Below are 72,089 nucleotides of genomic sequence, written 5' to 3'. Positions count from 1 at the left end.
GAAAGATACAAACAGTTTACAAAGAGATATTGACAGAGTCCTACAGCATGGAAGTAGACCCTTTGGTCCAAATAGTCCATGCTGACCATAAACTAGTCCCAATTGCCTGCATTTGGCCCAAATCACTCCAAACTTTTCCTATTCATGTACTTATCCAGATATCTTTTAAAATCATAACTGTACCTGCAATCAGCACATCCTCTGAAAGTTCATTCCACACATGAAACACGCTGTGCCCCTCATGTCTTTTCAAAATTTTTCAGCTTTTATCTTAAAAATCTGCCCCAGTGGTCAAAAGTTGGCAAATGGAGTGTAATGTGAGAAAATGTGAAGTTGTTCATTTTGGAAGGGAGAACCAAATCATTATTTAAATGGGGAAAAAAACTGCAGAAAGCAGCGACACAAAGGGACTTGGGGGAACTTGTGCATAAAACACAGGAACCTAGTAGATAGGTAATCAGAAAGGCTACTGGAAAGTTGACCCTTATTTCAAGGGGTAAAAGAACAGGAAATTCTTACTGCAACTGCCAAAGGTGCTGGGGAGACCACATCTGCAGTACCATGAGCAGTTGAACGATACAGCATTTAAAGAAAGATATCATTTCATTGGAAGCAGTTTAGAGAAGTTTCATTAGGATGATCACTGGTATGGAGGTGTTATCTAATGAGCAAAGGTTAAAGAGGTTGGGTTCTACCGCCTGGAATTTAGGAAAATGAGAAGTGATTTCGTTTAAACATACAGGATTCTTAAGGGGTTTGACAGGGTAAGTGCTGAGTGGACTGTTCCCCTCATGAGAGAGTCTAGGACCAGAGGGCATAGTTTCAGAATAAAGGGGTGCCAATTTAAGACAGAGGTGAGATGAAATTTCTTGTCTGTTCTTTGGAACTTATTACCTCGGAGAGCCAAGGAAAATCCTTGTTCATATTTATGGCTGAGATAAACATATTCTTGATTAGTTGGGGAATCGAGTGTTATGAGAAATGGGCTGGAAAATGGATATGTGAAGTGTTGAATCAGCCATAATCCTACTGAGTGATAGAGTAGGCTCGAGTGGCCTGTAATTATTTCTTTGGTTTTAAGGTCTTAAGTAGAGAGAGGGAGGCTGGGCAAAGAAACAAAGGGGAGGCTGTATGACAGAATATAAATATGGAAAGATTTATTTGCTTCTCATAATGCAATCTGCTGTATATCAGGGGATGGGAGATCAAATATAGTTTGAGTGACCATTTTGCAGAATAACTTTGCTCAACTTTGCAAGTGTGACCATTCAAGTCCCTGGTCATCGTTTTTTTGTATTCTCCTCCACCTCATTCTGCTGATATCTCTGTGTGGAATCTTTCCAGTCCCTGATTGATGTAGCATTGTCTGGGACGTTGGGAAAATCTCTTGAGTTAGCTAGTGCAGAGCTTCTCAACAGCAAGTCCCATTTTTCAATTAAGTGTTAAGCAGCAAGATGAGATTCTCACTATTGATCATTGAAAGGACTATTTCCATGCATTACCATCTTCATAGTACGGCATCTAACTTCATTGATATGCAGTTTCCCAATCCCCCACCCACGAGATAGAAATTAAATAGCAACAGTTCTTGACATGAAAGTCAGAGACGGCCTCTGGCAACTTCAGCTTACTGTTTGTTCCTCTGGATATCCATCAGGCACCGACATCTCAGGGTATACTCCAAGGACAATGACCTCATGCACACCTATTCAGTAGGACTTCCAGGTCCCATCACCAAAGCAGGGTGCCAATTATCCTCTGACCGACACGTCCAGGGTGAACAAAATAAGCCATACAGATCTGTTGTGGATTCCCAGCTCATGACTGGGTAAATGGATAGGATTTAAAGCTGGCACTGGTGCCAGGAATCCTGAGATGTCCCAGCAGTGGCCTTAGTATGTCCACTAAGAGGGTGAGTGGCAGAATATGATGAGGGGGCCATCATCAGGATATGGCACATCAGCAACTGTGCATGTTAGGGAAGATAGCGTGAGTGAACCAGTTAGGCTTTGCAGAGGATAATCCTTCACACAACTCGCCAAGATAACACATCCAATTTCTAGTAGGCTCTGCACTCGGTCTCCTGCATTTTCCAACAAAACTGCTTATGCATGTTACAACATTTTATGTTTTTAATTACAATAATTCAGTACTGTTTTTGAGAGTTTGCTAAGTATAAATTGGGTGTCATTTGTTTCCTATGTTTCAATAGTAGCTATACTTTAAAACTTCTTCATTTGCTGTAAAGACATCCTGAGGAACTATTTAAACATAAGTCTGTCTGTCTGTCTGTTCTGGCCCAATCACTAGGACAGAGTTGGGGATTCAAGCCATGCTGCAAGGTTTGAGAATGTAATCTGGGTTGACAGAACAGTGAATTTTTTCAAGCGTGTCAGAGATGCTAGCCTTCAAATGAAACCCTAAAGCTAGTCGGGTGTCTCAGTTAGCACTTTCCAAGGGATAAAAGGGTGGACTCCTGAAAACATCTGGATCTTGACTAAAACCGTGGAAAACAAACGACCTTGTGAGCTTGTGTGATCATCCTGTGTAGAACACCTCTGCTGCATTTGCTGACGTAACAATCACTTTTGGTAAAGTGTCCAGGATTGTATCTGAAAGGCAGATCAGATGCTTTATAGTGTAATGCAGTTCGGGTAACTCTCAATTATTTAAAAATCTAATATGTATAATGTCAGGTCAAGAAATCTTGGGTTTAGAAACGCCTATGAAAAGCATTTTGTGTCAATTACTTCAAATTACAAATAGAAGTAATTTGATTCTTCAGATATGGTCTCTGAACTAATTCTCCAGTTTTTGGCTCCTCTTCCAAGCCTGTGCTTGCACAATCTTTTGCAGCTCAATGGCCAGTTCTGAAATTATATTCAAGGTCCAGGCTGACCCGTTTCAGTATGTTGGCTGCAGATTAAATCTTACTGATTCAGCAAAGTAACTCTATGTTCTTTTGATTAACGGCTGTCCTGCATAGACAGTATGCATATAGTCACACACACACACACACACACACACACACACACACACACACACACACACACACACACACACACACACACACACACACACACGCCCCTAATTATTTCATTCATAATCATCATGCATTTAACGAATCTACATTGTTTACTTTTCTTCCAATATGTATGAAATGGCTGAATTGACTTTCATCTGCAATACTTTGCCTATTTTTATCCACATTTGTAGGTGATTCTTTAACTATCCAATGAAACCCCACTTCTACCAGGCCAGAACCCATTTTAATATTTCCAGAGTATCTTGCCCTTTGCAATTTATATATGGATATTCGGTATCAGGAAGGAAGAGATGGAAACAATCCTCACTGATGGGGTCAAGACCCTACTTAATGTAATGCACTACAGTTTTATAATAGGAGGTTCAACTTCTTTCTCTCTCACTAATAAACTAGTTAATGCTACTGAGGGATAAGTGTTTAAAATATAGAGTAAACGTGAGGTTGTTGATTTGCTCACCAAGCTGGCTGGTTATAGTTCAGATGTTTTGTCACCATACTAGGTAACATCATTACTCCCACCTCACGGATCTATCCCCACCACTGCCGATCTGCACTCACCTATCACCATGCCACCTACCTTCCCTAGACCCACCCGTCCTCTCCATTTATTTCAGAGCTCCCTTCCCTCTCCCCCATTTCTGAAGAAGGTCCTGACTCAAAACATCAACTTTCCTGCTCCTCCAATGCTGCCTGGCCTGTTCTGCTCCTCCAGCTCCACAACTATGTTATCGCTAACATCATCACTGCTGCTTCCGATGAAGCGATGTTGTTCTACTCTGCTTAGTATTTATACGATTAGGTCCACTGAGATGTTCTGTGTCATTTCCGGTTCTGTTCTGCATGCGTTTGTATATGGGGTCCAAATCCCCACGCTCATTGATTGCATTACGGGTGGAGAATCAGGCCTCTAGGAATTCCCATGCATGCCTATGGTTGGCTTGGACTAGGATGGTCACGTCACCCCAGTTAAATTGGTGGCCTTTGTTGTCCGAGTGTATCGAAATGAGGGAAAGTTCGTTGCATTGAACACCAGCTGGCAACAAAACCAGGCAGCTTGGCAAGCAAATCAACAACCTCACTCAGAGCCTGAGCTACAAATCTTCACCAGAACTGTCAAGAGTAAATGTAACAGATTCCTAAAAAGACTAACAAGAAAATACATTTCAATAATAGCAAGCAACTTTCAAAACACCAAAACATTAATTTAAAGTGAGGGGGAAAATGTTCAGATGAGATGTGAGGGGCAAGTGTTTTTACACAGAGAGTGGTAGGAATCTGAAATGCACTGCCAGGGTTGGTGGTGAAGGTAGGTACGATAGATGTGTTAAGGAGCTTTTAGATAAGCTCATGAATATGGAAGAAATGGAAGGATATGGACCAAGGGCAAGCAGAAGGGATTAGTTTAATTTGGCCAAAAGGCCTATTCCTGTGTTGTACAGTTCTATGTTCTATTCCTTTCAGTTGGAAAAATGTAGGCTTAATAGCATTTACACGTTCGTTTGGAACTTTTAACAATGATGAGAACATCCAAATGTATGTAGCTCATTAGTTCACTGAGACAAGCTATTCTAATTTTTTTAAAAAATCAATACCAGACATCATAGATAAATAAGGAGAGCCACAGGTCTGGCCAAGCTTAATATCAGGAATCATTTGGGTCAATTCAATCATTGGATGTAAGTGAGATTACTTTCCTGGATCAACTGTCTGGGCAGCCGAACAGTGAGTGTGCTCAGAGAGCGAGAGAGGACACAATGACTGCTCATGCTGAGGCAGTCTGGACATAAATTGTTTATATCTATCACAAGGCCACCTTTATTAAATTTTTTCAGAATCAAAATTTGGTATCGCAACATGAGAGTTGAAGTCACATTGACATGTCAAACTTGGGCAGATTGATCATTCATGAAACTATCAGCCCATCAACCTAGAAAATTATACACACGGTATCACAATATTCATTCTGCAAAGTTGCATTCCTTTTTCTGTTTCAGTTTCATGAACCAGTCAAAGCCTTTTAGATAACATCAGAGTATAATCTTCAATGAAGTGTGCTTTCTAATCTTTCCACAATAATTAACTGCAAAGTTTGAATCAAGTCAGAGTTCACATCATTATTTGTTAACTGTGAAATGTTTAAACCAGGAAGCTACCTTAAAGCAAGCACAAAATTGGGCCCATTGCAACACTTGGGAGGGTCCACAAACATACCGTTTGTAACTGATGGTAAAGCCAAGTATTTCATGCTTTTTGTTCATTCATGGAATGTGAGTGTCAATAGTGAGGTCAGCAATAACTAACCATTTCTAACTGTTACATTAAGTTAAGTTCAGCAGTTACGTTTCAACCACTGTGGGTCAAGAGTCACATGTCGGCCAGACCAGCAAAGGATGGCAGTTTCTTTCTGTAAAGGACATCAGTGAACCAGATGGGTCTTTACAGACAATTGACAGTGGTCACATGGTTGCAATTAGAATTTATTTTTAAATTCCAGATTTTTAAAATTGAATTCAAATTTCACGTGAGTCACGGTGGGCTTTAAAGCCAAGTCCTCAGAACATCAGACAGGGGTTCTGGATTCTGGGCTTCCTTACAAAAGATGAGGCTGCAGCACTTGCAAGCATGTTCATTCACAATGGTTCACAATGGATGTCTCAGTGGATAGTCCATCATTATGATAGACTGCAGACAATTCAATTTACTCCATGTGATATGAAGGGATAGGACAAAGCACTGGCTACTGCAGAAACTGTGGGCCCTGACAACATTCTGACTAAAGAAGCAAGGTTTCTGCTCCAGAACCAAACATGGCCCAAACCAGGCTGTTCTTGTATCTTAGATAACAAAATGTGGAGCTGGATGAACACAGCAGGCCAATCAGCATCTCAGGAGCACAAAAGCTGATGTTTCGAGCCTAGACCCTTCATCAGAGAGGGGGATGGGGTGAGGGTTCTGGAATAAATAGGGAGAGAGGGGGAGGAGGACCGAAGATGGATAGAGGAGAAGATAGGTGGAGAGGTGAGTATATGTGGGGAGGTGGGGAGGGGATAGGTCAGTCTGGGGGGGACGGACAGGTCAAGGAGGGGGGATGAGGTTGGTAGGTGGGAAATGGAGGTGTGGCTTGAGGTGGGACGAGGGGATAGGTGAGAGGAAGAACAGGCTAGGGAGACAGGGATGAGCTGGGACCGCTTTGCAGGGGGAAACCAAGCGGAGGCTTGGGGACCGCTTTGCAGGGGGAAACCAAACGGAGGCTTGGGGACCGCTCTGCGGAGGGGAAACCAAGCGGAGGCTTGGGGACTGCTTTGCAGAGGGGAAACCAAGTGGAGGCTTGGGGACCGCTTTGCAGAGGGGAAACTAAGCGGAGGCTTGGGGACCGCTTTGCAGAGGGGAAACTAAGCGGAGGCTTGGGGACCGCTCTGCAGAGGGGAAACCAAGCGGAAGCTTGGGGACTGCTTTGCGGAGGGGAAACTAAGCGGAGGCTTGGGGACCGCTCTGCAGAGGGGAAACCAAGCGGAGGCTTGGGGACCGCTTTGCGGACGGGAAACCAAGCGGAGGCTTGGAGTCCGCTTTGCAGAGGGGAAACCAAGCGGAGGCTTGGGGACCGCTTTGCAGAACACCTCTGCTCGGTTCACAATAAACATTCAATGACATTCAATGGTATTGCTATTACTGAATCCCCCAGCATTCTGGAACAATCATTGATAAGAAACTAACCTGCACAGGCCACTTAAATACTTTGGCTACCAATCAAGGCCTGTGACTGGGAATTCTATACAAGTAACTCAATTCCTGATGCAACCAAACCTGTACACCCCATTTGCAAAATACAAAATAGGCATGTGAAGGAATACTCCGCTTGCCTAGATCTCCTACAATCCTGATGGAGCTTGACATCATTAGGATAAACCAATCATCCACCATCTTAAATATTCACTCCCCCTACTACAGGTAGCTCTCCTACAATGAAATTGTTGTGTTCTTGTGCGATCTCACACTCTTAAAAATTGCACTATAGAAAATCACACTATAGAGAAATGACTATAGAAAATCCCAATACCTGTAGAACAGAAATTTGCATTATCCAAACAGTGCCCACTGTTCATCAATTGCATTATAGCCAATTTGTATTAATGAAGGACACATGAGAGCTGAACCACCTGTACTATTGTCTGCAAATACAATAGAGTGTGCCATTTAAAAGATGCACTGCAGCAACTTCCCAAGACTCCTTCACAAATATCTTCTGAACCTGTGACTTCAACCATCAGTAAGGACAAGGGCAGCCCAGACTGTCAGGAACACCACCAGCTACAAGATTCTACCCCCTCCAAAAACCACATGCCATCCCATATAAAAGCACAATGCCGACTTTTCAGGAGCTCTACCACACAATATGAATTGCAGCTGATCGAGAAAGCTGATAACCACTACCTTCTCACTGATAGTGAGTGAGGGGGATACACGCTGACCTAACCAGAAATGTGCATATCCCATGAATGAATAAAACAAAGAGCCTGTTAAAAATTCTCTTCGATATGGATTGCTACAGTGCTCCTGTTAGGTACACAACGCTGTGAATTAAATGCAAATCATTATAAGTGAGTACCATTATTCCAGAATTCCAAGTTTGCATAGTGCAACTCTAGAGTTTAATCAGCTAAAATCATGCAAAGTTCTTAGAGCTTGTTTAACTATCTCCAATTTTGGAACCCACGGTGACAGGCACCATCAGTAAACCAAGGTGACTGATTAATCATCAACATCACCCTGCAGAGTTTGAGGTGTGCCCAGTTTCTGTGAGATGTTTACTGACTTCCCTGGAGCTTTGATCATTATTGAATTAACTGACTCTGATAGTAAGGAAGCATCTATAGCTCTCAAGCTCTTTTCTAAAACATTTAGGAGGGTTGTCTCAGGACATGAAATGTATAAGATGATAAGGAACGTAATCTTATGGGATCTTTGCCTCAAGAAAGGTTCAAAGCTCAGAACATATCAACAGTACTAATGCATTAAGCCCCTTGAATTGTACCACCAAGGCTGATCAGTACCTAACCTGCATTTATACCCTTTAGTTTTAGCTATAAAATCACAATCAAAGTCAATATCAAATCCAATTGCCCAGTATCAAATGAACAAATGAAATAGTACAGCACAGGAACAGGCCCTTTGGCCCTCCAACCTTGTGCTGACCATCATGCCTTAATTAATCTAAAAAACTATCCCTCTATTCCCTCCCTATTCATGTACTTATCTAAAAGCCTTTTAAATGTCTTCAATGTGCCCACTTCCACCACCTCTTCTGGCAGTGCATTCCAGGTACTACTACTCACTGCGTGAATAACTTGCCCGCACATCTCCCTTAAACTTTCCACCTCTGACCCTTGAACCTGTGCCCCCTTGTAATTGAAACTACAACCCTGGGAAAAAGCCTCTGACTATCCATCCTATCAATGCCTCTCATCATTTTGTAGACCTCGATCAGGTCTCCTCTCAGCCACTGTCTTTCCAGTGAAAACAATCCTAGTCTTTTTGACCTTGCCTCGCAGTCAGTGCCCTGGAGACCAGGCAACATCCTGGTGAACATTCTTTGTTCTCTGTTCGATGCTTCCACATCCTTCTGGTAGTGTGGTGACCAAAACTGTACACAATGCTCCAAATGCAGCCCGACAAGGGTTTTATATAGCTGCAACATGTTTTGCCAACTCGTGTACTCCATGTCCTGGGTGATGAAGGCAGGCATGCCATGTGTCTTCTCAATCACCTTGGCTATCCGTGTTGTCACTTTCAGGGAACTGTGGACCTGCGCACCCAGATCCATCTGAACTTTAGTATTCGTAAGGGTTCTGTCATTTACAAAATAATTGACACCTAAATTTGATCCACCAAAATGCATCACCTCATATTTGTCTGGATTAAAGTCTATCTGCCATTTCTGTGCCCAGGTTGCCAATCTATCTACATCTATTTCACACTTTCACAGTCGTTGGCACTATCAGCAACTCCACCAATCTTTGTGTCATCAACCAACTTGCTTATCAAACCACCCACATTTTCCTCCAGATCATTTATATATACTACAAACAGCAAAGGACCCAATACTGACCCCTGTAGAACACCGCTAGTTGCCAGTCTCCATTCTGAAAAACACCGTTCCACCGCTACCTTCTGTCTTCTATGACCTAGCCAGTTTTCTATCCATCTAGCCAGGCCACCCTAAATCCCATGTGATTTTAGTTTTTGCACCAACCTGCCATGTAGGACTTTATCAAATACCTTACCAAAGTCCATATAAACTACATCCACAGGCCTTCCCTCATCAATTGTCTCTGTTACCTCTTCAAAAATTTCAATCAGGTTGGTGAGAGATGACCTTCCCCGGACTCTTCCATTTGCTTCTAAATGTGCATATAACTTGTCCCTCAGTATCTTCTCCCAGATCTTCCCCACCACAGACGTCAGGCTCATCGGCCTATAGTTTCCCGGATTATCCCTGCATCCTTTCATAAACAAGGGAACTACATTTGCCAATCTCCAGTCCTCTGGAACTTCACCTGTGGTCAACGAGGATGGAAGGATGTCTGCCAATGACGCAGCTATTTTCTGCCCTCCCTCTCTGAGTAACCAGAGGCTAAACCTATCTGGTCCTAGGGACTTGTCTATCTTAATGCAATTTAGGATTTCCCAAAACTTCCTCTTTCAATATGTTGACATTCTCGAGAGTATACACACACTCATGCCTGAATTCAACATTAGCCATGTCCTTCTCCTGGGTGAATACCAATACATAGTATTCATTCAGAATCTCCCCACTTCCTATGGCTCTATGTATAACTTCTCTTCTTCGTCCTTGAGTTAGCCTACTCTTTCCCTTGCCACCCTCTTTCCGTTAACATAAGCATCAAAAAGCCTTATGATTCTCCTTGACCCTGCTTATTAAAGATTTTTCATGGCCCCTTTTTGTCTTCTCAATTACGCATTTAAGTTCCTTCCTAATATCTCTGTACTCCTCGGGGGCTTTGTAAGTTTGTAGCTGCCTCGACATGTCGTATGTTTTCCTTTTTCTTTTGACTAACGTTACAATTTCCCTTGTCATCCATGGTTCCTGAAACCTGCCATTCCTATCCTTTAGTTTGCAGGGGCATGCGTGTCCTGCGCTTTAGTCAATTGGTCTTTAAAAGCCTCCCATATGCCAGAGGTGACTTGTCCTCAGATAACTGCTTCCAAACCATATTCTCCAGTTTCTATTTAATTTGGATGTAATTAGGTCTTGTCCAAATAAGCACCCTCACCCGAGGGCCACTTGTGTCCTTTTCCATGACTACTTGAAATCTTATGGAGTTATGGTCACTAAGCCCAAAGTGCTCTATCAATCACCTATCCTGGCTCATTCCTGAGGACCAAGTCTAATATGGCCTCCTCTCTGGTTGGATTGTCAGCATACTGTCTCAAAAAATCTATCCTAGACACAACTAACAAATTGCTCTCCATCCGAGTCTCTGGGTCTAAGGGATTCCCACTCAATAAGAGGAAACTTGAAGTCACCCGCCATAACTACCCTGCTCTTTTCACACTTTTCTAGTGTCTGACTACATACCTGCTTCTCTGTCTCCCACAGGCTGTTGGGAGGTCCACAGAAAACTTCCAACATTGTAATTTCACCCTTCATATTCCTGAGCTACACCCATAATGCCTCAATGCAAGATCCCTCCAACGTGCCCTCTCTGTACACGGCTGTAATATGATCCCTCATCAGCAATGCAACTTCCCTGCCCCATTTTGTTCCCTTTCTTTCCCATCTAAAACAGCGATATCAGGAATGTTAGGCTGTCAGTATTGTCCCTCCTTTAACCATGTTGCTGTAATGGCAATAACATCATAATTTCATGCGATATTCCATGCTCTTAGTTCATCTGACTTGACTGCTATACTTCTTGCATTGAAGTAAATGCATTCCAGTCCTCCAGTCCCCCTGAGTCCCTTGACTTTCCTGGGCCTGCACTTACTCTGTGCTATGCATATCTCAGTAACACTGTTGTCCCCAGTCCCTGCACTTACTGACCTAGTATTCCGGTTTCCAACCCCCTGCCACACTAGTGTAAACCCTCCCGAAGAGCTCAGCAAATCCCCTGCAAAGGTTATTGGTGATTGCCCACACCCCCCCAATTCGGGAGCAAACCATCTTTCTGTACAGGTCCCACCTTTCCCAGAAACATTCCAATGATCCATATGCAGAAAGCTCTCCCTCCTACACCAGCTCTGTAGCCATGTGTTCAACTGCACTCTCCCTCTGTTCCTCGCGTCATTAGCCTGTGGCTAGGATAGTAATCCTGAGATTACTACCCTGATAGTCCTACATTTTAACTCCCTGAATTGTCTTCACAGGACCTAACCACTCCTTGACAGAGATAGTCCTCTGAGATAGTCTGACTGATCATGATGACTGCAGTGCCGTCTCCCAGAATTCCTCTCAGTGATGTCTCTGCCACCTCCTAATTGGAACAACTGTTATTTTTGAAATCACTAGCAAGTTAGAGTACATGTAGTCAATTCAGTGCAACAAGTTTTCCGCTGAGCAGCTTAACTTAACCCTATGGTTTCCAGCATTAGTTTCGTGCAGTCTGTTCTTTTATTTCAGGCATCAAAACTGGTCTTCTATGTCAGCCTAAAAAGTATTAAATGGTCAACTGACCTCTTATAAGGGCAGGCTCCAATCCGGTAATGTTCTCCTTCATTAAGAAACTTTTTATCTTCTCCAAATCCAGAATAATCATTTGCAACCCCAAAGAAACACTCATTCTGCCTAATTTATTTTCTGCACAAGTTTCTTCAAGCAAAATGGCTTTAAGAAATAGAATTCAAAATAAAAGCCCTGCAGTATAAAATAAAATCAATCCAAACTGCAACAAAATGCAATGTATCAATCAAAATCAAAAGAAAGCAATATAATGAATAAAAATTGGCTCAGAATCAAACCTGCGCAGGCCAGTTCAATAATACAACTCAAAGACCTGTTTTTACAATATACAAGATCCTCATGACACTTGATATTATAGCTGCTGACGGAATGCTTCTCTTGTACTGGAGACTAGAACTAATAGAGACTAGTGGATATAGTTTAAGAATAAAACACGTTCCTTTTAAGACTGAGATGATGGGCAAAATCTTAAAGGGGTCTGAATAACATGGGCTTTAGTATGATATGTGGCAGGATTGAATGAGAAGACTGGTGAGGCTTATCTCAACATTGGGAGCATCTCACTGCATCTTTGATAACAAGGTGTAGAGCTCGATGAAAGCAGCAGACCAAGCAGCTTCAGAGGAGCAGGAAAGCTGATGTTTCGGGCCTGGACCCTTCTTCAGAAAAGGGTCAATGTGTCTTTTATGCTTTTCATAAGTGATGTGGTGAGTTTCTCAATTAGCAGTTGCCAGTTAAGGGAGATTATAGTTTGTTAAACACTCTGTTAATGGCATAATTCACCATATTAATATTTAGTTTCCTTTCTGACCAAACTTGCTAAACAAACCAGACATTGGGAAATCTCCATATGGAATCCAAGTGGGTACCTGATGAATCAGCACACTTCTGCTCTAAAGCACCTCTGTGTTGTATAAGACCAAACTACAGTGCAGGGAATGATCCACAGGCATCTGTCACCATAGCTCTTTTATGCACTCCTTGTCCGCAAGCTTTGTAATCTGGCATCTGCCACCCCATCACAACTATCATGGTCTATCTCTGATACACTGGCAGATGCTCATGCAGCACAGAATTGTATCGCAGGACACATTAACAATTAGCATGGAAAAGCTGCTGCAAGGAGACACTGCATATTTGGCAACAACTCAAGGGTTGGACCACGCTGCATTGTAGTGCTGCTTTCTTGCTCTCCTAGTGCTTGCACAATTAGAATCTGCTGTCATGCTTGCACCATCTGTACCTTGCATTGTCATGTTGTGCCATGCCTGCCAGAGGGTTGGCCTTTCAGTCAAAGCTAGAGGTTCTCAGTACTGCCACACTGGCATTCTCTTTTTTGTAGACGCATAGACAAGCTCCTTGTCAGTGGGGATCTCTCTAAGGGGTAGGGGCGGAGAAACACCTTGATGAATGGCACATTGAGATATCAGTTTAACATGCACGGGATGTGCCAGCTGCCTGCATGGCATACATAATACGTTCATTCAACTGAACAGCTTTGTGAGAAACCTGTGGAAGCTGGTCCTCAGACCATTTACAGGAGGGTTGATTTTTGATCAGAGAAAGTCTGTTACTATCAGTCATGGGCATTGTCCAAACAGAATCCAGGAGCTTCACATGTTTAGTGATCTACTTGGGACAGTCACAGTCATGGGAATCTTCCCAGGACAGTCAGAGGACTGTTCAGCTGTTAGGTCTGTAAGGTCTGCACTAGCAATCAGGGAATGACATACCGTCAGAAGGGGAGCTGCTGACACAGTGGTCAAGGGTCTACTCAGTCATGTCGAGGGCCGCTCATCAAAGTTGATCATGATTTGGAGCAAATACAGTTCTGTGTGCCCGTCCATCCATTCTTAATGGGGAGGGGCCAGTAGGAACAGTAGGGGGAATCACTGCCAGAAAGGCTGAGGGAGCCAAGGTTTGGTGAGAGGCAGGGTGTGTAATGGGAAGCAGCAGCATTTGTATAATGGGGATAGGGAGAGTAAATGGGGGAAACTCAAGGTGGTTGTAAACTAAATTGGAGCTCATGGTGGACTATGGGAGGAGGGCTGTTAGGGGCAGGGTCCATTGACATAGCTTACAGAGAGAAAGCAAGATGGCCATCACCAGTGTGTAATGCCAAGGTAAGGGGGTAGGGAGGACAGTTGTAGGTGAAGTTCAATATGCTTGGTCTTCACATTGTTTGGGTGGGGGGAACAGGAGTGGGAAATGTGTTGAAATGGGATACTGAGTAATGTGAGATAATAAGAGACATTGAGTCTTTGGGGAAGCAGCAGCTGGGACCTGGTGCATTCCTAGCTATCAGATTTCGGTCTATACTTGTGAGGTTCTATTGAAAATGGCCGGGCAAAATTCAGGCAAAGTGGAGAAAGTGTCACATTGATGGATGAAACCATGGTATCCATGTTTGCTGGGCACTAGGATGTTGTAGAAAAAAATACATAAATCAGGCATTTGCAAAGCCCAGCTATATTTCATTTGCAACCATTTCATCACCTATTTATGGTAAATGCAGAGTGAGGGTGGTTAGGGGTTGGATGCTGATCCAAAGTGATTTGCTGTTTGCCTTTAGTGATGCAAATTGAGCTTGAGCACTTCAATAGTGTGGAGTTTAGCAGCAACAATGCTGCAAAAGGCAAATGCTCTGTGAAAAGGAACCATGACTCGTCTAAGCTCTGAGGATCTTTATGAGCCACACAACATCATTTGCCTTGCAACGCAATGATGGTCTGAACCAAATGCAGTAAGGTGTTCAGTGTGTGATGTGGGTTTGGGGTAGGAAGGGTGTCAGAGGGTTGCAGGCAGTGCCCTCTTGATGACATTGGGTGGTACCTTAGCTGGAGTAACACGTTCATCAAGTTGCTGCACACTCTGGGCCTGATTAAAAATAGAGAAAAGAGCCTCATTATCAGGGTACAGCTAACCACCGATGTCTATTCTGAGATCTGCAAAGCTGTTGTGCCCCTTCAGTTCCCACTATAGTGAAGATGTAGAGGAGGAGCATGGCCAACAGCAAGGCCAAGAGCAGCAGCAGGCCATCAGAGACGAAGAGGAGCCCCCAGCTTGGGGACAGGTCACAGCAGCAAGGCCCCTAAAGTGCACAGGAAATCCAGAATTTTCCAGCTCAACTCTATTTCCTGAGGAAGGGTGAGGTGCGATGTTGACACAGGATTTGTGTGCTCTGTGTGACATTTCGAAAGCTGGATGTTTGAGGAGCACCCGAAGGTGGAGTGAGAGATCATCCTCTCCTGGTGACTGTGAGGATCATTTTAATGATATGGCTCCATCTAAGGACTGACAGTTGACCTGTGTGAGAATTGTCAGTCGTGCGGCCACAAATGTATCAGGACAATGACCGATGCCATCTGTACAAGATCACACCAGAACATGTCGCTCTCCCACCATGAGGTGAATGCTGCAGCCAGGTGCCATCAACTGCACTTACTTCCCACTGAGTGGGCACAACCCTGCAGAATTCATCAATAAAAGATTCACAGATTGTAATGAGGTCAGCCCAGCTAGGCCCACAGAATATGAGTTCCCTGACTGGGCTGTTCATCTGGTCCAATCAGGGAGTCATGGATGGCAGGTGAAAACAGGAGTGTCAGACACACTCTGGTACCTGACTCTGAATGAGGCAGTACTACAGTCAAGGACTGTTCTTGTGTAAATAAAGAGAGAATTTGTGACAGGATACCTAGCCCCTGTGAGCTGTTTCAGAAGGGATGCCAACCAATTAATTTAAAGGTAATCTCTGATTTCCAATGCCATTTCTTGGAGGTGTGGAATTATTCCCAGACAGTTGTATGTGGAGGTCTGCTGCATCATTGAATTTATTCCAAGCAGAGTTAGTTGGATTTTTGATTGAAAAGGGCAGTACCAGGGCCAACAGGAAAGCAAGGCTGAGACCAAAGCCAAATCAGCCATGATCTTATTGAATGGTGCAGAAAGGCTTGAAGAGCTGTATCTAAGCCTGCTTCTGTGTTTCAATGTTCATTTCTGGGTACAAAACTGGCTGTCCAATAGAAGACAGAGGGTGGTAGTAGATGGAAAGTATTCAGCCTGGACCTCGGTGACTAGTGGTGTTCCGCAGGGATCTGTTCTGGGACCTCTGCTCTTTGTGATCTTAATAAATGGCTTGGATGAGGAAATGGAAGAGTGGGTAGTAAATTTGCTAATGAAACGAAGATTGGTGGAGTTGTGGTCAGCGTGGAAGGCTGTTATAGGTTGCAACAGGACATTGACAGGATGCAGAGCTGGGCAAAGAAGTGGCAGATGGAATTCAACCTAGAAAAGTATGAAGTGATTCATTTTTGAATCAAATTTGAATGCAGCATACAGGGTTAATGGCAGGATTCTTGACAGTGTGGAGGAACAGAGGGATCTTGGGGTCCACATCCATAGATCCCTCAAAGTTGTGACCCAATTTGCTAGGGGTGTAAAGAAGATGTATGGTGTGTTGGCTTTCATTGGCAGGGGAATTGAGTTTCAGAGTCGTGAGGTTATGCTGCAGCTTTATAAACTCTGGTTAGACCACACTTGGAATATTGTGTTCAGTTCTGGTCAACTCATTGTAGGAAAGATGTGGAAACTTTAGAGAAGGTGCAGAGGAGATTTACCAGGATACTGCCTGGGACTAGAGAGCGGGTCTTATGAGGAAAGGTTGATGGGGTTAGGGCTTTTCTCATTGGAGTGAAGACGGATGAGAGGTGACTTGATAGAGGTTTACAAGATGATAAGAGGCATAGAGAAGTGGATAGTCAGAGCCATTTTCCCAGAGAGGAAATAACTATTACTAGTGGGCACAATTTTAAGGCGATTGGAGGAAGGTATTGGGGAGTTGTCAGAGGTAGGTAGGTTCTTCACACAGAGAGTGGTGGAAGTGTGGAATGTGCTGCCGGCTGTGGTAGTGGAGTCAGATACTTTAGATACTTTTTAGTGACTCTTGGATTGGCACATGGAGGGTAGTAAAATATAAGGTAAGCAGGGTAGATTGATCTTAGTAGGATAGTAGGTCGGCACAACATTGTGAGTCGAAGGGCCTGTACTGTGCTGTATTGTTCTATGTTCTATGTTCTACTTCATATGGGTGCTACTTTTAGAATGCAGCTAAATCCAGTTTATCACTTAATTGAATAATTTTTGAGGTTTGAGCCCATCACACATTTAGAATGTAAAAATATTTCAATGTGATGAAACAAAACACAGTGCCTAAAGAATTAATCCGTAATCACTCATGACTCTTCCCTCTCTGCCCTTGAACTCTGTGGGTGTGGTAAAGCCTCATAAGATTAAGGTTCACACACAGCAGGAGCCCGAAGTCCTGTAATTTATGCAGTTATCACTGTTCTAGGAAATTGGCTCAACTGCAATCATCACAGAGGCTGTAAAGAAATGAGGATACAATAACAGAAGTGTGTTGTTCTCTGCCATATCACAGGACTCACAAATCTCAGTGTTAATTATCACTCCAGAATGCTGAAAGTTGAGACTACCCGACACAGCCATTCCGTAATTACAGCATTTGTTTGGAGCGCTGATGGAAATAATCTGGGTATTCAGAACCGCAGTAAAATTGCTTTAGACAAGGACACAAAACTACAACGTTGTTGACACTTGTACTTTTGTTTTATAACATTAGGTGGACATGTTCAATTTTAATGTTTAACATTAATTTTGGAAATGCAGTTTGTCATATTTAACCAAACTCACTGATATCAGCCATACTTGCAAATGAACCCAGTCTTTGTATTAACTGCACATTTGAAAGTTCTGTTGCTTGTCATGAATTATCCCCAATGCCTACAAAGAAATGTGAATTTCAATGTAGACCTTAAAACTGGTCAGGGCCATTTTGCATTGTGTGCCAATATAAATGGGTACGGTGATACTGAAGCAATAACCTCACCCACAATTCAGCCAAGTACAGGATACAATATCAGTTTTACAACATGTTTTGAAGTGTATATTAGGTTATAAACAAGGTAATAAAAGCAGAAAATACTGGAAATACCCAACTGATATGGCAGCATATATTGACAGCAAGTAGGAGGTCAACTTAGTCAACTTTTGTGGCGCACCTTTAAAAGGAAATACATGCGTCCTTGCGTAAGGACACAGAAATCCTACACAGTGATCCAGGCAGTGATCTTATAAAAAAAAGTCTTATTTGTTATAATTTTGGTGAAGCTTTCTTTGATACTTCAAACCCCTGGTGATAAATGCTACCTTATCATTTGTTTTCCTAACTGCATACTACATCTGCATGTTAACTTCTTATGCACAAAGAGCTCCAGATCCTTCTGAATATAAGCATATAATTCTCTCTCACTGTCTAAAATAAATCCTTTCTTTTAATTTGCTTCACACAATGCACTATTCTCCATCTTTGTGTCCAATCATTTACCTGATCTACATCCCTCTGTTTAGCCCAAAAGCATGACTCTTGAGTTTCAGTCTCTTGTCATTTGAGCTATCTGTCTCCCACTCTGACCAATCCTCAGCCTCCCACGCTGTTACCTGAAATTGACAGAAGCTCGTGGAACAAGATCTCACCTTTGATTCATTGGCTGCAACCTTTTGCATTCAACATTGATTCAACAATTCCAGTTGGATAATCACTGTTTCTAATTTGCAGGTAATGATTCTGCAGTTGATAAGTAAGTTTTAATTCTTTACTTACCTCACACAACTCCTTTAGTCCTGGCACATTTGATCATTCCTTCCTTCCACGCAACCACTGATGTTAAATTCTGTCCTGCTTATGTCCCACTGACCTCACTTCAAACTAATTGCTCCTCCAGTATTTTCATGTTCCAATAAAAGTTAATGACTTGTAATATTAATTCTGTTTTTCTTTTCTCCAGCAGAGGCTGCCTGACTGGTTTTTCTGCTTTAATTTCACATTTCGAGTGCAATGACCATGGGCCAGAACCATGAAGTACAGACAGTGCCCAGATTCTGATCAGGCTCCATTCCAGAGGATGTTCAGCCAGCACTCAGTACAGCACAATATAAAGCATCCGCTCATAAGTATGACCAAACGTTCACATGTAAAATCATTAAAACCAGTTGTAATACAGGATCTTGTTCATAGGTATGAATATTCATAAGTTGTACATTCATAAGTCAGTAGTCTCAGTGCTGTGGACATTTAGAACATTAAATTCCAAAATTTGTTTTAAAAAATTGCTACAGTGACAAAAGTCTCTGTGCAGGACTTCTGGGGTGTGATATCTCAAACTGTCAAAGAAACTTTAAGCAGACTGGACTGTGATATCTTGCTACTACAAAGACAACATGGGGATGATGACCCCCCCTCCCTGCTCAGTTGTCAGCCAGCCCATGCGGATTAACTCCCAAACTTCAGTTACATGTTGTGTTTTGACCTTTGAAGAATATATAAAGACAAGGGTTTAAAAGGCAGTTTCAACTTTGTTGCAGTGGGCTTGTGGGACTGAAGGCGCTTGTGTGTATCAACTTGCTTCTGATTGTTAGTGTTCTGCAAACATCACAGTCAAGGAACTATCCACTAGTGTGTTGCAGGTAAAGGAAGACTCTCTCACTCCGTGTGCTGAAAGCCAGTTCATAATTAAATAAAGGTAAAGGAAGACTCTCTCACTCCGTGTGCTGAAAGCCAGTTCATAATTAAATAAAGGTAAAGGAAGACTCTCTCACTCCGTGTGCTGAAAGCCAGTTCATAATTAAATAAAGGTAAAGGAACTTCCAAGAGTCTACAAAGCCCAGAATTGTGATACCGACCATTCGACTACCAATGACAATGTTATCGATGCCGACAAGTAATGGCTGCAAGTTTGTCTTATTTGCTGTTCAAGAACAATTCAGAGATTGAAACATACATCTATGTTTTATTACTTTTATCTGCTTGGGCCACATCATTTCTAAACTGAGTGTATCTATGTTATGTAACTAATCCTCTCGCATTTAGTAATTAATTAATTCCCTGCTTGTTCATTTAAGAAAGTCTGGTTGAATTGACCTCCTTTAAAACATACATTCGTATGGATTTTGGAGAAAGATATTCACAACAGAGGGATCCTTTGCAATTTAACTTGCAATAGTTGCAACTATCCGAGGGAGGAGAGGTGAATAAATTATTCCTCATAATAATTTGGGTTATTCCATCTGGAATTTTAACATATTGGGGAATCTCACCTATAACACCAGCTTTCAGAGAATTTCAGTTTTGAATAATCCATAGTTGCCGATTGAGTACTAATAGTGCAATTACACTGAAGGTGACATTTTCCATCGTGCATTAATGACAAGTTTACGGTGTGATCCAAAGAGTGATGGGAATCTGGAATGCATTGCCTGGGAGGATAGTTGAGGCAGGAAAGAAAATTAAATAATCCTCTGAAAAGGAAAGATTACAGGGTAAAAAAGCAGAACCAGCTGCATTGATCTTACAGAGAGTATGCAATAGGCTGAATGGCATTTTTCTGTGCTATAGCTTTGCTATGGCAGATCCTTCTTTGCTTAGCTTAGTGTAGCCAATCCTAAAAAATGTATAATATTTGTATTGGTGCAGAAATAACTTTAGGACTTCTGGGGTGTGATATCTCAAACTGTCAAAGAAACTTTAAGCAGACTGGACTGTGATATCTTGCTACGACAAATATAACATGGGGATGATGACCCCCCTCCCTGCTCAGTTGTCAGCTGCCCCATGCGGATTAAATCCCAAACTTCAGTTACACGTTGTGTTTTGACCTTTGAAGAATATATAAGGACAAGGGTTTAAGGGGCAGTTTCAACTTTGTTGCAGTGGGCTTGTGGGACTGAAGGCGCTTGTGTGTATCAACATGCTTCTGAATGTTAGTGTTCTGTTTTAATCTTGTCATTATTTTGAATTTTTCCGATTTTAGAAACACATATTTAGGCCTGTGTACACACTGGGGAAAAGCAAGCTTGCTGCGATCTGCCACTGAAGCATAAGATGAAGAAGTAAATCACATGCATGTACTTTCCAAGGGCAAGCAATGGGAAACTAAAGGTTATGAGAGGCACTATTAGATGCCAGGAAGTAAACTAGATGTACTATCTTTCAGAACTACTGTGTAATGTAACAGCTAATTTAATCACACACGATTTGAAGATTAGAAAAGAGGGTTCTTAATTCCTATGGCAATTTATCTTCATAAACATTAATGGAAAAGTGGAGCTTAGGGGATTGATTTACTTACAATGAGTACTTTCCTAGAGTTGTAGAGCTGAACTCCTGATCTCTCATCAGTTGGATAAGGAGTTCAGTTGGAGAAGCTCCTAATGCTAACTCATTGTGAGCATGTAACACAAATCACTTTGCTTGCTGGACATAAAAGGGATCTATCTCTCCTGATGGTCTCCTGAACTCAGGGGTTCTGCACAGATATCCATTACAGTCTCCTTTGTTTTATTCATTTATGGGATATGGGATGTGGAAGTTGCTGAGTAGCCAGAATTTATTATCCATCTTTAGCTGCCTTAGAATTAAAGGGAATGAACCTTATCCTAATGCTGAACAGGAGTCACATGTAGGTTGAATAGTAGTAGTACTAGTCAATGCTCTATTCTTTTTGATCTGGTTCTTGGGGCTGGGGGATAATATAGGTATTGTTGATGTTCTGAGGACATTCCATGTTCTTTTACATTAGTCTCTTTCTCTGGTCCAATGCCGTCTGTGTGTGTGTATCTTGTGGAGGCTGCAAATTTTGATGGCTGGATCAACGTTTTGGCATCAAATTTGAGAAAGACCAAACTAGCTCACTTATTTTCATAACAGCTCTGGGAGATCAGGGACTGGGATACAGCTATTAGTGACTGGATTATGTGTTCTTTCTAGCTACAAAATCTACATTAAAAATCTTTAACTCATTAACAATTAGTGTTTCAAAATATTATAACAATAAATTAAAATGTAAAAACTTACCCCCTTGGTGTACAAAGATTTCAGATTGATTCCCTTACTACTGTCTAGTTTGAACATGCAGCTGTAAATCAGCTATCATAAGTAAACAGTGACATCTACTGGGCCCAAGCATCAAGAACCTGATCAGAAATAGATCAAGAGAAGTTCAAGAGAATTGTATCAGTCCAGCAAGATATATGTGTTTGGAAAAATTTAACTGACAAGAAGTAGTTAATCTGTGCTAGTATTTTAATATATAATTGCTGAAAAATGTTTCTTGAAATTCTGTAAATAGTATTCTTATGTCTGAATTCGAAAGTTGTAGAATGAAATTCCACTTCGGAAGGACAGTACGGAAGGAGTGCTATATTTTCAGAGATACCATTTTTAGGAGATAATGTTAAATAATGGGCCTTTCAATTGTACATAAATGATTCTGTTGACAAAGATCAGTATTTTTCTTTTCCCCTGGCGTCCAGCCTAATAGTTATACTTCAAGAAAAATTACAAAAATAGATTATCGTGTTATTAAGACATTGTTGTTTGTGGGGCTTACTTTTTGCAAATTAACTATCCCATTATAGCAATGATGACACGTCAAACATGTTTTGTTGGGTTTAAAATTTTTCATTAAGCCTGGCAGTCGTGAAAGGTGTTATATTAATGCAAGTTTTTCACTTTTGTATGGTTAGAAAATCTAATCATCTTTTAATCATAAGGGATGTCAGGAAAGTGCACACCATAGTAGTGAAGAAGGATAGATATCCAAGACCCACACTTAAAATTGGTGCTAACTCCATTGTTTCTGCAAATTGGTGATTTTCTGCTGATTACTATAGTCCATCTATTCCTCTGGTCTCCAGATCAACCATCAACTTCCAGATCAATTCAATCAATCCACTCTCCCACCACTCCCTTAAACCAAGCTGATAGTTACTGTTCTTGATACCATGGCTTCTAGTTAAAATCCTCTTCACCAACAAGCTGCTTTGTGCTACCAGACAACCGTCCATGTAAGATATACAGCATGGAAATGGTCCATTCATCCTGAGTGTCCATTCTGGTATTTAGGTTCCACTTGAGATCACTGCCATCTTTCCTCAAATAAATCAGTCAGCACAACTCTGTATTCCCTTCTCTGTCAAAAATATGTCTATCTTGCCTTTAAATGCACCTGAACTATTTGTTTCAACCACTTTTTAAAGCGAGTTCCACACTGTCACTATACCTAGTTGAGCAGAGGTTTTCTGCATTCCCTGTTGAATTTCTTGCTGACCATCTTGTAGAATTATACAGCAAGGAAACAGACAGTTTGGTCCAACTCATCCATGCCAATCAAGTTTCCCAAACTAAACTAGTCCCATTTGCCTGTGTTTGTCCCACATCCCTACAAACCTTTCCTGTTCAAGCACCTATCTAAATGCCTTTTAATTGTTCTGTCTGTACCTGCATCTACCACTTCCTCTGGCAGTTCATTCCACACACGAACCACTCTCTGTGTGAAAAAGTTACCCCTCAAACCCCTTTTAAATCTTTCTCCTCTCAGCTTAAAAATATGTCCCGTTGTTTTGATCTCACCCAGTCTCGAGAAAGGCTCCTGCAGCCACCTTACCTATGCCCCTCATGGTTTTATAAATCTCTGCAATGTCCTTCCTTAACCTCCTACACCTCACTGAAAAAAGAATGAGCTTCTCCTTATAACTCAAAACATTGGCAACCCTAGTTGTGCTTTCCCTGAGAAGAGGGAACATTTGCTCTGGAGTCACTTTATCAAAGGCTGCCAATCTCATCCTCTGGATGTTAAAGGTGCCTTCAGCCTCGTTGTTCTGGCACAGGGCACAATCCCTACACCCACTCAGGAGGTTGCTAAGCCTACTTGTAGACCTCTGCTTGACATTGTAGTTTAGAAACTTATTCCATTGAAGTCCCACTGGGCAGGTTTATGCCTTTAGATGTTATATATTACTTCTTCTTGCAATTTGATTGGCACTAACAAGTTTGGCATTAATTGCCTATTCCTAGGTCACTTGAGGATCTGATGGTGAGTCTTCATCTTGAATTACTCGAGGTTTTGTGATGAAGGTCTTTCCAAATAATGTTAAGGAAGGAGTTTGGGGACTTTGAGCCAACTACAATGAAGGAATGTAATATATTTCCATGTCAGTCTGACTTGAAGGGAACATCTTAAGGTCAGAGCTTTTGCCAGGCCAGTGAACAACAACAGTGTTCAGGATATAGGGAAAGCTGCTTTGCTCCTCTTCAAAATAATGCCGTGTGATATTCTACACTCATCTAAGAGCCCAGGCAGAGCCTCAGTTTAACAGCTCATTTGCAACTCTGCACTGGGGTGACTGCTCTAGTTGTGAGTTTAAGTGTTTAGACTGGGATTTGACCCACAGCTTTCTAACACAGAACTGAGTTTATTACCTATTGTTCCATGACTAACGTCATGGGCAAAATCTTATAGGAGCCTGAATGAAGACAGCTATGTGAGAAATGTGCCGGAAACATGTGAGGAGTCTCGTGAGGCCTATCTCAATGTCAGGAGCAAATTCGTTGCATCGTTTCGCTAAGTTCCGGGCGTCAGGGTAAGATTCTCACAAGGGAGTAGCAAGTTGCCTCATGGGTAGCTTCAAGAGCATAATATAACCTAGCCATTGAGATGGACTAGATCCATGCATTTCAGTCACATTGTTCCAGAACTTTCAATTGACACCAGAACTGTCATCAATTGTAGGAAAACTACCGACCTCCCCACATATAGTCGGTCTTCAGGAGCTCGCCGCTCCCCAAATCTTAGAAAATTCAACTGGCCTCAGAAAAGTGAAAGCACACAAAACCATTCCCCCTCCGGCCCCCAACACCATACTTTCGCAACCCCAGCACCACCCCTTGCCCCACCACACCACCACCCTCTCCCCTGTCCCACCCCATGGCACCAGAAGAACTGAAAATGTTCCTTAAGGGGCAGCAGCAGACAGAATAGGGTTTTAAACTGCAAGGAAGGCAAATGAGACTTCTGCAGCATTTTTCGAGTGTTACGTAGCCTTTCTTTTCTCATTTCCCTTACAAGTTTAATGTTGCTGTTGTTCTCCAATTGTAAATGCATTGAATGTTTCAACTTGCTTTGAACTTTTAATGTTATTGCTAATTAATAATCCCAAGTGCAGTTGGTTTTTCTCTTTTAACATTCATTGCTATTTATTTGTGGCTGAGTGTGGGTGAGCAAGTGAGTAAGGGATAAAATGTGAGGTCAGTGGAAAAGGGTCAGGATGGGATCTGGGTTGGCAGTATCTGGGTAGCGTGGTGATGAACTGGATGGCAAGTAGGATGGCCGTGGGTCAGGCAGGAGTCAGGTTGGGCAGTAAGCTCAGTTTGGGTCAAAGTGTGGAGAATTGAAGCATTGGGTTAGGGATGTTGGAGTGAGTCAATTGGCTAGGTTAGGCTATGGTTTTGTCAGCAGTTGGGCTCAGAGGGCAGGGTACACTTAACCTTACATGAGAGAATCAGACATTGACTGAACACCTCTTACAATTGTGAAATATTGTAATTGAAAAATCTGGAAATGGGTAAGCATCAGCATACATCCAAAAAACTGAACCGTAGCGTAGAAAAGAAAATCACACATCTAATGAACACGTCTTACAATCTTGGAATATTGAAATTAACTGTGTATGAGGATGTCTGCCTCATTATCTGATTTTTGAAAACGCTAGGAAATAGCTAACACAGAATGTAGCAATACATTAGTGACTGAAAGCACATAATGCTAAAATTATAGGACATACAACCTTTCTCACTAGCAGCAGAAATCAGATAATGAGGCAGACATCCTCATCACAGTTTTGTTTTTAATTTCAATATTTCAAATTAGTAAGAGTTGTGATTTAGATGCGTCATTCTCTTGAATATTTTATGGTTCCGTTTTTGGCGTGTAGCTGATGCTTATCCATCCTTGGGAATTCTAACCATAGGACTGGGGAAAGGCCACTCATCCTCTTGATCCAGTTACACTGTTCAATCACTTTCTGGTGAAGGAGTAGTAATATCTCTAAACTCATAGTTCAGAGGCCCAGATTAATTTTCCGGTATAATGGTTTCAAATCTCACCAAAGCAGTTCACAGAATTTAAATTCAATTCATAAAATCTGGAATTGAAAACTAGTCACAGTAACAGTGACTGCGAAACTAACATTGGCTGTCATTTAAACAGCTGTCTGGTTCAATAATGCGGCAGGAATGGAAATAAATAATTCTTCCCTGGTGTGGCTACTTGTGGAGCCATATTCAATATAATTACATTATTATTAATGACTATTAACAGCCCTCTAAATATTCTATTAAGCCATTCAGATCAAGAACAATTAGGGCTACAGATACAGGCCTTGCCAGCGACACTCTTGTCCCCCAAAAGAATAAACCTTTCTGAAAAAACAACCTGGTTTTGCATTTTTTAATAGTGGAAGTTGGATGATCTCAGGTTTAAAATTATTAAGTGAGATAGGGCCCACTGCTTTTGTCGGTATGTCGGTTCCACACTTTGACCTGGAGGTGCTTCCTTATTTATCTCCCGGATGGTTAGGATTGAGTTTTGAGTTAAGTCCTGCTCTCCTTGATTCCCTCATCACCAGAAAAACCTTCCTTACTACATATACATCCTATCAGATCTTTAAACTCCTATCATCCTCAACTAAGTCAAATCTTAATCTCAATGTTATTGTCAAACACACACACTCCACCTTGTCTATACAGTCTTGCCATTTAGAGCTTTATCAAATAAACACACTGTATAGAATAATGACATTCAGCCCATTGTGCTGTGCCAGCTCTTTGAAAGAGCTCTTCAGTTAGCCATAACCCCACTGAACGGCAGAGCAGGCTAGAGGCACTGAATAGTTTTATCCTGTTTTTCTTATGGTCTAGTATACTCTCCTTCTCTTTCCTTCAGAGGCCTACAGTTTCTCCCTTTTAAGTATTTATCCACATTTCTTCTGAAAGTTCCCACCATATAAACTCTTGTAAAAATTTATTTCATGTAAGGGTTGACGCCATGTTTTTGGTACGAAACAAAACATATCTTTTTTAACAATGTAAAGTTTTCACCCAGAATTTCTGACATCAGCCCAAAAAAAACTGAGAACAAGAGGATATGTAGGGGTTGAGAAGACAGAATGTATTGCTTTTAATCACAAAATCTCTACAGTGTGGAAGCAGGCTAATCAAATCCATACTGACCCCTGAAGAGCATCTCACCCAAACGTACCCTCGAACTCAATCCTTGTAACCCTGAATTTGCTCTGGCCAATCCACCTAACCAGCACAACTTTGGGCTGTAGGAGGAAACCATAAGACCCAAAGGAAATCCATGCAGATATGGGGAGAATGTGTAAACTCCACACAGACAGTCAACCAAGGCTGGAACTGAACCTGGGTCCCTAGTATTTGAGGCAGCAGTACTAACCACTGTGACACTGTGTCCCCCAATGTCTAGCTTCAATCAAAAAGGCAGGAATGAAACCAACCAGCAAGATCCTGGCTGCCATAAAAGTTACAGAGATAATTGCAGAGATGAGTCAGTAGCCCAGCTTACAAATGCTGATGATTTTCTTTAAAAAAACAGAAGGCCTATTTTCTGAACGGCTCAATGTGCAAAATATACTCAGTGATGGATCCCTCAAAAACTGCGGCAAAAGAAGAATATTTTATAAAATGTAGTTAAAATGTAATTACAAGATAGGTGTTTTTTTGCGGTAGTGTGTGGTTTAGCATATTGAGCAGGGGGTTGAGTATGAAAAGTTGATTTAACAGACCTCAAAGCTCTTTTACAATTGGTTAAAAACTACTTAATTTGCCAAAACCTCAGCACTCAAGCTAATAAATGTTACCCCAACCATTCAATGTGGCCCAAATCAAGCAAACAAGTTAAAGGTTGACCCCAAAACTTCCAGTCTACAAAGTATTGGTTTCGAATGTACAAAGATGTTTTATCTATTTGTATAATATTGAACCTGCTTCCACCAGCTTTCTTGGATGTGCAAGTATAATATGTCAAAACAGAAGAATTGGGAACATATGCAACAAAGATATTTTGATAGACCCTTCAATAGTCTGGAGTTTAGAGATCATATAATTATGAAATAAAAATGCAATTAAGTGTGATTCTTGTGGCTGATCTTCCAGTATCAGGCTGATTCAAAAGTGTAGTGAGTATCCCATAAAAATATCACCTATAATTAAAAGCATGCTCAATTTTGAAAGAGAAGTTGCATGTTATAGAAAGCTTTGAAAGCAGCAGCACAGTGGGGAAAAGGTCTGTACAAACTGTGAGCCAGGGACAATTGGCCAAATCTCTTGTCGACAAGTTCAGTTGTACGAAATGGAGTCATCAAAATAACACAAGAGGAAGGGGTTCTCTTCAGACCCACTGTCAAGTACCCCAACCAGCTGCTCATTATGAATGGAAGGGAGTCATCATCATTAGATCACTTGATGCAATTCTACAAAGAAATGGAGCAGCCTCCCTATGTCAAGCAGGTAGGATATAGGTATATAAAGTTATACCCTTCATGGATGCAATATTCTGAATATTTATTGCTAAATGTTCATTGAGAAACAGTATCACATTTACTCTGTAAGATTTCCTTCCATCATCTGCTTATATTTCCCTCAAATAAATGTTCTGCAATACATCATTTCTGCAGTGTTCAATTATTCTGTTTTGCATTATGTATGTCTTCTCACTATTGATGCTCACTGCGTGTAATTGATGAAGCCTGCATCTGGATTCTGCAGAAAGTCAACAAAATGTAAAAGCTGTTGGAAGTTCAAGCTGCAATATCAGTGCAGCTTTTTTTGTGAATGCAATGCTATTTTAAAACTCTTGTAAATGTATTTCCTATACACATGTAATTTGGAATGTATCATCTCTGCATTCATCTAAGTTTTAGAAAAGATATTGAACCAGATGCATAAGAATAATTCACATCCACAAAGGGCTGCCTGGTCATTTTGAAGCAGATTGCTTCAGGAAAATTATCATCTGGGTAAATATCAAGGTATCCTTGATGGAAATAGTTTAGAAATCTTCAGGACGAACAGGAAGATAATGGGGACAGAACAAGGTGGAAGTCATTATGGCCCTTCTTTGTGACTGGAAAAGGAGATGCAGCATCTGCAGCAACAACATCTTATTGTGCTGCAGATCAGGCCTTAATGAGCCCACCGTGTAGAAAAGCTGCTCACACATGTCCTCGACCTGCACACATGTTATAGGAGCTTAGAATTACCTGCTCCCACTTTAGTGGGAAGCACCGAGCAAGATGGCTGCAATTATTCAAAGGAGCATTGGCAGAACTTCATAACCTGATCAAGCAGGCCCAGAGCCATCTGCCATATTGGCACTGCATTACCAACACTGGATTTGACCTTATCTTGGGCTAGCATGAATCAATCTATGGCTTAATGATGCATTAGAAAGGTCAATGTCTATATCAAATCGAATATTGATTGATCCCATATTATGACTTGCTCTTCACTTATAAATTACAAGTTAACCTAGAGGATCACTTTTACTTTGGTTCTATCATTTACTAATTATCAAATTTGGAAACCTATCAATTTGTCTTGCAGTAACAGTAAGCTTTGCCATCACACATTATTCTACAGAATTGTTTGGAACCCAATTAAATTATTTGCAAACAGCTTTCCAGCAGTTTGTCTTCTATTTATTTACTGATAGCCTTTCAAAGAAATACTATCCAGACTTCTACAAACCAAAAATAATTGTTCAAATTTTTTTTTCATATGCATGGTTTTCTTTATGTCTCATCTTGAGGCATGAGCTACATGCTGAATTCCAAACATGAGATATCCCCACCAGTCTACCTTCAAATGTTATAAGTACATTCTTACTGACATCAAAGTATTGGCATTTGAGAGATGATATTCTGACCTTCTCCCATAAATTGTCTTGTTAACAGCCTTTTAGAAAGTAGTCTTTTTCCTCAGTGGGTTGCAAGATGAAACAGCTAATGTAGGCTTAAGTTTAATCTTTTTCATTACCACGATGGCTTTTGTACATTTGGTAAAGATGGTGGACTGTTACTTTAAGAGTTTGTTCATAACGATTGGACACTTTGAAGGTAAACAGTTTCGCCTAACATTGCTGCCTGCAGAATCAGCACCTCCTTCATAAAGCTACCACTGTTGTTTAAAACTTTGAGCTCTTGGTGTTCTGAAAATGTCGCAATGACTATATTAGCAGGTCATGTCTGGTTCAACAAGTGCTCACCACATTCACTAATGTTGGTGGGACGTGGATGTTAGCCTGTGATGCTAACACAACCAAAGCAGATGCAGAAATTTAATGGGTTTGGGAGTACCTTCCACAGGAAGGCAGATGATTGTAGCATAAGGGGAAATGTATGCGTTATTACCACTTTTAAAGCAATAACTGCCATTAAGGAGCTGTAGAAGAATACCGACCAGACTACTAACACAGGGAAGTTTCACATCATGGTGAGAAAAATGTCATTGTTACAATCATTTCTTTCCATTGTGAGAATAGGTCTCTATATCTCTGGGTGTTGTCACATCACAGTTCAGTATCAACATAGTAGCTGCATTGAATGCAATACAAGTCATATATCCCAGCTACTGGCTGATTGAATCAACCATGTCTGTTTTGGTTGTTCATGGTAGGAATGCACAGACCATCCATAGCCAGCCCAAGCTTGCAATATGTGACATGAAATGTTTACTGTCATGTGATTTCACAATTGAGTAGCACATGCTGAACAATCATGAGTGGGTTCATACTTGAGCTAGCAGCTAATTTAAGATAATTAGTTGAACGTGTAATATAACTCATTCACGTTTGCTCAAAATGCTATGCAGTCCTTTGCAGACATCTATTTCCTGCAAACAAAAGGAATATGTTCAAGAACTGTATCCTTTTTGAATTACCAGGCAGCAAGAGGAACCCAGAGTTCCCCATTGTTTCCTCCATGGTAAAACATTGGACAATCAAGTTCTATTTGTCTATCTTTCAGTGCCCTTCACTTGCTTTTAGTATAAGTTGTTATGAACATTTGAAATTTAGCATCTTGTGTTTGTTCTGATGTCAACAAGTCAAAAAGTTTCAGCAATATGTCTCTCTTGTAAGTAATATTCCAGTTTTATTAAAGCCAAAAAGGCCAATGAGCAATAAAATATTATGATACTGACTGTACTGGAGTTCCCCATTGTTTTTAGTAATGTTACTATCAATATTTAACCTGTCTTCATAATGTAATTATCTGAAGTCTGGAACTGTAATGAACAACCTTCCATTAGCTCTTGCCCTACTTTGATTCAGTGACAGAATTAGAAAGCAAAATCACCATCAAATAATTCTTTACACAGTCAGAAATAAATTGTTGACTTGACATTCTATAGATCTATTGATGGGCTTTGGCATTTCATCAAATTGAAAACAATCAGCTTGTTTTGTGCTATCACTTGGCAGTTAATGATCTGTCTTAATTCATAATACGTCAATCATTGTGTGATTTTAATTAATCTCATGTATTTCACATTTTTCAAACACCAAGTTCAATGAGTTCCTGGCCAACATCTTCTCCTGCTAGCTAAGATTCCTGAAGAAAGCATCATCCCTAAGGACAACTCTCTGGAATTGCTCACACTGATACAACAAGAATTTCCAAGATCATCCAAAATACTGATATGAGGCTATGGTTTTAATGCTGTGGTATTCTACACAGTGACAGGAAATGATAGAAAGGAGAACCGTTGCTATATTTACTTAGACTGTTACTATTCTCTTAGGACGTTTTCATTAGTTTTAAAGAAAGACGTGCATTTTTATAGTGTTCCTTCACAAAGTCCAATGATGTGCAAGGTAGGTGGGCAGGGTGGATGGATTGGCCATGCAAAATTGTCCATAGTGTTCAGGGAGGTGTGGATTAGGCGGGTTATAGGGGGATGGGTCTGGCTGGGATGCGCTGAAGTTCAGTGTGGACTTGTTGGGCCGAAGGGCCTGTTTCCACACCGTAGGGAATCTAATTCTAATTCTAATTCTAACATCAGCTCGTCATGAAGTGCGTTACAGCCAATTAAGTACTTTAGAAGGTGTGGCACGTTGTAAAAGGTGGGAGGGCCATGGGAACGCCATCCTGGGAATTTCACAGGCATTAATAGAAGTTGCTGGAAGCTCAGCAGGTCTGGCAGCATCTGTGAAGAAAAAATAAGAGTTGACATCTTGGGTCCCTCAGAACTGATGGCAGCTGGCAAAACATTGGTTTCTATGCAGAAAATAGGGAGGGGAATGGGGTAGGGAGCAAACGATAGGATAGAGTCCAAAGAGAGAGAAGAGCAGTTGGATAGACAAGGGAGATGATAATGTTCTGGCTAGGAGGGTGAGTATTTGTTAATGAGGACTGTTAACGACTAACAATAGGTAGTCTGTAATGGCAGGCTATGTGATAACCAGGCCTGGTGTGCGCAGTTGAGGGCTAGGACATGGTAGAGTCTAGGCCCTAAAGTTATTGGGCTTGATATTGATTCTGGAGAGTTGCAGGGTCCCCAAGTGGAAAATGAAGTGTTGTTCTTTCAGCATGTGCTGAACTTTGCTGGAACGCTGCAGCAAGGAACTCGCTCAATATCGAGTCAGAATACCCTCCTAGTCAGATCGTTATAAACTCCTTTATCTATCCAATTGTTCTTCTCTTTCTTCAGGCTCAACCCTATCGTTTACTCCCTACCCCATTCCCCTACCTATTTTCTGCCTATAAGCCGACATTTTCCCAGCTACCATCAGTTCTGAGGAAAGGTCACCAAATCTGAAACGTTAACTCTGACTTTTCTTCGCACATGCTGCCAGACCTGCTGAGTTTCCAGCCACTTCTATTTTGTTCCTTATTTGCAGCATCCGCAGTTCTTTCATTTAGTATTTCACAGACATTTCCGCTTGCAATGCAACACAAGGCATTCTGCAAAGTTTTGCCCAAAATCACTGAAGTACTGTAGAAAATTGCAATTGCAAACTAGTACACAGTAAAGTAACCATAGTCCTAGAGGCCCATGGGTCGTTTCCTTATCTGAGAGAGACAACAGAAGCTCACCACACCTCAGACAAGGGGAGAGGTTGAGACAGAGACTCCTTAACAGTAATCTCATCTGGTGCAGGAATTGAATCTCCATTGCTTCATTCATCTGTATCACAAGCCACCTGTTCAGCCAACTGAACTCGCTGACATAGCACGAACTCAACAATTGATCTCTCTTTGGAGCTGGATGTTTGAGGGACAAATGTCAACAGACAGAAAGAGAGAAGCTACTGTTGTGCTACTAATAGTGTCAGGAGATCTTTCAATTTCACTAGAATGCTCAGATAAGGTCTTAATAAGATGGCACATCCAAAGGAATGTACCGCTGACAAAACAGCCTATCCTCAATGTTATGGTGAAATGACAGCCAAGGTTATGGGAGATCTTTTCCACTCTGACAAATTACATGTTCACGGCCCATAATTTTCTACATGATAAATTTGATAGAAGAGGAAAAGCCCTGTAAATAGGTTTTCTTTATAAATCACTGGTATTGGCCCTGCATTCCCCTTCCCAAGACCTGACAACCCAACCTTGGTCAGACCCAGATCTCATCATTCATTCTGGCCCTGTTGCTTGGCACTTTTCTCCAGAATTGTTGCAATCCCAAAAATGACCACTGCTCTTGAAGGCACTGTTGTGACAAGATTGTGTAATTGGCTGGTACCTCTGAGAGGTAGGGCACCCTCATGATGGAAGCATTAATGGTCCCAAAACAGCCCCAAGAGCTGAGAGTAGTGACCTACCTCTGATCTACTCCCCCAGGTGCAGGGGCATCACCCCAGTTAAATATTGAGCTCCACGAGTTATGGGTGCAGAGATTGACAGGCTTTTATCAAGGTAGAGAATCATCAATAATGGCACAAGAAGCTGAATTGCTCTCTCAAAGGCAGAGAAGATTTGGGTTATTGTAATAGAGGTCCTCAGAATCATAAGGGGCTTTGACAAAACATTGGAGGAAGGAGAGTTTTTTTTAACATGACAACATTAAGATGTGAGATATTCCCAGAGAAGTAGAAGCTGCTTCAACATCATGTTCAAAAGAAAAGTGGATTTTCCATTGACAAAGAGAAGTTAGTGAGGTTATTGGAAAAGAGAAGGGCAGTGAGACTTTTCCAAAGAACCATCACTGCCAATTGCCTCTTTCTGTCCTCAACAATTCGAAGAAATCCCAGGCACAGGTTGCCTTGCTGGATTGCAAGAGCTATCAGATCCACAACAGCTCATGACTCTTAGAACATAGAACTTAGAACATAGAAACGTACAGCACAGTACAGGCCCTTTGGCCCACGATCTTGTGCCGTGGATTAATCCTATTCCAAAAATAAGAGAGCCTAACCTACATACCCCTCAATTCACTGCTGTCCATGTGCCTGTCCAGCAGTCGCTTAAATGTCACCAATGACTCTACTTCCACAACTACCACTGACAAAGTATTCCATGCGCTCACAACTCTCTGGGTGAAGAACCTCCCGCTGACGTCTCCTCTATACCTTCCTTCTAACACCTTAAAACTATGACCCCTCGTGGCAGTCAATCCTGCCCTGGGGAAAAGTCTCTGGCTGTCGACTCTATCCATGTCTCTCATTACCTTGTACACCTCGATCAGGTCACCTCTCTTCCTCCTTCTCTCCAGAGAGAAAAGTCCAAGTTCAGTAAACCTCTCCTCGTAAGACAAGCCCTCCAGTCCAGGCAGCATCCTGGTAAACCTCCTTTGCACCCTCTCCAAAGCCTCCACATCTTTCCTATAATAGGGCAACCAGAACTGGACACAATATTCCAAGTGTGGTCTCACCAGGGTTTTGCAGAGCTGCAGCATAACCTCGCGGCTCTTAAACTTGATCCCCCTGTTAATGAATGCCAAAACACCATGTGCTTTCTTAACAACCTTATCTCCTGGGTGGCAACTTTGAGGGAGCTATGCACTTGAACACTAAGATCCCGCTGTTCCTCTGCACTGCCAAGAATCCTGTCTTTAATCCTATATTCAGCATTTAAGTTCGGCCTTCCAAAATGCATCACTTTGCATTTATCCAGGTTGAACTCCATCTGCCATTTCTCAGCCCAGCCCTGCATTCTGTCAATACCTAGCTGAAGCCTGCAATAGCCCTCTATACTATCAACGGCACCTCCAAACTTTGTGTCATCAGCAAACATACTATCCCACCCCTCAACCTCCTCATCCAAGTCATTTATAAAAACTACAAAGTGCAGAGGCCCAAGAACTGAGCCCTGCGGGACACCACTCAGCACTGACCTCCAGGCAGAATACTTACCATCTACAACCACTCTCTGCCTCCTGTCAGCCAACCAATTCTGAATCCAGACAGCCAAATCACCCTGTATCCCATACCTCCTGACTTTATGAATGAGCCTGCCGTGGGGAACCTTATCTAATGCCTTGCTGAACTCCAGGTACACCACATCCACTGCTCGACCCTCGTCAACCTGTCTCGTGACCTCCTCAAAGAACTCAATAAAATTTGTGAGGCATGACCTGCTCCTCACAAAGCCATGCTGACTCCCTTTAATCACGCTATGCTTTTCCAAATAGTCATAAATCCTATCCCTCAGAACTCTTTCCAAAACTTTGCTGACCACAGATGTAAGACTGACTGGTCTGTAATTTCCAGGGATTTCCCTATTCCCTTTCTTGAAAAGAGGAACAACATTTGCCTCCCTCCAATCTTCTGGTACGACTCCCGTGGAGAATGAGGAAGCAAAGATCTTCGCCAGCGGCTTAGCAACCTCCTTTCTTTCTTTCCAGAGCACCCTAGGATAAATCTGGTCTGGCCCTGGGGACTTATCAATCTTAACGTTTACCTAAATTTCCCGCACATCAACTTCCTCAATCTCGATCTGTTCAAGCCTGTTTCCCTGCTCCTCAAAGTTCTCATTCACAACAAGGTCCCTTTCCTTCGTGAAAACTGAAGCAAAAAACTCATTTAGGGCTTCCCCTATCTGCTCAGACTCCACGCACAAGTTCCCTACGCTATCCCTGATCGGCCCTACCTTCTACCTGATCATTCTCTTATTCCTCACATATGAGTAAAATGCTTTCGGGTTCTCCCTAATCCTTCCTGCCAAGCCTTTCTTGTCCCCCCTCCTGGCCTTCCTCAGTCCACTTTTGAGCTCTTTCCGAGCAAGCCTGTAATCCTCTAAAGCTGTGGTTGACCCTTGCTTCCTCCACCTTACATAAGCTGCCTTTTTCTTTTTGACGAGAAGCACCTCTATGCCCATCATCCAAGGCTCCTTAATCTTACTCCTTCTTACCTGTCTCAGAGGAACAAATTTATGCATCACTCGCAACAACTGCTCCTTAAACAGTCTCCACATGTCTGTTGTGCCCTTTCTGTGGAACAATTGCTCCCAATCTGTACTTCCCAACTCCTGCCTGATAACATCATAGTTTCCTTTTCCCCAGTTAAATATCTTCCCCTGGTAACTGCTCCTTTCCCTCTCCATGGCTATGGTAAATGTGAGGCTGTTGTGGTCACTGTTGCCAAAGTGTTCTCCCACCGCGTCTTTGCTACCTGACCACATGTAGATGGTACACTAGCAGACGGCTTCATGCCATGGTCAGCAACATTATGGAACAAATCATTGGCATTGCAAAACAATGGGTAGTGTAATGAAACAGAGGTTGACACCCCCCAGTTCCAATAAGGGCAAGTCCCATTTATATAAACCAAAATAATTTTAAAAATCAAACTTAATGTCCCCACATTACAGCCAGGATATGTCTTCTGGAAAACTCTTGACCCTCCCCGCTGATCTTTAGTCAGAAACCCCTTGCTCCATTCTTATGTCAGGAATGTCTCACTCCATTAACTTCTTGCATCAGGAATTTTAGCTAAGAATGCGGCTATGCCTTGAGTTAGATGATGGTTATTCTGAGAGTTTAATGAATTCTGTGAGAGTGCATGATTTTCTCTTTAGAGCTGATGAATTGTTAACTCGATTAGACTATAGTTACTCTCACACTGATCTTCAAATGTCCTCTTCTTTTATACCCGTGATGACCTATTAATTTATTACAATTGGATTGGTCCTGGGTCGTCAAAGCCATCAGTTTTAAATTTAATTGGTTTTTAATGTCTAAGTGTCTGGTTTAAATTAATTGACATTTTTCAAACTGATTGCCTTAATTAAAAAAATATATTGCCTGAGATAACAAGGTGTACAGCTGGATGAACACAGCAGGCCAAGCAACATCAAAGGAGCAGGAAAGCTGACGTTTCAGGTGTGGACCCTTCTTGCCTCAGTTGTTAACCACACAACCTTTCGATATAATGTTTCAATTCCAGGAGCTTTATGTGCACCTGCAAATTTTTAAAATCTCCAAGCCCAGAAAAACATATCATTTTTTAAAGGGGCCACACACTCTTCCCCCCATTTTACAGACATCAAATACTCTATCCAATTTCACAACTGTAGAAAATGCTCTTTGAACGATGAATTAACTAATCTAGGCCATGCGCATGATCTATTTTTCTGCAGAGCAACAGATCTTTGGGCCGTACTTTGGGAACTGACTATTGCTAACACATGCTTCAATTCACTTTGGAGGATATCCCTTGTCTAATGGCAAAACATTATATCCTTCCTCCTCTGATGGTGCTGGATCAAGATCTCTAGGGCCATGACATAATATCCAAGATTCACCTTTTGTTCCATTTACATTCCCCTTCCTTCCCTCAAATACGTTCTAAGCACAGTTCCAGCAGCCACAGAGTACACCTTTTCTTTTACAGAGACAATCTGCATTTAAGAAAGGCTGCCATCATCATTAAGGATCCCTCCCACCCCGGTAATATTCTATTCCAGCCTTTCCAGCAGGCGCAAGATACAGAAGCTTAAACACATGTGCCAACAGAATCAAGAACAGCCTTTTCCCTGCTGTTATTAGACTGCTGAATGGGCCTCCCTAACTTCAAACCTAATGTTGATCTTGGTCTTGTGCACCTCCTGAGCAGCCATAACCTTGAATGCCTCGCTGTGTCTAAGCACTCTATGATGCGTATGTCTTTGTATGTTATGATCTGCCTGTACTAGTAGCAAAACAGAATTTTTCACTCTACTTAGGTACACGTGACAACAACAAATCAAATCAAAACAAGGTAATTGACATTGGTGCTGTCTGGTAGCCTGCCAGCAGTGCATTTTGCAGGATAGCCTTGGCACACAGTGATCCCCGCGTCTGCCTGTTTAGATTCATCTAGGTTCCCCCAACACTATCAATTGGATTGATAATACCACCAACTACTGCAGAAATCAAATATTGCAAGACTCAGAAGCTGATTAGAATTTGGACAAAAGAATGACGCAAAAAATGTCTGGAGCAAGTTAGACTGAGAAGTGTGACTGTGACAAAGGGCAAGAACTATTCTACATGTTACATAAGATTTAGTGTATGGTGTCTGATGGCACTTTCATGCACAATGGATAGAGTTATTGCTTTAAACACAATCACATTCCAGTCTCAAATTGTGCTGAAAATTACCCTTTCAGCAGTGATTTATTTTCAAAAATAATTTGTGTAATATTTGCCATTTATCAACACAAGTGGACAAAATTTCACAATGTGATTTCTTTTGCAGGGGAAACATTGCTTCAGCCAACTTCGGGTGTAGTCGTTTCACTTATCCTGAGGGGAATGCCGCTAATGAACTGCAGTGCAAATTTCCTGTTCTCAGTAATTATTGGTCTGCCTGAAAAGATCCAGTTAAATGAGATCACGTGGTAAATCTACTCTCATATTCTTCTATGGCAGGAAGTTGGTAAAAATTTCCAACAAAGTTGCCAATTCATCTGGACATGTTCGTTCAAAACAATCGTTATACTCCAAGTTGTGTTTTCACAATCTCAGAGATGAAAAGACATCTATTTCTGTGCTATAAATAATTTTATTAGTTTGATTTGGTAATGTGCATTATACTTGTATTTTAATGAACTCCAGCTGAATTATAAAAAGACTGGCAAATATTTTTATTTGAAATAATCAATTACCAACAACTTCCATGCTTTTCTATGTAAATTCCAATTGTAATGATTTGTTAGATATAGCAAGAACTGCAAATACTGGAGTCAGAGATAACAAGGTGTGGAGCTGGCGGAACACAGCAGGCCAGGCAGCATTAGAGGAGCAAGAAAGCTGACATTTTGTGTCTGGACCCTTCTTCAGAAAGTGTGTTAGTGGTTTTTTTATTAAAATCTCTGCTGACAGTTTTGGCTGTGAAGGAGCAGCACTCAACATTCATTACACTGACAGTTACCGAGGGTCTTTAGTTTTACCGACGTTTGCTCTAAACGGGGAGTCTGATTGTGCATGCTGCCCTCAAGACGGTGTCTGTGGTGGCTGAGATTAGCAAATGCAAAGTTTTTCAGCTAAATCAGATTTGGTCAGAAGTCACACAACTTCAGAAATCACTTCACTTGACAAAGAAGCAGCACTCCAAAAACTTGTGGTTTCAAATAAACCAGTTGGACTATAACTTGGTATCATTGACTCTTCTGATTTTGTCCATCCCAATCCAACACCAGCACCTCCACATCATAATCATTCTCCATGAGAATCCTCACGGAGACATGCAAAGTGTATAAAAGGACACGTTAATTAAATTTAAATCATCCATATAAAGCAAAATACATTTTAAGAAAGAAAGGTGGGATTTAGAGATAAAATAGACAGATAAAGTTAAAAGAAAATGTAATGTCTCCAACACCAATCGACGTTTGAAGGAATGAGATGCAATGACCGTAGACATGCATTGGCAGTAATTCTGATTCATTGTACCATTAAAATTTCAGTTAGACCAGAATTTTTTTTCTGGTGTATTTAGTTGTTACCGTCTGGCTAAGTATCAAAAAGTCACACCCCTCCACATATTTCATTGCTCACTAAATAAGTGACAGGGTATTACACCAAAGCTCATAGAGAAACAAAGTAACTCGCACAGCAACTGTTGCATTTCCTGGACTCTGCAGCCTGATTTACTCAGACATAACTGTGAGTGTTGGTAGGCCATTGTAGTTGGCAAAATTCACAAGGAAGGAGCATGTTGGCCTAAGCAGTGATATATTTGAAATCCAATTCATGATCTTCAACGGAACTTTTATCAAGTTTTGTGCCAATATGATTAACATTGTGGTGCAGATGTAAACACTTCCACTCTTTTGAATGAGCAGTCACCTTGTTAGTAGATATTCTTGCTTTAAGAATATCCTTAAAAGTTAAAAGTTTTGTTCACCAGTGTGACAATTTAGTTTTCGACAAAAGGCATTCTTGCAATTTTTAATGCTGACAATTTAGCCTTCAATCAGTTTTACACTATGAATTTGTAATTTGTACAGCACTGTGTTTTCCAAATTTACACACAGGCTTCAGAGACTTCCATTAGATCAGGGTTGTTTTGGAACTAAATCCCAGAGATGAAAGGATGTCATTGTAATCCACCATATCATTTGGTACCTGTGAAATGATCTTTCATTTCCAACCTTCCACTGAGAACACAAATGGCTTAGGTATATTAATACCAGAGATGTACTGAATTGTTTTTATAACATCATTGTATGCATTTAGCTCTTGCCAAGCATGAACAGCATCATAGTTTCAGTCAGAAGTTTACTGAAAATTGTACTGAAATCTTAGAATGAAGCAATTATAAGAATGTTCCATTTTGTCTGTAGTACATCCTGTGCATAGGAAATGTTCTCTTTGGTTAGACTATGAAGCACGAACATCCTTATTAAAAGAAAGTTTTAACATAACTGAAAATGTAAATTTCAGTGATGCTTAAAAGAAACTTCCTATCTTTGTTAAAAAATACTTGGACAGAGTCAGAAAATACTTTCTTGTAATACTGTGAAATATTGCAATGTATTGATAATAGGGTGTTGTATAATATTTCTGAAAATGGTAATAAGCTCCACACAATCTGTCACATGGGCTGGAGAAAAGCAAAACAGTCCTGGATCTCAACAGAGACAGAGCTATCATCTGTGTCTCCTTATAGTATTTGTAACAACAATATAACTTGTTCCAGATTATTTAAGGCAGGAGCCTCTTCCCATTGGACTCCCTATAGGTTTTCCTCTATGACAGCAGACAAAGCTGGACCTGTAGATCCCAATCTAAATGGAGGTTGATGGCAGCAAATCTACATTTTTGTGACCATGAGTTCAGCTTGCTCATCTAACAGAGTGCCTGCGATGGACATCTGAAGATTTAGTTCTATCACATGATTACAATTCAAAGTTTAGTTAGCTTGGATGGCTAGCTTGTGGTTCAGTTTACAGGTTAGATTTCCCTTCCACCTAAGGGAGATACTGTGGTCCTGAACGTGCAAGGCAAAGGTAAACAGAAAATTCCAAGATAACCGCTCAGGACAAAGTAGCTGCAGTGAATGAGATAAAGCCTGCTTTTAAATGGAGAACGTCTGTTTGTACGGATTTATTGATTTACCTGTTTGGCATCACATTCGTGGATCTAACAGAAGGGTTGTCAAACAAATGCTATTATCCTCCTTGATCACACTTCTGCAAGAATTCAGTCAAAGCTGCAAAATCAATGAAAGTGGACTGGTTGGTAGAACATGCTTTCTCGTTTCTCCAAGTGCCGGTATATCAGCAGGACTATGTTCCCTCTAAGCTGTGTGTCTGCAGAATTGCTGGGAAGCTCCATGCATGCCAACTGAAGTGCTGATATATGGTTTCCTCTTCCAGGAATTGCTGCAGTGCCCAGGCCTTGAAGGTCCATGTGGTGGGAAAGAAACTCAGAAAGAACTCTGCAGAAAAGGTTGCAGAAAATGATACAGTTGCACTCTGTAGCTCTTCCTGAAGCATGTCAGCATTGGGATTAATAAGTGGGAGGCGATTTCTATCAATTCAAATGGCATTGTCCATTAATATGCATTGTGCTGTGTCTAAATACCATAAGGCTGCACACTGGCACAGACAGACGGGAAATGAACTAAATGTTATACCCGAATCCCACTACCTTTTGGTAGTTTGTAGTGACTCATGAGTCCAAATATCTGTGAGTTGAAAATTGTCTTGTTCAGTCATGAGAAAATCCACTGCACAAAGCCCTGGTCCTGAGGTACATGTCATTCTCAAATTCAGGGATGGTCAACAAGGATTTATATACTATTAATATCGAAGTAAGTATTTTGCTTTTAGTTGTTTGATGCAACTTCTAGGCTAATTCAGAGCAGGTAATATTGTCAGAGCATTATCTATTGGGACGGTACAAAGAAATGTTATATTGTTGATTTAATTATTAATGTGGATGATAGATCTGCCGAATTTTAATTTAGGTATTTAAGTGCTCTGCCTATATAAATCTTGGTGTCTCTCCCAGCTTTCTGCACAGTATCTCATTCATTCCCTGTATTTTTCCATGCAACATTTATGTCCATTGACCTTGATTTTGCAGTTGTCATGACAGAAAAATGGTCAGCATTTTCCAGTGACACTGACAGCAACGTCTGGTATCCATACATACCAGCTAAACAAGGAAATCTAACAGTTGCTGTCAGCGACACTGAGGCGTACTACTAAGGATTGCACAGTTGGATATCTATGAAATCATATTGACACAGACTTCCACTTTTACACCATGATACTTGTAAAAACCCAGAAAAAACTTTGACCACATTATATGAGCTGCAACTGAATTTTTCAAATGGTACCAGGCTTTCAATTACAAATGTGATCCTGTAAAACTAGTTTTCAGGTTGTGTGATGTTTTTTATTTCTCCATTGTGATTTAAAAAATGTTAAATTCAAGATTTAAATGTTTACTTGTATTATTTTAGCTTCTGTCTTAATCACAGCCTGCTTGATTATCTTCAGGGTTTCTGGGATCCAGAGATCCACTCTCACTGGTATTTGAATCAAACAAATGTCGAAAACACAGCAATCCCAGCCAGAGACTGAAGGGCAGTTTTGGAGCAACTTCTTTCAGATCGGTAGCAAGTAAAAAGAAGATGTCATTATTTCTGTGATCTCCTTCCTTTGCCTCAATTCACTGTCACAATTTCTTCAGACCACCTTCTGTTTCTTGAATTCAACCTTGTCTTTCACACTCACCCCCAAGATCTGGATTTTTTTTTGCTTCTCTCCCCTCCACTCCCTCCCAGACCTTTTACTCCTATTTTTCACCTTCTCCAGCACTGTTTCGTCATATAGCACAGAAGCAAACCCTCTGCCTAAGCAGTCCACGCCAATCAAAGCCCTAACCAAACTCATCCTACCCGCCTGCTCCTGACCCATATCCTCCCAAACCATTCATATTCATTACTTATCTAAGTGTTTTTTTAAACATTGTAATTATACCCACATCCACCACTTTCTCAGGAAGTTCACTGCACAGGCAAACTACCCTCTCCGTAAAACATTTGTCCCTCATGTCTTTTTTAAAATCCCTCTCCTCTCACCTTAAAAACACGCCCCTTAGTCTAGAAATCTCCCATCCTAAGGAACGAATACCTCCCACTATACATGGAACTTCAGTTAAATAGTTACCTGCCTGTAGCATGACATTTTAAATAACTGGTACAGTGGAAGAATTGTGCTCAGGATTAGTTATGGGAGGTTTGCAGCATCCGTGGCGAAAAGAAGAAAACTGCTGAAGACACTAAAATGGCTGGACATGGTTGCAGTTCTGCATAGTAAGCCAGAGGAAGTCAAGTTAGTGCTAGTATTAGTTGCTGAATAAACTGGAGATGATGAGGAGTAACACTGTTAATTCTGTGGGAGACCAGCAATCTAATACAATAAGACAAATTTATCTTATTTTAAGTGTATTGGTTCCTCACTATTGTCACACAGGAGTAACAAAACAGCTAAGTAAGTGTACATCAAAAAGAAATGCAGGTATTTCCAGGATCTTTAATCAAGCACAGGCAGTTGTTTACAAAATCAGCTGTTTATAAAGTCAGCATTTATTATTTAAAAATACAGTTGACCTCGAGACAATAATGGCGGGCTTTCTGTATGGATTGCAGTGGTTAATGAAGAAGAGGACTTTGACTTTTAGTTCGATTGCATATAAAATTGGGGGCAATGCTTCTAGTTTGTACGCTGCTGCTCTCCTGTTTCACCTTCAGAAGATAAATGGTTGAAGAGTTCATTTAAAGTAACAGGGTTTCTTCTGTCAAAGAATATCTTTCACTGACATTCGACAAATAATTGAATCCAACAAATTGCCAACTTTTTCCTCAGGAGGAGACACCTTGTAAATCTGTGAAAAGCAAAACGTTTTGATTATCCTTCATTTTGAATGACAGGAAGGCTTTTCTTCCTCCTACAATGAAAATGTGTTACCCTGTCAGGGATTACAGGTGCGAAGAGGCATCTGCGATTGACTTAACAAAAGAGATCCTGATGAAGGTGCAGAAAACATTATCCTACTGTGCTAGAACATTTTTTCTATGAATGATTCAGTTACAAACATTTTTTGTTACCATTACCTCTATATGAACAAGCGTACATGTTAACAGGAACATCAGTGGTTTCAACGTAAATGTTAATCCGAAGAACAGTGCAATAAAGAAATAAAATGGATTGAATAATTCAGCATGTCAGCCATTTGTTTGAGTAACTAACTATAATTTCCTGATATGGTGTTTCATCAACATGCAGTTGTTACCATACAAAATTGACTTTTGCTGCAAACCGCAGTTTATCCCCAATGATAGCGCTATCAAGTGACAATTCGAAAGTGCATGAAATGAAAATCGTGATTTGATGCAGACTATTAAAAGAGCCAAGTTAAATGTGAAGACCTGTAATGAGGGTATACTTTATGCAAGCTGCCAAATTATTCGCAAACCTTTTTAATTTTGGTCACATCCGCAATTGCTGAAAGATCCTGGATATGGATTTGCTGACCTTCCACTTGCCTTGAGACATGTTCTAAATCAGTCTTTTTCTCTCCATCATCCACCAGAACAATGAGAACAGCTGAGTCATTATCTGAAATCCCAAATTTTCTGAACGCATCTGAAATCTTCATAAAAATAACTAATGAAAAGGTGACTTTTTAAACTTACTTCCTTTCTGATGAAGAAATGTTCAAGAATCATGTTTTAAAGATTAGCAAAATTTTAAAAAAACACCAGCTGCAGGAATGAAAGAAGAGTTGAATAACCTAAGACACTCAATGTTGTATAAAAAGGAGTGGGGCAGTTAATCATTTCATATTCCTCTTCCAAATGGTCTGTGAAGCAACAACACATGTGGTAGGAGTAATTCAATCATTCTAATCGTGAGAGGCCAGCAAGAGATGTTCGAGAGGGTATGCTCTGTAAGATACATAAGGATTACAGAACATTCTGCACCATTTGCAACTCCTCAGATACTTGCAGCAGTCCATGATCATTAACAATATCCAGGCTTGGACTGACACGTAGCAAGTAACATTCACATTATAGAAACGGCAACAACTGTCTCTTACCGGAGATTATCTAACCACTACCTATTCACATTCAATAGCATTAGTGTCAACAAATCCCCCACTGTCATCATCCTGTGGGTTACCAATGAATAGCAACTGAATTGGACTAGCCAAACAAATAGTGGCTACAACAGCACGTCAGAGGCTAGGAATATCGTAGTGGATAACTCAGCTCCTGACTTCTCAAAGCCTGTCCATCACCTGTGAGGAACAAGTTAGGAGTGTGATGGAATACTCCCCATTTACCACAACCACACAATCCAGGGAAAATGCAGTTTCCTTCATTGCTTGTGGGTGTGGAGCTATTCACACTATTACCGATGCTCTGAACACACTGCTGTTACTATCTAAAAAATCCACTGCAGAAATTCACCAAAATTCTACAGACACTTCCATCAAAAAAAGACAAAAGATACATCGGGACACCACCACCTGCAAGTTTCTCTCCAGGCCATTCACCATCTGAACTTGGAAATATATCATGTTCCCCTCACTACTGTTGGGACAAATTCCTAGAACTCTTTCTCTAACAGCATACTGGCTCTATCTATTGCAGTTCAAGAAGCGAGTTCACCGCCTCCTTAAGGGCAACTAGGGGTGGGCAATAAATACCAACCAGTCAGCAAGACCCATGTCCCATGAGTGAATAAAAATCAAAATTACAAGTCAAATCTTCAATAGAAGAGGCAGCTTTTATAGTTTTTTTTATTCTTGATGCCATATTTAGAATTGAGAAAAGTACTTATTTTTAACTGAAAAAAAAAAATCGATATTAGTGAGTGACACTAATGGCTGGTTCCTGCATGGCCACTGTACCTTCCACTTAGAGACACCAGTTTACAACTGTGAGGTTCAACTCTATTGTTACACAATTGTGGTATGCAAGATGCATGAAGATAAATGCAAAGCAGCACAAATACATCTGATAATGTGTACAAGTTATTACAATACACCAAAATCAATTTGATGCTCAGAAAATCAAGCCTTACGTTATTAGTTGGAGAGAGATTAAATATGATTTCAGAATAAAGGCCTCTTGTCTTCATTTTGGCCAGTTTGTGTAAATGAACAGCTTTGTTGACTGCCACAAGTATCTGAAATGGATCGACTATCTGAAAGACAGCAATAAAGACAGTGTGTGCAATTTATACAAAAGCATGTATTGCATTGGCAGCTCCATATTAATTGATAGCTTTACACAGCTTTCTCAATGATAACATAGTTGTTCAGGTGCATTTTACGTACAAGTTCCTGCAAATAAAAAATCACAATTTACAATATTGCAATATTTACAATATCTTCTGAAATCAATTTAATTAGTATTTTCACATTCTATTTTATATCTGACACTGATTATGTAGTGATTGTGTGACAGGAACTTAATTCTTGCAATTGTACACACAGTTAATTAGAAACTGCTACATTGAAGTATTTCTGTTTTGAGTTCTCTGCGCAATAGCAGGTCCTACCCACATCATTATGACTTTTTCCACACATACGCAAGGAGGCTGGCCCAGAATCTATCACAGCCTGAACAAAGATCAAACAGGCGTTGACACCAATCCGATCCCAATGAACTGTCCAGCAACTGAGACAACTGTCCCAGAGTTAGTTTGTTCAACTATTTAGAGATGCAGTGGAATACTCACATTGACATGCAGGCTGCATTATGAAGCTATGGTAATGATGGGGCAGGCTGCAATTTCTTCTCATCAGATAGCAGACCGTGAGTCTTACCTTCTTGACACATGTCATTGGCGTGCGTGCATAAAAATATACATAATATATATGTATATGTCTGTGTGTGTGCGTACATAAAAATATATATACATATATTTATGCGTGTGTGTGTGTGTGTGTGTGTGTGTGTGTGTGTGTGTGTGTGTGTGTGTGTGTGTGTGTGTGTGTGTGTGTGGTGCATGGTGCATTTTTAACCAGTACACTCATGGTATGTAATCTGTCAAATTCTGAAGTAGAATTGGTATCTGGGGCTTTTGGTTTAGAAGCAAGGATGCTACCCAGTACACCAAAAATTGTCCAAATGCTCTATTTAACATCCGAGAAACAAGTGGAAGGTTGCCGCCAATCTAGTTCACACTTATCTTATACAATATCCAATGCTCCTGAAGCTAGATTGGGCAAGACTTGGAGAGAAGTGACCTCAACTAAAAGAGCCAAAAATTAATCCATGTCAAATTTATAAGAGGCCACTGGGGAGAAAGGAAGAGTGAAACTTAGGCTTTGTCTTTTCTATGTTTACCCTACAGTTGCTGAAGGCAGCATGAAGGTGCCTTCATTACCCAAGCTGAGATCAGCTATTGCGACAGTTGGCCAGTGACTGAAGGTAGAAGCTTCCTGGTGCTGAACAGATCAGCAACTTTGCAATGCATTACTTATGAATCCAAAGGTGCAGAATAACAAACCTGTTAGAAGATTACATGAAACTAGAAACCACATTTTATTAAACAAAATAACAAGAATCTATCAAATATTTTGGTCACTCTGCTCGTCAGCTTCTCTATTGCTCATCGATGCACCACCTCCTTTCCTCAGAAGAAATCTAATCTTCATTACTGCAGTATTCCCTTTCTGTACATATTAAAAACAAAATCACTGCAATAATTAGATTATCATTCTTACCATGGATGCATTTATCAAAGCTCCATCTATGGTTCCTTCCACAGCTTTCTTTCGAAGTTCAGCAGCATTTTTAACATCTTTAAACAACAGAAGTGTCACAGTGCATCCTGGAAAGAGTTCTAGCTCATGAGTCAAAATCATCTTGTTCATCGACTAAAAGCAATTCATGTGATGATTCACATACCTGAAATGACAAAGGGTCATTGAAAAGTTTTGTTAATCAGTTGCAATGAAAAAAACTTGATCTTGCCATTAGGTTCCATAATTAAAAAGTAAAATCCTTCCTTGAAAAATACTGCATGGTTCATGCCATGACTATCACAAAACTAACCAGTAACGAGGGGAAAAAAAATTAAAACAGAAATACCAAGAATGCATTCGTGTAATGGTTACATATTACTTAAGGAAAATAATTTACTTTTTAAAAACATTTTCCAAAAGCAAAATACTGCAAATGCCAGAGATCTGGTTTTACTTTGCGTTTCTCACATCTGTAGTGCTTTGCTTGTATATAAATAGAAAATGTTGAGAAACGTGATCTGGAAGAACCTATTCTTCAGAACTGCATGGTTAAGATGAGTCTTATTGGACTGAAACATTAATTCTGTTTCTCTCCCCGTAGATACTGCTGGACGTGCTGAGCAAACTTTGCGCTAAACAAGTGCATAAGAACATAAGAACAAAGACTTATTATATTAGTGAAATTATGAATTAACATTTTGCACATCTATAATATTTCTCAACTACATTCTTCTAGATATTCATCACCAGCAGGAAGGGATAAATGTACTGCACACATTTCCCCTAATGTTCAATAAACGAAACTGTAATTGCCCTTTATTGATTAATCAGTAACACCAATTTCAGCATTATTTTCCAGGTTACCCAAATGCTATAAACAAACTTGCCCCGAGAACTATTTTTGCAAACACTGTTCTCTATAATCTTTTAATATCTTTATACTTGGACATTTGAGACCTTATAAATACCAACAATGTCATAATAAATATCCTCCAAGCAAAGCATCTTTGGTAATTAACAGCATGAAAAGATTCACAACTTCCATATAGTGCATATATAACTCACCCAGCCGCACTTGCTTCACATTTATCAGAGCAACTGGCATGACAATCACAATGACATTTCAGAAATAGAATTCAGCCATATTCTGCATGTCAGACAACAATTCAATGGTGGTCCTGGCTGGGTAGTAAGGGCATTATCTCAAAACTAAATGCTTGAAACACAGCCATTATTGACTACTACACAATCATTCCTTATATCTTACAAACAGCAATATTATAATTGACTAACACAAATTTTGGGGAGAGGCAGAGCAAAATAACCAATGAGGAAGATAACATAACAGTAGATGGGAAATAAACAATCATTTGCAGAGTGGGAGCATAAGCTATCTACGAAGAAGGCAGAAATAAGGCACGAAACTAAAACCACTTGCGGACGCTGGAAATCTGAAATTTAAAATAAATTGCTGAAAAACATAGCAGTGGACAGCATCTGAGAGGAGAACAGAGAGTTAACGTTTCCAGCCCACAGAGATTCATTTTTGGAATATGTTTATCTCTGCTCGTCTTTCCACAGACGATGCCAGAATTTCTCCAGCAACTTATGTTTTTTGTCTAAAAGTTCGTTGTCTACTTTGTTTTTATTACTGTAACTGCAGAGTAAAGAATTAAACTAAGACTCCATTATTGGGTAAAACACAGCCCACCATTCATACAGCTCCACCAGCCACATGACGCCCCCGACAGCCGAAAACCTCAATAAAGGTTCCGCCCAAGACAAAAACAACGACCCGGCTCCTATTCCTAAACTAGTTCCGTCTACGTCCCGCCCACCAATGGAGCAATTGGCCCCGCCCAATACGATGCAACTTGTCCCGCCCACCATTGATGACACTGCCCCACCCCATCACGTGCCGTAACCCGCCCACTGACGCCACGCTCACCCGCCCAGTCGGCATGGAGCGCCTTGAGCCGCTCCTCTTCTCTGCTGTCCTCAGCGGCAACTTCCTCGTCTCTTCCGTAGTTTTCTCGGCCATTAGCCGGGTGCAGAGGGCTCCTTACATGGACGAGATTTTCCACGTCCCGCAGGCGCAGCGATATTGCGGTGGGAGATTTTCCGAGGTATGCGACTGACTGCAGTTGAATGGCGGGCCTCGGTGATGGGGCGGGGCTTGGCTTCTCCCCCTAGTGGTACGATCCCGGAATTGCAAGCTGAAGTGCTTTACAGCACTTAGTTCATAAGAGGCCATTCAACCCTTCAGTACTGTGCTAAGCCCTCTCATAAACCTCTGTGTTCTCCTATAAAATCTGAATCTGTTTCTGCTACCCTTTTATTATTGGCAGGGCTTACATCACAGAACCCTGTGCTAAAAAGTAGGTGTCCCCAGCCTCCATCACCTTAGATCTTTTTCTTTCACTGGCCTTGTGGAAATCTGATGCTCATGAACCTTCTCCAAGATTAATCATTGAGCTACATCAAACTAATCACAATTTATTTGCAACAGATCTACATTGATTTCAAATTACCAGCTTATAGTTTTCAAATGCCACTCAGTTTTATCCCAGATTCCTGTAAGTATTGGACCAACTGGTTTGTACTAGAGATGTTCAACCCTCCCACCTTTTAAAAGGGATGTTATATTTGCAATCGTGAAGTTAAATAGCACTGCCCTGGATTGAAAAATTATTAGCTTTGTCAACTTGTCTATGTTCAGTTTTGGAGGGGATTTGATCTAGCAGTGCCATTCAAGAATAATACTTCATTTTAAAAAATCATGGGCTGAATTTTCTCAGCAGTATGGTGATGGGCTGGAAGACAGGAATTCTGGATGTATGGAGAATTGAGGAAGGCATTGAGAGGGATGCCTGATTGGTGTAGCATATTGCTAGCAATGGTAACCTCCATGGCACACAGGCAGAAAATTTATCACTCAAACACTTGCAGTACCTGGTTTAATTTTGTGTGTGTCTAGAGGCCCAACTAATGTAAGGAGTAAGTGCCAAGTAAAGCTTCATAGTCTCCCTTTCTGCCTGGTTGTTACACAGCAACCTCTCAGCTGTACAACACAGGTAGAACATCCTTGCGGCCTCAAATCTCGTGGCCTCCCCGTGTTGACCCAGCTCGGTAAGAAATACTTTGCATTTTTTCCAATTGGAATGGCAGCTTTGTGTGGCTAGGCTGGTGTCCTTAAATGGATGCCAGTCCAAGCTTTGGTCTATTAATTAGCTGCTACCCCGAGGTATTAGCTTGCCAGAGTGAGGTCAGCTCCCACATTTGGTTCAGGCAGGTGTACTTCTCACCTTTTGAGAAAATGGAACAGTTGCTGTCACTCAATCTTGTGAACACAAATTTGTCAATTCAATATGATTTCCCTAAGGCCATCAGAGATTTTTAAAAAAATTAGGTTTATAGCCATTCAGCTTAGAAACGGACCCTTTGGTCCAGCCAGTCCATGCTGAACATAATCCCAAACGAAACTAGTCCCGCCTTCCTGCTCCTGGCCCCTATCCCTCCATACTTTTCCTATTCTTGTACTTATCTAAATTTCTTATTAAAAATTGTAACTGTATCCATATCCATCACTCCTCCAGGAAGTTCATTCCACACACACACATCACGTCTGTGTAAAAACAAAAAAATTACCCCATATCTTTTTTTATATCTCTCTCATTTTAAAAATGTGCCTCCCACTCTTGAAATCCCACATCCTAGCGAATAAATGACTACCATTATATCTATTCATACATTTTTTTTGATAAACTTCAATCAGGTTGCCTGTCAATCTCCTATGCTCCAGTGGAAAAATTCCTGGCCTGTTCAGCCTTTCTTTATAACTCAAACCTTTCATACCTGGCAACATCCTAGTAAATCTCTTCTGAACTCTCTCCAGCTTAATAATATCTTTTCTATAACTGAGTGACCAGAACTAGACAGTGTATTCTAGAAAACGCCTCACCAATATCCTGTGCAACCTCAACATGACTTTCCAACTCCTATACTTGAAGGACTGAGTAATGAAGGCAAACATGCCAAACGCCTTTTTAACCACCCTGCCCATATGTGAGGTTAACTTCAAAGAATTATGTACCTGATCCCCCTAGATCCCTATGTTCTACATCACTACCCAAGGCCCAACCATTAATTGTATAAGCTCTACCTTTGTTTGTTGTACCAAAATGTGATACCTCATATTTATCCAAACTGAACTCTATCTGCCATTTTTTATCCCATTGACCCATTTAATCAAGATCTCTTTATAACCTTAGAAATTTTTCTTCACTGTCGAATATGTCACCAATTTAAATCTTCACTGTCGAATATGTCACCAATTTTGGTATCATCTGCAAACTTACTAATCATGTCTTCTGCGTTCTCATTCAAATGATTTATATAAATGACATACAAAAGAGGACTGAGAACCTATTGCCGTGGGACGCTACAGGTGATAGGTCTCCAGTCTGAAGCTGCTCCTGCCTAATAGCTGCGAAGAATAAGAAATATCTATTGATTTTTGAGGCAATTATTTTCTTGTCTTTTCAAATAATTTAATTCTTCCCCTGTCCTTAACTTGACTGGCCCGCCTGTTATTTTTTGGCAATTAATGGAACTTGTTCCAAACTCCAGTTTTGTGGTCAGAAGTGACAATTTAATTTTTGTTTCTTGTAACGATTGAAAGAAATCGATCTCACTTGACCTTTCTGTCTACAGGAGTTGCTGAGGATCTGAAAGCATTCATACAAACCTTCAATTCCATACATGCATTGACATGTTTGAATAATGTGGAATAATTTTGCCAGGGACTTAGATACTTTCTGTTCCTCCATCAGTACCGCCATAGAGTCATAAAGCATGGAAACGGACCCTATTTTCTTAATTCATTCATGGGATAAGGGCATCGCTGGCCAGGCAGCATTTATTGCCCAGAGGGCAGTTAAGAGTCAACCACATTGCGGTGGGTCTGGAGTCACAAGTAGGTCAGACCAGTTAAGGATGGTAGTTTCCTTCCCTAAAGGGCATTAGTGAACCAGATGGGTTTTTCTGACAATGGATTCACAGTCATCATTGGATTCCTAATTCCAGATATTTTATTGAATTCAAAGTCCACTATTTGCCGTGGCAAGCTTTGAACCTGGGTCCCCAGAGCTTTTTCTGGTTCTCTGGATTAACAGTCCAGTGATAATACCATGAGGCCATCGCCTCCCTGTTAAATTCAGATGCAACCAGTCCATGCTGGCCATAATCCCAAACTAAAGTAGTTCCACCTACCTGCACTTGGCCCTTATCCCTCCAAACATTTCTTATTCATGTACTTATCTAAATGTCTTTTTAACATTGTAACTATATTTGCAACCACCGCTTTCTCTGGAAGTTCATTCCACAAATGAACCCCTCATCGTCTCTTAAATCTTTTACCTCTCACATTAAAAATATGCCCTCAGTCTTGAATTCCCCCACCCTAGGGAACAGATACCTACCATTCACCTCTACACCTCTCATGATTTTATAAATTTCTATAAGGTCGCCCCTCAACCACCTGCATTCCAGTGGAAAAAGTCCCAGCCCATCCTGCCTCATCCCCATAACTCAAATCCTTCACTCCCGGCGATAACCTGGTAAATCTCTTCTGAAACTTCTCCAACTTAATAATATCATTCCTATAGGGGAATAACTATAATGTTAATAATATCCTTCCGATAAATTCCAAATTTCTACACACTGCTCTTTCCTAAATTGTTTTTTACCAAGTGGTATAGACCATAATGTATAGCAACAGAATTAAGCTATCCAGCGCATAAAGTCTGCTCCTTCATTCAGTCATAGCTGATATGTTTTTGAACCCCATTCTCCTGCCTTCTTTTGATCCCCTTACCAATCAAGATATTATCTATCTCTGACATAGAGACACAGAATTAAACAGCATGGAAACAGGCCCTTCAGTCCAATTTGTCTGCGCCAACCAGATAACCTAAACTGATCTAGTCCCATTTGCCAGCATTTGGCCCATATCCCTCCGAACCCTCCCTATTCATATACCCATCCAGATGCCTTTTAAGTGTTCTAGTTGTACCAGCCTCCACCACTTCTTTTAGCAGCTCCTTACTTACATTCACCACCCTCTGCATGAAAAAGTTGCCCCTCAGATCCTTTTAAAATTTTTCTCCTTTCACCTTGAACCTGTGCCCTCTAGTTTTGGACTCTCCTACCCTGGTGGAAATAAAAAGACCTGGGAAAAAAAATTCTTAAACATACTCAATGACTTGCACCCCCCCTCTCCCCCACAGCCCATGCAATGAATTCCATGAGTTAACCAGCCTCTGACTGAAGAACTTTCTCCTCATTTCAGTTCTAAAGGGCCATCGCTTCACACTGAGGCTGTGCCCTCAGGTTCTAGTCTCTCCTAGTGGAAACATTTTCTCTATCTCTGCTCTATCCAACCCTCTCAGTATTCACTAAGTTTCATTCAGAGTCCCACAATCCTTCTAAGCTCTGAGTACAGAACCAGAATCCTCAACTGCTCCTCATGATACGCCCTTCATCCCCAGGATCATTCTTATAAACCTTGGGCGACTGCCTATGTAGAGTTTGCACATTCTCCCGGTATCTGTGCAGGTTTCCTCCAGGTGCTCCAGTTTACTCCCACAGTCTAAAGATCTACAGGTTAGGTGGATTACTCATGCTAAATTGCCCATAGTGTCTGGAGATGTGTAGATTAACTAGATTAGCCTTGGAAATGCAGGATTGCAGGGATAGGGTAGGGGGTAGATATAGGTGGGTTGCTCTTTGCAGAGTCAATGTGGATTCAATGGGCCAAATGGCCTGCTTCCAAACTGGAGGGATTCTGTGACTAGCCCATCTGGTCTGGGTGATTCATCCACCTTCAGACCTTTCAGCTTCCCAGCACTTTCTCTTAGTGATGGCCATTGCACTCACCTCTGCTCCCTGACTCTGTTGAAGTTCCGGTGTGCTGCTGGTGTCTTGCACTGTGAAAACTGACGCAGAGGTTCCATTCCTTTGCCATTCCTTTGTACCCCATTATTACTTCTGCAGTGGTCCACAGTTCAATCTCTTACCTTTTACGTAGCTAAAACAAAACTCTTGCGGTTTTCTTTTATATTACTAGATAATTTACTCTCATATTTCATCACCCGCCAACCTTTTCTCTTTGCTTCTATGCTGAGCCTGACTTATCAGCCATGTTTGCCTCATCCTGCCCTTAGTGTTTTCTTCTTTTGGGATGAATTTTTGCTGTGCTCCAGAATTACATCCAGGAACTCCTGCCATTCTGCTCCAACATCTTCTTGCTGGGCTCCCCTTCCAATCAACTCTCGCCAGCTCCCCCCTCATGTCCTTGTAGTTATCTTTACTCAGTGTAATAGTGTTACATCTGATTCCAGTTTCTCCCTCTCAAAACCGCACGGTGTGTTATATTGTGGTCACTGCCCCCTAGGGTTCCTTCATCTTAAACTCTCTAATTGAGTCTGCCTCATTATGCATCATCAATCCAGAATTGCCTGTTCCCTGGTGGACTGTACCACAAACTGCTCCAAAAACCAGCATTTCATAGACATTCCACAAAATCCTTTTCTTGAGATTCACTATTACCTGATTTTCCCAGTCCATCTGCATATTGAAGTCCCCCATGACTATTGTCACGGTGCCTTTCTTACATGCCTTTATATCCCCTGATGTATTTTTTACGTTACATCCTGATCTGTTTGGAGCCCTGTACACAACTCCTTTCAGGGCCTTTTTTTTTACCTTTGCAGTCCCTCAACTCTACCCACACAGATTCTATACCTTTTGACTTGATATCACCTTTTGCTATCAATATCATTTAGTTCCTTACTAACTAGGCATCCTGCACCCTCTACCCATCTGACTGGTCTTTTAATGGGATCCTTGGATATTTAGTTCCCAGCCCTGAACTCGTTGCAGCCACATCTGTGATAACCACAACGTCATAGCCACCAATTTCAACCTGCACTACAAGTTAGTTTATGTTGTTTAATGTATTACATGCACTTAAGTTCAACAATGTCAGTCTTGTGTTGAATGCTCCCCTTCTCATAATTGTCCCTGTAACTACTGTGCCTGAAGTTAAATTCCTGAGCTTTTTTATATTGTCTGTCCTATTAGATATTCTGGAAACTAATAACCTCTGCTGGCCCCCCCATCCCCTACCTTTTTAACTTTTTCCATAATTTTCCATGCACTGAACTCAGCTCTCCCACTGTTTGGTTTAAAGCCTTATTGACAGCTCTTGTTATGTAATTCAACAGCACTCTGATCCCAGCATGATTTGGGTAGAGTCTGTCCCATCAGAACAACTCCCGTTTACCTCAGAACTGGTGTCAATGTCGCACGAATTCAAACCTGTTTCTCTCCCATCAATCTTTGAGCTTTGTGTTTTCCTCTTTAATACAATCAATCATACGCCAATTTGCTCATGGCTTGGATAGTAATCCAGAGATTATTGCCGTTTTGGTTCTGCTTTTCAGTTTAGCCTCTACCTACTCATTTCCCTCAGCAGAGCCTCTTCCCTCTTTCTACCTGTATCATTGGTACCGATGTGGACCACAGCAACTGGATCTTCCCTCCCACTCCCAAGTTTCTCTGTAGCCCAGATGAGATGGACACCAGGCAGGTTACGCAGACTTCGGGACTGTCAATCCTGACCACAGAAAACGGTGTCTTTTTTTTGACTATACTGTCACTGATTACAAGTGCATTACTATATTATAACTATACTGTGAGTGTGCATTTATTTGCAATTTATGTATATTTAAATTATGAATTGCTTAATTCTCTCATAATATGCAGTGGGATCCAATGATCACAACTCTACCTGGCCTCTATTTGGTATCTACTGGGATAATCAAGCCAGTATCTTGGCTGATGGGCTGGACAGAGACTGTAGTGTGTTCTACAGGAATGCTACGATTCATTAATCTTCTGTTCAATACTGGGAACCTCTACTTGCTTTATCTGCTGTTGTGCAAGATACATCAGAAGGACAAGGTACACAAGTTTCTAATTTCTTCTCATTGCGTGAAAATAATAAAGCATGCATGATATGCTGGAAGTAGAGAAAACCTGCACTTAAAACTGTATGACTCTGCTTGTAAGTGTCATGTTCCAGAAAGCCAATTGAACATGAGTACTGGAGTCAATCTTTCCTTAATCTTCCATTAATTTGCAAAGTTAAATATTGCAAGCATAAACCATTAGCTCACTTGCACCGGAGTTTCAGAAAAGGTGCCTTTGCATATGGTTATTGACCAGACCAAATCCCGTGAAAACATATCAGAGAGATAACCTAGCCCCTAACGTTTCCTTATTTTAAAAGCAAGTGCCAAGTGTTGTGATCCGCATGCAGTTCGATTAGTGAAACTGCCAGGCTTGAAGCAAAACACAGTTCATTCATCCACTTTTGTTAAAAACAGGCAAAATAAAAGGGAAGAATTGGCTTAACTGTAACTCTTTCGCAATGCTTAACAAAATAATATACATTAACTATTACTAATTAACAGTTCCAGTATACCATCCCATAAACAGACCCGTGGCAAAGGCAGATTCAGTAAAATAGATGGTCCATGTACAGTTCTAGCAGCAGGAAGAGAACCCCAACTTTTAGCTGTAAAAGAGAGAGGAATAAGAGCATCCACATCCAGCTTCAAGACCTCAGCATCTGCAGAAAGCTAAAACTAAAAATTTCGGTTCTCTGGGAGCCTGACTCCACCCATTCAACCACAAGGCCTCAGAGCAGTTAATTGTCTTTGCATTGACCACTCTACACCTCTGTCTCAATCTTCATTTAAAAAAAGGACAAAATAAGCCTCTTAAAGCCATAGTATCATCATAGTTTTCTCAAGTAAAACCTCAGCTATGCCTACCATCTGCATGAATAAATCCAATAATGTACTATTAACATAAAGCAATGTTTTAAGATTAAAATTCTAAATAGGATTTATAAAACACTATGTATTTATGTAGAGGAATTGTTTTATATTGTAGTGCATCTCATTCACTACTCCACCTTCTTAATAAGTCATGTTTAGAGATACAAAAGCAGACTTCCAATGCTTGGTTTCAAGCCACAGTACATTGGATAAGGACAGAGTTGACAGAAGACAATTTCTATAAGTGTTCTCTAACCATCAGGATGTGAAACTCTAGCTTAATTTCCTTGTCTGTAGTCCTTGGACAGTGAGAAATAGTTCATATCTCAGCTAACGCAGTGCTGAGTGGAAAATGAACATAGGACATCTGATTTGTGTCATATCAAACGGTGACTTCCACAAATAAGCATGTGACGAGCTTTGTTCTGGAGTATTTTCAGATTTCCATCTGACACGTTTGTCTACTTATGAATGTTTTTTTTGGAATTAATGTAATTGACATTATTTTCTAATGCCTTTTGTTAGTCTCCATCCTAGTCATCAAACACAGCTTTGTGTATGAGAATGGCAGTAGAATATTTCTACATTCATCTCATGACTATTTGGACCGTTCTGTAATCCAGGGAAGTAAAGAAGGCATATGGTGTGAGTGATAATGGGAACTGCAGATGCTGGAGAATCCAAGATAACAAAGTGTGGAGCTGGATGAACACAGCAGGCCAAGCAGCATCTCAGGAGCACAAAAGCTGACGTTTCGGGCCTAGACCCTTCATCAGAGAGGATGAATCCTTGAGCCATTACCATCAACTCATTTGAGCAGATTTAGAGCATAGAACAGTACAGCCCTTTGGCCCACATTGTTGTGCCGACCTATTATCCTACTGAAATCAAACTACTCTTCATACCCAACATTTCACTATCCTCCATGTGCCTCTCTGATGAAGGGTCTAGGCCCAAAACGTCAGCTTTTGTGCTCCTGAGATGCTGCTTGGCCTGCTGTGTTCATCCAGCTCCACACTTTGTTATCAAGGCATATGGTCTGTTGGTTTTCATTGGCAGGGGAAGTGAGTTTAAGAGCCATGACGTTATGCTGCAACTCTATAAAACTCTGGTTAGACCACACTTGGACTAATATGTTCAGTTCTGATCACCTCATTATGGGAAAGATGTGGAAGTTTTAGATAGGATGCAGAGGAGATTTACCAGGATGCTGCCTGGGACTAAAGGGCGGGTATTATGAGGTAAGGTTGAGGGAGGTAGGGCTTTTTTCATTGGAGTGAAGAACGATGAAAGGTGACTTACTAGAGGTGTACAAGATGATAAAAGGCATAGATAGAGTGGATAGACTTGTTCCCGTGGATGAACTGACTATTACGAGGGGCCATAATTTTAAGGTGACTGGAGGAAGGTATAGGGGAGATGTCAGAGGTAGGTTTTTTACAGAGAGTGGTGGGTGTGTGGAATGCGCTGCCAGCAGTGGTAGTGGAGTCAGATACTTTAGAGATTTTTAAGCGACTGTTGGATAGGCACATGGAGGATAGTGAAATGTTGGGTATGAAGAGTAGTTTGATCTCAGTAGGATAATAGGTCGGCACAACAATGTGGGCCAAAGGGCTGTACTGTTCTATGCTCTAAATCTGCTCAAATGAGTTGATGGCAATGGCTCAAGGGTTCACCTGTATCTTCAGGTCTGCTGAACTGAAGTACTTCTTTGCTGTGGTCCCCATTACGTTACCCCTTCACATAGAAGAGCAGCCCTGTGATCATTTTATGTAAAACATGCTTATTTTCCCCGATAATGTTCTAAGAAATAATGGCTGGGAAATAATTCACATCAGAGTGAATTAACTGGACTTGTAAAAGTAGAACCTGTCACTCGCAATGAATGATGATCACCTGATGTTGTGTTCAAAAAATAATAGAAATTGGAAATAAAGAATATGAATGATAGAGTATTTGCTTGGTTATATTAGTGTCATCAAATTTTTTTTTATTAATTTAATGCAGATATCTTGTCAATGAATAATGTTGTAATTGTTTCTTTTTTTCTTCTGTTCACAGGCCACCTCAGCATTCCAGAGAATTATGTCAGCATTAACACTTGCCTCATTTCCCCTGCTTTACTTTTTTTCATTTCTCTATTACACAGATGCAGGCTCAACATTTTTTGTTTTATTTACTTATCTGATGTGCCTGTATGGGAGTCATTGTATTGCTGCCTGCCTTGGATTCTGTGCTTTTATGTTCCGTCAGACTAACATCGTCTGGATTGTATTCTGTGCAGGAAGTGTTGTGGCACAGAAATTGGCAGAAGCATGGAAAATCGATTCTATCAAGAAAAGGGATGAAAAGACAGCTGTTCTAAATTCCGCTGTGGAAATCAAGAAGATTGTGCGCTTCCTCTTAGAGTATGTCTTGTCGCTGAACAATCTGAAAGCACTGATGCTTCTGACCTGGCCATACATCATCTTAGTTGTGGGATTTCTGCTATTTGTCTCCCTGAATAGAGGAATAGTTGTTGGCGACAGGACCAACCATGAGATCTCTCTCAATTTTCCTCAGTTATTCTACTTCCTCTCCTTCACCCTAGTATTCTCAATTTCACATTTGCTTTCTCCTCATAAGGTACTTTGTTTCCTAAGCTCAGTACAAAAGCAACCATTATTTTATGTTGTTCTTGTTTTTGTCTCCTTGTTATTGGTTTGGAAGTTCACCTATGTCCATAATTTCTTGCTGGCTGATAACAGACATTACACGTTTTATATTTGGAAAAATATCTTTCAGAGGCACGAACTAATCAAGTATATGTTGGTCCCAGGGTATATCTTTGCTCTTTGGGCATTCGTTGAAACATTGAAATCCAAATCAGTTTTCTGGAACTTAGCATTTTTTATCTGTTTGGCTGCTGCCACTGTTCCACAAAAATTATTAGAATTTCGTTATTTCATTATGCCATATCTTATCTACAGACTGAACATCCCAATGCCTTTGGGCTTTAAGATTCTTGCAGAGCTGGCTATGTATTTCGGGATAAATGTTCTAACTGTTTATTTGTTTCTCTACAAAACCTTCCAGTGGCAAGATAGCACAGAAGTTCAGAGATTTATGTGGTGACCTTTGGGTATATGTTTATTTGGAGTCAAAAGATCATGTACATGAATGGTTAACATGCTTCAGAAATAGTTAACATAAATCAAAATGTTTGTAATGTTCTTAACATTTAGAAAAAGGGCTTTTTTTTATTTCCTTCCGCTGTATTTGGGATAGTTGTTCTTTTTTTTGCCAAACTCTCTAATCACCATGATAACATCATTTATTGAAATCTTTTTAGTTTTTTGTTTTAGTCACATGGACTGTATTAGTCTTGATTGTGCAATTTCAAAAGTAAGTTGTTTACCTAACTGAAATACATACACCTTTAATGTTGTTATATCTTGATTACACAACAATAGTATTTCCAGCCCTTGTAGTAGAAATTGCTTTATCCATTTGAAACTGTGACCCTGCTTATTGTCAAACAGTTTTATATCATTTTTGGCAATGCAACCCATTGAGTTCTATGTGTTATCATTGTTATTATGTATGTATTGAACTGCGGGATTGAGGGCTGATATAAATATTAGATATTTATATTGTGATATGCTGATCTTTGAATGCTTTCCATAATTAGATCTGTGTTAGAGACATTATTGTTCTTGTTTTCACATGGTGTATTCTAGTCATGTTTTCTGTATGAATTTTTTTTGACATTGAACTAGAAAGTTACTTATATTATCTCATAACTTTTATCTGAAGCTTTTGTTTCAGTTGGTACAATACATCTAATTTAATGATTTTTTAAAATAGTTATTTTTTCTTGCAGATCCTCTGTGGTAGTTGTCACTGAGTTAGACATCATTGTGTGATGTAAAGGTTAGTTATTTCCACAGAGAAGACTTAGAAAGTCTTTTGAGATGTATGGGTAGCTGTGAATGTTCGTTATTTTTGGTTCCCATAACAAAAAGTGTTTAATCTACCACTGGAAGGAAATTGATAAGATACATTTTAACTTGTTAAAAATGGACATGTATTTAAATAGCAACCGTTGTATCATCAGAATATCTCAAAGTGTTCTGTAGCCGATGAACGGCTTTTGAACTTCAGTCACTGTTGCTTTGTCAGCACATGCAGCAGGCAATGTGCATACAATATGGTCCCAGAAATAGCAGTAAAGTGAATAACTGGTCAGCTTGTTTAGTGTTGGTTAAGACTTGACCAGGACAGAGAGGCTCTCCTTCTCATTAAGATTTTTATGTGGTATGTTTTATAAAAGTTGAAACAAAATTTTGTCTGAAAGTGAGCTGCCTACATCGATGTAATGAGGTTTAGCGACTATACAGTAAAGGATCCATTGGATAATAATTGTAACATGATATAATGTCACATTCAGTTTAAGGATGAGAAATTTGGGTTGCAAATAGTGCCTGAAATATAAAGGAGTACAAAAGGCAGTTAAGGATGGTGTCAAATTGAAAGTTAAAACTTAACAAAGATGCGAAGGTTAGTAACCTTGAAAATCGAGGAGCCAAAACTTAGAATTGTGCAAATGATAACTAATAAGAGAATTAGAGCGTGAGAGCAAACTGTCAAGAAAAATAAGAGGACAGTAGGAACTACTTAAAGTATTATAAATGAAAAGAGTACCTGAAGTAAACATTGACTCCCTTTGGGAATAAGAGTGTGGAATTCATAATGGGGAGAAAAAAATGGTAGACCTTTTAAACAAGTATTTTGTATCTGTTTTCACAGTAGAAGACTCAGAAAATCCCAAGAATAGTAGAAAATCAAGAGGCAAAATGTAGACGAGTTTAAGCAATCAAAATCATTTGAGAAAAAGTACCAGGAAAGCTGATGAGTCTAACGACTTATACGTCCCCAGGACCTGGTGGCCTGCACCTTCAGCTGCTAAAGGAAGTGGCTACGCAAATGGTGGATGCATTAGTTACAAACTTTTGAAATTCCCTAAATTTTGGTACAGTCCCTGCAGAATGACAAACTGTACTTCTGTTGAAGAGGGAAACTGAAGTCAGGCAGTTATACACTAGTTTGTCTTTACATCTGCCGTTGGGCAAATGATAGAATCTATTGTGAAGGAAGTAGTAGTAGGACATTTAGAAAGTAATATTAGAGTCAGTGACAATCGGCATTACTTGAACTGAGAGAGGCAGAGAAAATGTACTTCCTTACATGCCATCACATTGATTTTTTGCCTTTATCTCTGAACAGAGAAGTTGTCGAAATAGCTGTACCATTTCTGCTCTTTGGAGGGAAACTTTTCACAAATCCAAATGATGTAGTAAGCTACAAGCAGAGAAACCCATTTATAATATCTGCTATTTACAGTAATAGCAATAATTTAGTGTCAAGATTAAGTCAAATACTAGGCTTCCCAGGTACAAGACTCCATTGGAATATTCTGTATGCATTCTAAGTTAGCAAAAATACTGCCTTACTTACAAATTAAATCAATTACTCATGCAATTTTTTTAAAAATTAGAAACCACATTTTGGCACTGCCTGTGCTAGTAGATGGTCAAGATGCTCAGCCAAAAGATTTCTAAAATAAACTTGGACCATGCTAGTTGGCATCCTTTTCCCATTGGTGGTTGTAGTTAGTTTTAATTGGTTATTTTTTGAGCCCATCATAGTTTTCTTTCTTGCATTTTGTCCATTCCCAGTTGTTATGTGCCTTATGATTTGAACTTGTCACTATTTTAAAATATTAACTTTCAATCAGTTGTGTACAAACATGACACAAAATTTTCATGAAATCCAGTCGCCAAAGTAAGATTAACAAAGTTGAGATTTTTATAATGATTAATATTTATACTGGACTGTGGTCATTCACAATCATGGTGATGCTTCCACAAAACTAATACCCTTGTAGAAGGCACCAGTCTCTTTAAAGTGACCTTTTTTCAGGCAGAGAAATTTAAATAGCTAGTTTTCAATGGAAAGAGTTGAATTATTGGCCCAGATTTTGTAATTAGCAGTGTAGTGATTGCACTCTTCACTGAGTTTGAAAAAAGCTGGCTGCAAAGATTTAAGGAAATTAATTTGTATCTGGCAGCAGTGGAATGGGATTTCCAAGTATCCAGCAACAGTGATAGACATGTATTGTAAACAGGTAATTGTATTGAAGTATCTGTACCAGAAACAAACTAGGAAATAAAATGTGTTGACTATTCATTTTTAAATAACTTTTGCACAGCATAACAGAATTTGAAGTGCATGCACAGCTGCTGAAATAATTGGCCTTAAAATAAACTGTAATTTTTTTAACATAACAGAGAAAGGTTTCACAGATTTATTTAAGGCTTATTTCTGAATGTGGTAAGGTTGAATCGTATCAAGATGACAAATGGCTCCCAGAAAAAGCAAAATGAATTTCTGACTCAGGGATTTTTCCTTTCCCACTGAAAGCAGTAACTATTTGGAACAAACAGTAAAATCACCGTGTCTCGATTTCACAAAAAAAATTATTAGATCATTATCACATTGCAGTAGGAGTTAAAGACCAAATGAGCTACATTACAGTAATTGCTGTAAATTTTATTGTAATGTCCAGTGGGTGTGAATGCAGTACACGTTAAGTCTGTTTAATATTCAAAATGTAAGTATTTCTGTTGTATTCAGGTCAACTGTGCATTGAACTGCTGTACAAAGTTTGCATCATAGAATTGTGAGAGGCTATTAATCATCGTATTGTGTAAATGCTTCTGTTCTTTTCAATACAAGCAGCTGCCATTTCAAAACAATCCTGAAATCAATTGTGTCACCTTCACTAAACTGTTATCAGTTCAATTTCCGCCTTCACCAAACAATCAAGGAGACTCTGTGATTACTCATTCTTAAATTAGAAAAGAAATGCTAATTATTCTAATTCATTATACAAATATTGGTTTTGATTTGATTTATGTAGTGTCATGTGTATTTTGTTACAAAATATAGTGAAAAGTGTTGTGTCTCTGGCACTACTTTAAAACACAGAAAAATAAACCAAAACATACAATATAAAGGCTGAAAAAAATAGAAGAAGTATTTAACTTTACAATCTTTTTTGTTAAGTGCTCTACCATGGGCCCCGTGGCCAGGCACAAGTTCCCTTTGTTGCACCACTGTCTTTGGAATGAAAATTGCCACTCTTCACACCATTTTGCCTCCTTACAAAACTTTTATATTCTTCTTCCTGTTGTTACCTCTGTCAAAAGCCAGTTTTTATTTCTCTCTCATGAGTCATATCTTGTTCTGAACTAGGTTATTCTTTGAAAACAACACATTGATTACTGTAGCTTAAATGATCAAATTAAGCTAATGTATGTGAATTTGCAACCCATTAATCTACACCAAAGCCCAATTCAGCCCAGTGCAATGATATTTAAAATTCTCGTAGATGGGGTGGCAAGATGTGAAAAACTGTAACTTACTTTTTAAATCACATGACTGCATAGATGTGGTTTGCTGAGAACTTGATGCCAACTGTGTGACGGGAACCAGGGCAGGTAAATTATTCATTTGTAACAAATGTATATTCTATCTTGTCAACAATGAGAATAGTTGTGAATATACTATGTAGTGCTGTTTTTAAAAATGAGGTCATATGTTGCCTGCTGGATTCAGGCAAGTTCTTTAGCCTACAGATTAGCTTGGATGTGCGCCATTTAATTTGAAAGGGATGCTCGTTTTTGTAGCCTGTTGTACTAGATTATTTTGTTTACAAATATTAATCAGTTTTTCCAGGAGTTCAGGAGTCAAACCCAGGTGGTCAGTAGAATACTGTACATCCTTTATCTGGTTGAGGGCCACCATTGGCTATTCTTTAATTGGTCATTGAAAGAAAATCTTTGATCATAAATTGGATCTTTGGAATTGTGGAAAAGTGTATAAAAGATGTAGGCTTTTCCCTCATTTAATTTCCTGCTTCAACCTATTCCACTTGGACAGAGAGCCACCAATGGGCCATCAGCTGTGCAGTATTTTATCAGATACTTTGTTGGAAGATGTCAAAGAATAGCTTGTGAATTTATGCAGTTAAAGTATCTTGTAACTCAAGAATTGTATGATAGCCAACTTGCATTTTCTTTGCTTCTTTATAATTATTTTGTCTATTGTAAATAAATAATTATTGTTGATTTGATAGCCTGAACTTGATGGTGTGATTCATATCCTGTTTCTGAGTACACAGAATTATCATAGAATCCCTACAGTGCGCAAGCAGGCCAATCGGCCCATCAAGTTTGCAGTAACCCTCCGAAGAGTATCCCACCCCCCCTCACCCTATCCTTGCAACTCTGCATTTCCCATGACTGATCCACCTAACCCGCACATCTTTGAACTTTGAGAGGAAACCAGAGCACCCAGCAGATCCCCACGTAGACAGCCACTGAAAGCTGGAATTAACCCAGATTCCTGGCACTGTGAGATAGCAGTGCTAGGCACTGTGCTACCGTGTAGCGTAATGATTGTCTCATTCTGTACATCTGTAGTACAAGTGCAGTAATATGGGAAATTGCTAGCCTATGTTACACCGTTTTAATTATAGTATGTATGAGCTCCATTCCACAAGGAGCTGCTTATGAGAAAGCACTAATGGTAGCAATATATACTTGATAACTAGAATTAAGAGCTGTATTAATTTTCAGAAAACAAAATAGAAATTGGAGATATTTCTGAATTATTTCCAAAGATCAATATCTGGTGATATGTCTAGAACAAAAGTCATCAGAAAGTTAAACATTTTGCAGCTTACAGATATTTGTAAGTTTTACCTGATGCTCGTCATGCGGAAGACTAGGAAATACAGGTTGGGGTGACTGGCATGAAAAGAATAGTTCCCTGTCTCTTGGTTTCTTCTGTTGAGCTGTTAGTCTGTTCTTTCTTAAAACTTAATAAAACTGCACACAACCACAAATAAAGAATAAATAAATACTCAGTAGGGGGAGCCTTTAAAAAGATGGGATGGGAGAGGGAGGCAGTTTAATATTCTGTAGATCCCTGATTGTCAATACCCTCTTCCCCTCCATTTACTACAGCTATTGCTTGAAGTGCCAGGAAATTGACAACGGCTTTTAGTAGCTCACTTTACCAGATCGACTGCAAGGCTGTAAACTCAGCTTGGAAGTGTATAAAGTCTATGCCTGTGTGTTTCCCTCCATTTCTGATGAAGGAGCAGCCCTCCTAAAACTTGTGATTTCAAATAAAACTGCTGTATATAACCAGCAGTCATGCTGACTTTACCCAGTCCAACACCAGCACGTCCACATCATGGCTACCATTTGCAAGTTGTCATTATCTCCAATTGCAACACAGAACATAAACAAATTAAAGCCCATTGGCTTTGTATAAAGTGTTAGGTCTGAAAAATACAAACCATTAAAATTGTTCACCAGCAGTGATGGCTTCTGCAATAATCTTCCTTTGTTGTGAATTTTAATGTTGTGAACTTTTTTTTATAGTTCCTTCAACATGAGATTGTTCTACCAGTGAATGGAAGGAGGAATTTATTGCCACATTTTTGTTCCTATAAGTGTACTAATTTTTATAACCTAGGCCTTATAGGACTACATTAACAAATGATGCCACTAACTTTAGTAACCATAGGAACAAAATCTGTGCTACTTCTGAATCCTGACTACTACCTGCTATCTGCTACAATCTTAAACTCGGCCTGAATTGAAAATCTGTGTTATATTCCTCCTGATTTGTGAGAATAAAGTAGGATTATATCCTAGTTAATTAGTGCTTGGCCCAATCACTGTAATGTCTCCTATGATAAGCCCTGCAATGATTTCTAAGGAAATGAAAGGGTCTGTAGTATCTAAAATAACAATACTCAGTTTCTGTCTGGTCTAGATCATTTTGATTTGCCTGCTGGTTGATTGATTTTCCGGGCAGTTCCTAGTGCAAGTGAATAATTATAGCTGGTGATACATATCAGTTGCCAAAGCCCAGAAGCAGTAGAGGAATGGTGTTGTGGTAACTGGAGACCACAAATAAGAAAGGTGAAGCACGTTCAACAGCAAAGTTAATCTGTGGAGAGTATTTCAGTGAGGGATGGGATAATATGAAAAGGAAGACATGATCACAGAATCTCACTCATGCAGTAATAAACATGATTTCATCACATCAAACTTCATCATTCTTTCAGGATATCATAGACATAATTTAGGAAGATGACATATTTAATATGCATGGACTTCAAGAAATTATTTGACGGTGTTGTTAGAAAAGAGTGATAAGAAAATGCTCAGCAAGATTAAAGATTGAGTAGAGATATAGACCAAGAGTTAACAATGGTTTTTAGGTTTGTTGGAAATGTAAGTAGTTGTAGTTAGAGAGTTCAGTTCTGAGGTCTCTTATGCTCTCCCTAGAGCAATAATTTGGATTAAAAATGGTAGGGAGCAGGGTCAAAATTTGGAGATGATAGCAATTTAGGAAGCATCACCTCTTCTTTAGAAACTCAAAGGAATTTGCAGAGGCATTGATAAGAAAGCAGCAGATGGAATTCAATGCCAAGCAAGTGCAAATTGTCAGTGAATTGTGATGGTGAGACCTTAAAGTTTATATTAAAAAAACACACATTATATTCAAAAAAAGTAGGTTCATTGCCTAAAAGACTGTAACAATTTGGGTTTACAGGTTCAAGGTAGATTCCTGGCAGCATCTCACGTTGACAGGCTGTAAAAATGTGGAATTTTATGTTATGGAATGTGAAAGCTGGAAGGTGATAATGTCAGTTTGGAAAACTGGAACTGGAAAACTGGAAAGCCTCAATAAGAACTTGTGTAGAATTCTGTGGACAACAACAGACTTAACACTAGTGTGAGACTGTTGATGTTTTAGAGGTAGAATAGTACATTTTGTAATGGTGCTGACTGAGATGGAAATATGAACAAAGATTTGATGATGTGGTTACTGGACAATATGATTATTCTTATGCAATTGTATTTTGGCTTACATTGAATGGTAGGTAAATAATATCTCCCAAATCCCACAGTCAAGCGTGATTAGTTCTGCATCTCCAAGCTACCACTGTAACAAATAGACTCCTTATTGTTTCCAGTGCTCCATACAGTAGGGAAGGTACATGTCGCAAGTCCCACTCCTTTACCACTTGGAAACCTTGGGGAACTCCTGTTCATCTCTTTGCCCTTACTTCTTTGATTTTACTTCCAATCCAGTCTTGAGAGCGCATCCCATATTTCAGCAAAGAAATGTCCCTTTTTGAAATAAATAAACTTCCTTTGAGAGAACATTGGCTCTGCTCAGTACAAAAATGTTTACTGCCCAAGCAACTTCCATTGTTCTCACATGTTTAGATTGGATTGAATGGTTTATATAGGTGAGTGTCTTAGTAATCACCTCCCTTATCCAGGTGAAATCCATCCTGGATATCTGACTGTCTCCTGTGTCTTTGAATTCCAAAAACATCTTTTATTTGCCAGTAGAGTGGAGATTTAACCTCACCTTCTCCACATTTGCTGGATGGCTAACTACTAAAGCAAGGTGTGATGACATACTTGGGAGAGTTTTCTAGCAGACAGCAGGATAACTCTTTTTACACAAGGATGTAAATCTATGGAATTCACCACCAGGGTTATTATCTGAGGCGGAGACCATTGCTGGATTTTCATGGAATCTTGGAGATTCAATTTACCTTCCACAATTGTAGACTGATCCTGAATCCTTCAGTCTTCCTCCCATTTCTGACACATACTGACAAGTCATTGACAGAGGAAAGGGATGAAGGCATGAATCACATATAATGGAAATCCACACCCTGCAGTATCATTTTAACTCAGTGTTCAACAACCACAATTTTGCTTTAGCAACAGCCTTAGTCTGTGATAATAAAATGTGAGGCTGGATGAACACAGCAGGCCAAGCAGCATCTCAGGAGCACAAAAGCTGACGTTTCGGGCCTAGACCCTTCATCAGAGAATCTCCAAGATTCCATGAAAGTCCAGCAATGGTCTCCGCCTCAGATAATAACCCTGGTGGTGAATTCCATAGATTTACATCCTTGTGTAAAAAGAGTTATCCTGCTGTCTGCTAGAAAACTCTCCCAAGTATGTCATCACACCTTGCTTTAGTAGTTAGCCATCCAGCAAATGTGGAGAAGGTGAGGTTAAATCTCCACTCTACTGGCAAATAAAAGATATTTTTGGAATTCAAAGACACAGGAGACAAACAATCATCTTAGTCTGTGATATAGGATTTACAATCCTAAAGGAGAGATCAAGGCAATGGGTATTTAGACCCTTAATTTGTATAATTCCAACATGTTTGCTGAGGTCTGCCCATGGTACATATTGGATGTAGTAACATGAAGGATATAACTGCATAAGGTCATGAATTGACTTTAAATAGGAATGGGGTGCAACAAAAAACCATTGGAGTGGGCAGCAAAATGCGTTGGCATGAATTTGCATTAAACTTGCATGGGGTTGATGAGTAACTGTGGGGATAGGGTGGCATTGGTTGGCAGTAAATTAGGGTGGGCATACAGTAGCATGAGAATGGGTGGGTTTGGTGAGGTGTAAAGAGTTGAAGGCTAAATGACCTAAAATATTGCTAAACAACTGAGGGGAAAAGAATGTCAAAGAGAACTGAGGTAGTCCAATTAAATAGCCTGTTTTGGCCACCATAAAATTTAAAAAGTATTTAAATGTGCACTTGTAATGCTAAGGCAAACAAGCCATGGACATAGTGCTGGAAAACGAGATTAGAATAGTTTTTGACTGGTGCAGACTCAATGGGCTGAAGGGCCCTTTGCTGTAGACCTCTATAACTGTCATTCTAGATTGAAAATATGAGCAGTTTGGTATCTGATTTAAGCCTCTGATCTTGTAACCGGATGTGTACTGGAACCAAGTACAACTTACACTCCCCCAGCAGGGGACAGCAGTAGAGAGACAATGGGTTGCTGTTAGTGCCACTGGACAAGTTGCTGGAAGCCTGAGGATAAAGCTGCAGTAGAATTTAAATTCAATTAATGAAATCTGGAATATGAAGGTAGTCTCAGTGTTAGTGACCGTGAAAGGGTCACCAATAGTCAGGACAAACTAGGCTGGTTGGCAATACCCTTTAAGGAAGGAAACCTGCCCTCTTTAACCACATGTGACTCCAGGGCCACAGAAATGTGGTTCTCTCTTAACTACCCTCTGAAAAGGGAGGTGCTGTTTCCCTCAGCAGGAAGGGCAATACGTAGACAATGCAGGAATAGAAAAAACAAACAGGAGCTGGGGCGAGATTTTTATTTGCGGCAAATGTATGCAATACAGATCTGGTAAGTGGAGCGTGAGAAGGTGCAGATTTAAAAAGGAAATGGAATTAAGCTCGGAAAGCAGAACTTTACAGGGCTGTGGGAGAAGGAAGGGGGGTGGGACGAACTGAAAATCTCACTCGGCAGTGCCAGTACAGGCTTGATGGACAGAATGGCTTTCTCCTGTGCCTTAAAATCTTGAAATGCAAAAGAGGGCCAGTGTGGACTCTATGGGCTGAATGGCCTGATTCCACACTGGAGTGATTCTACGATTGTATGAACAGGCATGATTGCACACAAACAACCTGAGACCTCTCAGTTTCTCCCATAACATCCTGTCGTTATTTAAAGTGGGAGCATTACATGTCTGAAAGTCCTCAAATTGTTGAAAATGTTAACATTATTGAACAACAGGAAAAACAGACAAAAAGGTTGCATTTGTTTCTGTGAACAAATGTGGGCAGTTTGCCTTTCGAGCAACTACAAACATACAGTCAATAAATGATCACCAAGAAGGTGATCTGGCTCCTCTGCCTTCAGTGACAGGCCCAGGTACAGGACAGGAAAGTCAGGGAAGTGAAGACAGAGTTAAGGGAGACAAAGGAAGGCAGTAGCATGAGGACCAAAGTAGGAGCAATGCTGTATGCAGACCTGCAGCGAGAGAAGCAAGAAGGGTGGCAAATAGACTGGATTAACAGTGATTGTCAGTTTACAGAAGCCAAGGCAAGTGAGCAGGCACTGAAACAGAATAGGCACCTGAGGGATTAAGTTATAGATCAGGAGGAGAAGCTGAGGGAGCCTAAACCACAGCTTTCCTTGAGGGGTTTAGAAAGAGAGAGCACAGTCTCTGCCAGAAGCAGATCCGTAAGCTGACCCCAGCTCTGTACCAGGCCAAACGCTTAGTTTGCCTGATTAGATTAGATTAGATTAACTACAGTGTGGAAACAGGCCCTTCGGCTCAACAAGTCACACTGCCCCTTGAAGAATCCCACCCAGATCCA

General features: G+C 40.4%; 2 protein-coding genes across 5 annotated transcripts; one reads left to right on the top strand and one right to left on the bottom strand.

Annotated features, from left to right (window-relative positions):
• Positions 1–43,632: 43,632 nt before the first annotated feature.
• Positions 43,633–50,039, bottom strand: tprkb (Tp53rk binding protein). Of its 4 annotated transcripts, none has more exons than XM_059654656.1 (5): positions 49,829–50,039; positions 47,860–48,043; positions 46,209–46,331; positions 44,596–44,772; positions 43,633–44,004 (listed from the first exon to the last, which is right to left on the bottom strand). In XM_059654656.1, exons 2-5 carry the CDS (start codon positions 48,007–48,009, stop codon positions 43,918–43,920), a joined length of 537 nt encoding a protein of 178 aa, XP_059510639.1. In that variant the 5' UTR covers positions 48,010–48,043; positions 49,829–50,039; the 3' UTR covers positions 43,633–43,917. The 4 variants fall into 4 exon arrangements, with proteins under 4 accessions (XP_059510639.1, XP_048410010.2, XP_048410012.2 ...); XM_048554053.2 differs by lacking the exon at positions 49,829–50,039 and adding an exon at positions 49,592–49,705; XM_048554055.2 differs by lacking the exon at positions 49,829–50,039 and adding an exon at positions 49,592–49,705 and having other exon boundaries at positions 44,666–44,772.
• On the top strand, positions 49,821–65,887 carry alg10 (ALG10 alpha-1,2-mannosyltransferase). The gene is made up of 3 exons (XM_048554377.2): positions 49,821–50,006; positions 56,707–56,904; positions 59,847–65,887. The coding sequence occupies exons 1-3, from the start codon at positions 49,842–49,844 to the stop codon at positions 60,897–60,899; spliced, it is 1,416 nt and encodes a 471-aa protein (XP_048410334.1). The 5' UTR covers positions 49,821–49,841; the 3' UTR covers positions 60,900–65,887.
• Positions 65,888–72,089: the final 6,202 nt, after the last annotated feature.

This window comes from Stegostoma tigrinum, chromosome 25 (assembly GCF_030684315.1).
Source record: "Stegostoma tigrinum isolate sSteTig4 chromosome 25, sSteTig4.hap1, whole genome shotgun sequence".
NCBI lineage: Eukaryota > Metazoa > Chordata > Chondrichthyes > Orectolobiformes > Stegostomatidae > Stegostoma > Stegostoma tigrinum.
This window is presented reverse-complemented; position numbering and strand designations above follow the sequence as displayed.

Bases quoted from the DNA above. Each gene is read 5' to 3' on its own strand.
- tprkb (XM_059654656.1), bottom strand. From the start codon at position 48,009: ATGAACAAGATGATTTTGACTCATGAGCTAGAACTCTTTCCAGGATGC. The intron at 44,773-46,208 runs GTAAGGCTTGAT...ATTTTTATGAAG, and splicing joins ATCTCTCTCCAACTAATAAC to ATTTCAGATGCGTTCAGAAA. The intron at 44,005-44,595 runs GTTTGCGAATAA...TGCTTTTCACAG, and splicing joins ATGTGACCAAAATTAAAAAG to ATTTACAAGGTGTCTCCTCC.
- alg10 (XM_048554377.2), top strand. From the start codon at position 49,842: ATGGAGCGCCTTGAGCCGCTCCTCTTCTCTGCTGTCCTCAGCGGCAAC. The intron at 50,007-56,706 runs GTATGCGACTGA...CATAATATGCAG, and splicing joins GCGGTGGGAGATTTTCCGAG to TGGGATCCAATGATCACAAC. The intron at 56,905-59,846 runs GTACACAAGTTT...TTCTGTTCACAG, and splicing joins AGATACATCAGAAGGACAAG to GCCACCTCAGCATTCCAGAG.